The sequence below is a fragment of the Nicotiana tabacum genome, chromosome 4 (assembly GCF_000715075.1).
Source record: "Nicotiana tabacum cultivar K326 chromosome 4, ASM71507v2, whole genome shotgun sequence".
Classification (NCBI taxonomy): Eukaryota; Viridiplantae; Streptophyta; class Magnoliopsida; order Solanales; family Solanaceae; genus Nicotiana; species Nicotiana tabacum.
Genome location: NC_134083.1, coordinates 23,999,301 through 24,071,389, shown reverse-complemented (window position 1 = coordinate 24,071,389; position 72,089 = coordinate 23,999,301). Strand labels below are relative to the sequence as shown.

The 72,089-nt window shown below is 35.7% G+C and overlaps 6 protein-coding genes and 1 long non-coding RNA gene across 7 annotated transcripts; 4 read left to right on the top strand and 3 right to left on the bottom strand.

Annotated features, from left to right (window-relative positions):
* The first annotated feature begins 3,146 nt into the window (after positions 1–3,146).
* LOC107783253 (uncharacterized) lies at positions 3,147–4,533 on the top strand. Its single transcript, XR_001647424.2, has 3 exons — positions 3,147–3,512; positions 3,690–3,755; positions 4,166–4,533. It is a non-coding gene; the product is annotated as an uncharacterized LOC107783253 (long non-coding RNA).
* Positions 4,534–18,136: 13,603 nt separating this feature from the next.
* LOC107783254 (uncharacterized) lies at positions 18,137–18,973 on the top strand. Its single transcript, XM_016604225.2, has 3 exons — positions 18,137–18,326; positions 18,416–18,477; positions 18,589–18,973. The coding sequence occupies exons 1-3, from the start codon at positions 18,260–18,262 to the stop codon at positions 18,727–18,729; spliced, it is 270 nt and encodes an 89-aa protein (XP_016459711.1). The 5' UTR covers positions 18,137–18,259; the 3' UTR covers positions 18,730–18,973.
* Positions 18,974–20,509: 1,536 nt separating this feature from the next.
* On the bottom strand, positions 20,510–22,954 carry LOC107783256 (GDSL esterase/lipase At1g74460-like). Its single transcript, XM_016604226.2, has 5 exons — positions 22,249–22,954; positions 22,018–22,148; positions 21,689–21,928; positions 21,346–21,595; positions 20,510–20,926 (listed from the first exon to the last, which is right to left on the bottom strand). The coding sequence occupies exons 1-5, from the start codon at positions 22,484–22,486 to the stop codon at positions 20,670–20,672; spliced, it is 1,116 nt and encodes a 371-aa protein (XP_016459712.1). The 5' UTR covers positions 22,487–22,954; the 3' UTR covers positions 20,510–20,669.
* A 2,018-nt stretch (positions 22,955–24,972) lies between these two features.
* On the top strand, positions 24,973–26,482 carry LOC107783257 (geranylgeranyl diphosphate reductase, chloroplastic). Its single transcript, NM_001325359.1, has one exon. The coding sequence runs from the start codon at positions 24,973–24,975 to the stop codon at positions 26,365–26,367; it is 1,395 nt and encodes a 464-aa protein (NP_001312288.1). The 3' UTR covers positions 26,368–26,482.
* A 2,884-nt stretch (positions 26,483–29,366) lies between these two features.
* LOC107783258 (malate dehydrogenase, chloroplastic-like) lies at positions 29,367–34,172 on the top strand. The gene is made up of 2 exons (XM_016604228.2): positions 29,367–29,502; positions 32,661–34,172. Exon 2 carries the CDS (start codon positions 32,669–32,671, stop codon positions 33,905–33,907), a length of 1,239 nt encoding a protein of 412 aa, XP_016459714.1. The 5' UTR covers positions 29,367–29,502; positions 32,661–32,668; the 3' UTR covers positions 33,908–34,172.
* Positions 34,173–34,962: 790 nt separating this feature from the next.
* On the bottom strand, positions 34,963–37,558 carry LOC107783259 (pentatricopeptide repeat-containing protein At3g47530-like). The gene has a single exon (XM_016604230.2). It carries the CDS (start codon positions 37,419–37,421, stop codon positions 35,547–35,549), a length of 1,875 nt encoding a protein of 624 aa, XP_016459716.2. The 5' UTR covers positions 37,422–37,558; the 3' UTR covers positions 34,963–35,546.
* Positions 37,559–57,746: 20,188 nt separating this feature from the next.
* LOC107783260 (protein EMBRYO DEFECTIVE 514-like) lies at positions 57,747–59,713 on the bottom strand. The gene is made up of 2 exons (XM_016604231.2): positions 59,257–59,713; positions 57,747–58,265 (listed from the first exon to the last, which is right to left on the bottom strand). Exons 1-2 carry the CDS (start codon positions 59,593–59,595, stop codon positions 57,957–57,959), a joined length of 648 nt encoding a protein of 215 aa, XP_016459717.1. The 5' UTR covers positions 59,596–59,713; the 3' UTR covers positions 57,747–57,956.
* Positions 59,714–72,089: the final 12,376 nt, after the last annotated feature.

Sequence of the window (72,089 nt, the reverse complement as noted above, 5' to 3'; positions counted from 1 at the left end):
TTGAGAAAACTATATTTGAAAGAGAGTTATTTGGAAGAATTTTATGTGAAGAATATTTATTTGAAAAACTTGAATTAATTGGGCGCACATGTATTATTAATTGTTGAGTGATGTTTATGGTATTCTTGTTGTCTTGCTGCGCATGCCACTGGTTGTTTTATCCTGCTCTTATTGTTATCTGTTTCCTAGTATTTTATATATTATATAGCACAGATTATTAGACTAGTGAGTGTCTTGATTCTACCTCGTCTCTATTCCATTGAGGTTAGTCTTGATACTTACTGGGTACCGACCATGGCGTACTCATACTATATTTTTGTATATTTTTGTGCAGAGTCAGGTATTGAAGATAACGGATTTGAGCAGAGTTAAAGTAGGATCGTAAGGATTCAAAGTAGAGCTGCTTGGTCGTCGCAGTCCCTTGGAGTCTTTTCATTTCACTATACTGTTAACTTGTAATCAAACAATATTGTATATTCGGTTCTCGTGATCATTCTATGTATTCAGTTAGACTTCGTGACTCAGTACTACCAGTCTTGGGAGGTTGTATATTGTAATTATTTCCGTTGTTAGTTTCAAAAAAAATGGCTTCAAAAATGTAATGAAAATCGGCTTACCTAGTCTTAGAGACTAAGTGCCATCACGACTCCTGTGGTGGGATTTTGGGTCGTGACACTTTCTCTCTCCAACTCTATTTTGTTGGGGTTAATAAAGTACTGTTATAGGGTGACGAATTCCATGAGATTTACAAAAGACATTAAATTCTTTTGAAGTGAATTCGCCTCCTCTATCGGACCTTAAAGCTTTTATTTCATAGCCATTTTCTTTTTCTACAAGTATTTTGATATTTTTAAAAGTAGCAAAAACTTCAGATTTTTGGTTCAAGAAATAAACCCAAGTCTTTCTACTAAAGTCATCAATGAAAAGTAGAAAGTATTTACTTTTATCAAAGGAAGGTGGATTGATTGGTCCACACACATCAGTGTGAACAAGCTGAAGCGGCTTGGTTGATCTTGACATGGCCTCCTTTGAAAAACTCCTCCTTGCATGTTTTCCAAGAAGACAAGCTTCACACAATTGATTGGGATAGCTTACTAATGGCATCTCATGCACCATGTTCTTTTCTCCCATTGATTTGAGCGCTTCAAAATTTAAGTGCCCAAATCGCATGTGCCAACACCATGATTCATCTTGCACATTAGCCTTCAAATACTTTGCATCAATTGTCTTAAGATTCAGAGAGAATAATCTATTCTTAGTCATATGCACTTTAGTAATTAGAATTCCACTTGAATCTCTCAGCCAAATATGCATATTTTTCATGTGGATGTCATATTCCTTTTCAAGAAGTTGGCCCAAACTCAAAATATTACTTTTTAATTTTGGGACATAATAAACATCTTGAATTAACTTGTGACTACCATCTTTACAAGAGATCAGAGTCGTACATATCCCTTCAATTTGAATCTTTGAGGTATCTCCAAAGGACACATTACCTCTCACCGTTTTATTGATCTCCACAAACTTCTCTTTGCATCCACATATATGATTGCTTGCTATATTGTCCAAATACCACGAGCTGCAATCATCCTTGTCTTCTTCCTTGAGTGTCATCAACAGCGTTGACTCAACTTTTTCTTTCTTGTCGTCAACAAGGTTAGCTTTTTCTTCAACATTGCTATGATATTCCCAAGAGTAATGGCCAAATTTATGACAATTATAACACTCAATTTTTGATTTGTCATACCTTTGTCCATTATTTTTTTGGTAGTAGCCATGTCCTCTTTCTCCTCTATGTCCACGACCACGACCTCTGAATGTCTGGTGGATTTTAACTTCATTGTTGAAGTTGTTAGCGTTGCTTCTTCCTCTTTCATGACTGCCACGACCTCATCCCCGTCCATTCCCTCGATAGCTCTTTTCACCTCCATAATCTTTGAAGGATGCCTGAGTTTTAAGAAGTTGCTCCAATGGCACTTTTTGTCTCCTCTTGATCTTTTCTTCATGGGCCTGTAAAGAACCCTCCAATTGCTCTACCATCATAGAGTCTAAATCTTTAGACTCCTCAATAACACACACCACAAAATTAAATTTAGGTGTTAAAATGCGAAGGATCTTTTCTACCACACGGACATCTTTTATGTCCTCCTCATATCTTCTTAATTGATTTACAACAGCCTTCACTTTTGAACAATAATCTGAAATGCATTCGGATTCTTTCATTTTTAAAACTTCAAAATCAGCCGTTAGAGTTTGAAGTTTTACCTTCCTCACCTTGTCAACTCCTTGAAGAGAATTTTGTGAAATCTCCCAAGCTTCCTTTGAGGTGGTAGCATCTACCACCTTCTCGAACATGGCATCATCCAGATATTGATGGATGAGCGTGAGGGCTTGTTGATCCTTCTTCCTTGTCTTTTTCAAGACATCTTTTTTATTTTGAGGCAGAGCTTTCTCATTATCGGATTTTGCGTACCCTATATCTACGATTTCTCACACATCCTGAGAGCCAAGAATGGCTTTTATACGTAGACACCATTTTTCATAATTATCTTTTGTGAGACGGGGTACTGAAAAGACAGCGTACCATTATTTGTCATGGCTCTGATACCACGTTATTGGGAAAAATAATAATCCCGCCCAGGAATAATATCCACGATAAATAATAATAACACAAGAGAGTAATAACGTCACCAACTCTTTTAATATGTAAAATACAATACCCGAGTGGAGCAATATAACCACTATAATATTAAAACTTAGTAGTGTCAAGAGACTACTACAATCTTGAAAGAAATAACACTCTTTATTTAAAATACTTCACTACAATATTACTCACACTCACTATTTATCTCACAGACTACAATATGTAGATTACTCTCTCTAACTTCTATTGCTTCTCTCTTATTTTGGTGTGATTGAAATGAAGAATGGAGGCCTCTATTTATAGTAAGAGATGTCATTCAACTACTACAAATAAGATGTTTTGTTGTTGATTTAGTCCTATAATTTTTCAACAAAATTAGGCACCTCCCATTTTCTTCAATAAAGTTGTCAACAAAGTTAGGCACCTCCCATTTTCTTCAACAAAGTTGTCAACAAAGTTAGGCACCTCCCATTTTCTTCTTTGTTTTTCTTTAATATGAGCCCCACATAGTATTGGGTATCCCATTAACCTATTGTTTCTTCATGTTCCAATTGTCTCTTCTCTTCTTCTTACAGATTTATTCATATATATTTTTTCTTATTGGTTACCCAGTTTCAGTTAATATAACTGAGTTGTGTGGATCAAAAATATTGTGGATTAGTGTTGTTTTGTACTAGGATCAGGTTTTTTCTCATGTTCCCTTCAAGACCTGTTTGGCAAAATTTCCCCGTGAAAAGTAGACCTGTTTGTGACGAAGATAAATGGGGTTCAAGACACAAGAGGCAATTTTTTTCTTTGAAACGATCATTGCTAGATTAAAACAGCTGAGTTATTTGCTCAGCCCCTCATTGTTGTGACCTTGTGTATAGTAAGTCCTAATTCTCTATACCATTGTTGCTTAGTTTCTGGATTTATGTTAATTTGCATAATAGACATAGGAATGATTGCTTAGTTTCTACAGCTCATTATCTGTTTTCTTCTTTCTTTATCTTTTTTGCTGACTCTTTAGTTCTGCTTTTGTTGCTTTCTTCTGGGATTATTGCAGCTTCAACCAATATCCAAAGAAGTTGTTAGCATCCGATTCTCACTTGAAAAAGGGGACCTATCCAAAGTGAGTGCTGAAAAGAGCAGGTTCTTTTTTTCCATTTTCCTTTATTATGCTATAATATCTCTCGCATAACATGTATACCGATTCATTCTAAGGTCATAGAGTAGAGAAAAGTGGAGTTAGCGTTCTTGAATGCCCTCAGTTACTCGTTGAATCATGCCTCAAACTATCAAATCTCTCTATTTATACTTACAGAGTATACAAATGAATTAAAAGTTGTGAGATAGAGTGAGATTATAATTGGTTGATATAGCCTCAATGGTACTCAGGATCTAGTTACCCCTAAGTATATATGTTCCCAATCATAATTGGTTGAAGGACAGGATATTTCTTAATGGTGAACTTAATCCTTTCATTCATTCTTTTTCGTTCAGATTCTAAGATGCTTGCTTTGCCATTTTGCATCTTTTTAGTTTGACGGTTTTATATGACCAATGAAACTGCACCAACACTATGGGGTGGCTTGAAAGTCTACCGATACAATGGCAAGTACACCGAGCATCGGACAATGGTTGATGCTTCATGCAACATTGATATAGAAGATGCTAAATTCGTGGAGTTCAATCCATAGCAATATGGAAAATTGACCGAGGAATAAGGCTGATACTAAATTTTAGTATGCACATTTGGATGTTGTGGTTGTGGGCTGACCTCCCTGTGTAAAAGGAATAGTTGTTTGTGTAATATGTACATTATAGCGCATTTTACAGTCATGTTTGAGGATTGTCGCTTTTCTCTTTTTATTTTTCCTCTTCTTGTTTGCTAGATAAGAGACCCGTTTTAGTTGAAAATAGGAAAAATTTCACATAAGAACAACTAGGTTCCCTATTTTTTAATTTTATAGCCCATATTTTAATTTACCCAACTAGCCCAAAAATAATTGGCTAAGATTCAACATTCAACTCCAATAAGTTCTCGAAATTATTATTTAATTTTTAAAAAAGATTGCTCAAGCTTTTAAGTTAATTTTCGAATAAGTAACTGTGACTCAAATATTAGTTCAACAAACAAAATCCATTTTGGTGGTGAAAATTAGATTTTTAACAAGCTTAAATATGTGGGTTTAAATTTCGAATTTGATTTTATGAGAAATTTGGAGTGAGTGTTATTTAGACTTGTTAGAAATAGTATAAGGAGGTTGTATATAAAATCTGAAGTCATTTAATGGAGATTTGGACGGGTTTTGAACAAGAATTGCAACTGAAAATCGTGGAAGAAGTTCGTCTACAAACACTTATATAAAGGTATATAAAAGTGTATAATAGTGTATAAGATATGTTTATACACTCTTATACACTATTATACAAGATTATACATAATTATACAAAAAAACTGACTTCGTCTTCTTCCTTGCGTCTTTTTCTGAAATTTAACTCAAATCTACTCCAAATCACTTCAAATTTAAATTTTGAACTCCTTTTGATATTTCCAATCAATTGGAACAACACCCAATCCAAATAACTAACAAACTCAAAAAATCTTATTTTCGAAAGCAAAGCTTTAAATGACCTTCAACGGTGGACTTCTACTCTTCAATTTTCTTACATTACAACCAGGTGATACAGGGGGAGAAGCGGTAATGGCGGACGGTCCCTTGAAGCATATATAGAAGATGTGAGAAGAAGAGAGAGTGAAAGCAATAGTTGTGAGAACACAAATTTAACTTCATAGCTTTTAAAAACAATGGTTGTAAGAACACAGATTTTGAATTTGCTAGTGTTTTCAAAATATGTACAATATGAGTTAGGTCGGTAAAACTTAAAAACATGGGTCATTTTTTGTTATGGTGTGTAAGTCACGTATATTTTCTTAGAATTCTTTCCTGAAAATCGACGTTATCCTATCAATATTAATAGGGACAACACAAACTCCTTAAATTATTGACTTTAATTGCAATCAAAAGCTAGAGAAATATTTTTGTAGACATGATTCAATTGATAAAACAGATCATGTTGTATCCACTTTTGTCTTCTATTTGCTGTTGTATTGGTGTAAAGGTTGTTCAGCATATTAAGGCCAGACACTGCTATTTTTGCCTCAATTATTCCAAAGATTCAAGGTTGCAGACGCAAGTTAGGAAAATGTTTTGGAGCAAATTGACCATTACTTTAGACCGTAAATTGTTAGAGCATGAGCAAAATTATCTGCTTATAATCTTTTGTTGCAAATAAAGATAATTTGGATATTTAAATGCCGTATAGCTATAGAATTTATAACGTATACAATTTGGATATTTAGATTTAACTTGTCATGACATATATATACGTGTGTGTATATATGTATGTAGATATATTTAAAAGATTCTTTTGTGAATCAAAAAATAATTTGGAGCCACTTAGAAGGAAATACCTTAGCCCATGCCCAAGTTCCCACTAGCGGGTTCGACGAACAAGGGCTTCTGACATAATTGGCCGCCCGGCCAAAATGTTTGACAATAGCTAGCCAATATTTAATACAACACTTTGTAGTCGAAAATACACTTACATCGGCTAACATGTGAAAACTGAAACTCAGCGAGTAGTTTGAACACATGAAATCTCTTTTCCAGAATCACTTAAAGGGCTTAAAACTACAAATGCTGATCCAATTTTTGGTACAAACCGAATTTAAGTAGAAAAATAAATGGTTCAGATTGCAACTCTTTTTCATTCTCTGTTACCTCAAGTTTCCTTCATCACCCACTTCCAATACTCAAATCTCCATAGGCTTTCACCCATTTCTTTATCCAACACACTTTCTAACACTTTTTTTTCTTTTTAAACATATATGTTCATCCCTCCCTATATTACAATAAATATTATAATTTCGACTATAATTTAAATTGTATTCTTCAAGTATTGGAAGTTTGGGGATGAGAATTTTGTTTTCAAAGTTTTATTGCAGATGAAGAAAATAAGAATAAAGCCAGGCTAGTGTATAAACAACTTTTATAAATTATGTAAATAATGTATACACTCAAGAGACACAATACATTTGAAATACACTAAAAATACATTGTCAAACTCAGAAAATACTGTATATAAAATATTTATATACTACATAACAGTAAATATACACCTTCTATACATATTTAATGGTTATATCCAATTTTTATACAAAAATACATTTGCAAAATATGTATCATTTGTGTATAAATTATGTATAAAAATGTATATACACTTTTATACATCGTGGAGCAAAATGTACATTTTTCTTACATCGTAAAACAGTCTATACACTTCAGATATACAAAGGTGCTCAGGATACACTAATGATATATTAGGGATACACTAAAATGAAAAATGAAGGGTACACTTTATATATAAATTTTAGACTATATATAATAGTGTATATACAATTTCTATATAGTATCTAATAATCTATATACATTTTTATAAGCACATTGTTATACATAATGCAATACATATACATATAACAATGTAAATACAATTTTTATATATGTATTGTGTATATACAACTTTATATGAAATTATACTTGTAACTTCCAACCACCATTAAAATCTCAACCCACTACCAATACCCACTTTAAAAGTTCTTTACTTACAAAACACCACTTGGACCCGAAAAAGAAAAAAAAAAGATAATGAAAAAGAAGAAATAATCACATGTATAAAAATAGACTGTCACTATACAAAATAGACTATTACTATACAAAATATATATTAAATAGACTGTCACTATACAAAATATATACTAAATAGACTGTCACTATACAAAATATATACAAAATAGACTGTCGCTATACAAAAATTATACAAAATAGGCTGTCACTGTACAATTTTTATACAAGAGACTGTCACTATACAAAAAATATATTAAATAGACTATCACTATACAACATATATACAAAATAGATTGTTACTATAAAAAAAAATATACAAAATAGATTGTCTGTTTGTCACTATACAAAAAATACACTAAATAGACTGTCACTATACAATTTATATACAATAAACTGTCACTATACAAAATATATACAAAATAGACTGTCACTATACAAAAATTATACAAAATAGACTGTCACTGTATAATTTTTATGCAATAGACTGTCACTATACAAAAAATATACTAAATAGACTGTCACTATACAAAATATATACAAAATAGACTGTCACTATACAAAATATATACAAAATAGACTGTCACTATACAAAAAATATACAAAATAGACTGTCATTATACAATTTATATACAATAGACTGTCACTATACAAAAATTATACAAAATAGATTGTCACTGTATAATTTTTATACAATAGACTGTTACTATACAAAAAATATACTAAATAGACTGTCACTATACAAAATATATACAAAATAGACTGTCACTATACAAAAAAAATATACTAAATAGACTATCACTATACAAAAAATATACTAAATAGACTGTCATTATATAAAAAAATATATAAAATAGACATTTCGGGTTACTAGATGTAATATGTTTGGGGCGGAGAGTCATTTCGGGTCAATAGAAAAAAACATGGGCTATTAAAATTTTGAGGGGCTATAGAGTGTAATTTTCTCGACGAACAACTAGCAAAATTGACCCAAATCCAAATTCAAATCCACTTTTGTTATTTTATCTTGTAGTCATGCTAGTTCCGAATACAGTTATTTTATGCTGTACGATGCTCCTATTTTTCTATGATTAACATTAATTCTCCATTTATCAATGGCATCAGTAGGGGGACTTTAATTTCAAAAACATTTCCCCGTAAGTTAGCAAAAATATCAATAAAGCACATTTTGATAGGAGGAACTCTTGGCAGATCACGTCTCTCCAGAATTCCAAAATTGATTAATGTAGATATTATTGGATGAAGAAAGGATTCTCAATTTACTTCATACTCAATAGTACTTCCCACGGATTCTTTTATGTTTGAGTTGAGTTTGGGCCTTAGATTGGGATAGGCTGGCTTCCAACAAGCTCTTGTTGGACCTCAACAGTTCAATACCCGCAAGGCCGCAAAGTAGCTCGAGAAATTGGGAGATTTTCTTATGTATACTATAATAGAAACTTATTTATCTATTTTCTCTAGGTTTTGTAGTTTTTAAAAAGTATTTAGGTTTTTTTTACAAACTGTATATATTCTCCCTTAAAAAGCTCTCACCCCATTATTAGCACCTTCAATTAAGGAATTGAATTATATCCTTTCCTTTTTTTTCTCTACTCCCCTCCCTCCCTTTTCTTCTACGCAGATCTGGAAGCAACTTCTTCTTCCAATATTATTTTACTAAATTCTTTATTTTAATTTTTCGAAAACTCTATACAAGCTAGACACTCGCTTCTGGTATAAGAAGCCACAAGAAAAATACAAATGGACAAAAAAAGTCTTGAACCAAAAAAGAAGCCATACTCCCCATAGAAATGGAATCAAGGAAATTGTTATTTTTTGTACGATAACATTTTCGATCCAATACAATTTTGAAGATCCATCACAGTAATTATAGGAAATCTAAAAATTTTCTACCTATACACGTTACTACTCTAAAAATTAATATAATTCTGACACAAGATTGTACTTGTATCAGTGTTGTATCAAGTATTCTTTCATGTATTGATGCATCAAATACAATTCAGATACAAATCTGATACAATCCTGAAAGAATTCTTACACATTTCTGATACTATTACGATACAACTTAAAACCAACTCTAAACTTAAACTGATACAATATCGTATTATACCTTTATTAGTATTGTATCATTTATTGTTTTAGGTACAAATTGTGATACAATTATGATACAATCGTGATACAATTCTTAATTATGATACAATTTTGATCTTCATCTTTTTCAAGTTTCAATCTAAAACATCCGGCTAGAACCAACTCTAAACTTAAATTATGATACAATATTGTATTATAATAGTATTAGTATTGTATCATAATTATCTTAGGTATTGATGTATCAAATACAATTCAGATACAATTATGATACACTTATCATAAAATCGTAATACAATTCCGAAACTTCTTCTTGCTCGAGTTTCAATCTGAAGTTCTACCTAAAACCAACTTTAAACTTAACCAATCTCCCTTAAAACTGAGATATGAACCCTAAAGGATATTTTTAATCGTTTTTAAGAACACCCATTCCAAGAAAATCACAAATTCGTAAAATCTGGATATCTAATTCAAAGCGTCAAAATTTTTTAATGGTATGTCAATGACAGACCTCTCTACCTGCAATTTTAGAGATAATGTCGATGGATTTATCAATAGTTGAAACTTTTTAATAGCTGGTGGTGGAATTGATTCAGAGAAATATATGATGCTACAATTTTAGAGAGATAATAGTTTGATTTATACGGAAGAGAGAGAGAGAGAGAGAGAGAGAGAGAGAGAGAGAGAGAGAGAGAGAGAGAGAGAGAGAGAGAGAGAGAGAGAGTGTGGTTGATTTGTATGAAAGAGAGAATGACTTTAAAATATTTTAAAATTGGGAAGAAAATCGTGATTGTAGGAGGCTAATTAAGCTGATAAATGGGGATGAGGGGATACAGTTATAAATTAATCCCTATATTTAAGGGATCATTATTTTATCACGATTTTGTACATAAATAGTAAATATAGATACACAATATAACTTTTAAGGAACATAAAGAAAAGTAGTTAATAAGTTTCTAATATAGTACAGCTAGGAAAAATCCCTGAGAAATTTGACTCTAAGTTTATGATATAGAAAATGCCCCTATGTAGCCCCTCAAAATTTTAATAGCCCATATTTTTCTTCTTTGACACAAAATGTCCATCCGGTCCAAATATTTTACATCTAATAGTCCGAAATATCTATTTTGTATATTTTTTGTATAGTGACAATTTATTTTGTATATTTTTTGTATAGTGACAAACTGACAGTCTATTTTATATATTTTTTGTATAGTGACAGTCTATTTTGTATATATTTTGTATAATGACAGTCTATTTAGTATATATTTTGTATAGTGACAGTCTATTGTATATAAATTGTACAGTGACAGTCTATTTGTATATTTTTTGTAAACTGACAGTCTATTTTGTATATATTTTGTATAGTGACAGTCTATTGTATATTTTTTGTATAGTGGCAGTTTATTTAGTATATTTTTTATATAATGACAGTCTATTTTGTATATATTTTGTATAGTGACAGTCTATTTTGTATATATTTTGTATAGTGATAGTCTATTTTGTATATATTTCAACGTTATGCTGAGAAAGAACAATCATAAAACTTCCTGTTATTTCCCGTGATTTCAAACTCCCAACTCAAAACCATACAGCTCCATTGAAACACAACACTAAAAGCTTCTTACTTTCCCATTTCTTCCTGTTATTTATCAATGCACCGTTAATTCACTAAAAGATAAAGAAGAAAAAAAAGAAAAAGATGATGAGCTTCTATTTTCTTTTTGGAAAACCCCTTTTAAATTTCAGTTCCCTTTTTTCCTAGTATTTGGAAATTTTTATTTGTTCAGAATTATGTGTACAGTTTATATAATAGGACTTGGCAAAGGGTGTGTTGTTGTATAATTAGATTGAGATGCATATACTAGATTACAAGATAAAAATTTGAAAAAGTTTCAATTTTGTAAAGAAAAAGGTGCCGCCTTTGGTATTAGATTCAGAAACTCTTTGTTCCTTTAGCTTTTTCTGTGTCCTGATCATCGTTTTTCTGGAACAAAAGACTAATCCCAAAAGGAAAACGGAAGAAAAAAATCATCTTTTTATTGTGTGCATCTTTCTTGGAGTACTGGATAAGATTTTGTTGCCTGCGTATAACTATGAAGTCTTTCAATCTATCATTGTTTCTTGAATATAGTGTTACGTCGTCGCCGTCACACTTTCATTCACAATGTCCGTACATATGCTTCGGTGTTTCAGCATTTTGATTACCGTCTTCCGATTTGCTTCCTTCTGCTTCTCTCTTGCCTCTGCTATCTTCATGTTTACTAATTCTCGTCGCGGCGACTCCGATTTTCCTCAGTGGCACCACTTTCAGGTTTTTCAGTTGCTAGCCATTGTTATTGTTTTTAGGCTATGACTTGTATGGATCATTTTGTGGCTACTGGGTGATATAAGTTTGGCCCGAGTGGCTATAAATAAATTTTGCTCTCCATGATACCCATAAAATATTGGAAAAATTACAAAACCAGTCAGTCAGCCGAAATCAATTGCATTCGCTAGCCAAAATGTATAAAACATATGTATATTATTTGTATATAATACATATATATACACAATATATATATATATATATTATCGACTATTATTTTTAGAAGATGCTAAAAATATACATTTCTCTGAATATTCCTCTTGGTAACAAAATCAAACCTTTTCCCCAATGTTGGGTCTGAACTGCGACCCATGGCCTGAGTTCATTTCGCCCACTCATGTTAGCAATTACTCAAAAGATTTTTAAATTATTCATTAACCTTGCGCTAATAGTTTATTTATTTTAGAAAACACTTGATTTATTTTCTAGCCCAAATAAATTTTCTTTTATTTTACGTTTCAGAAAAGGAAACAAAAGCCTCAAAGCAGGAAAAAAAAGTTCTTTGTTCAAAATGACTGCGTTGTACCTAGATTTAGGCCTTTGGACAAGGTCAATTATAGTACTGAGAATTTCTTCCCCAGATTGTCACCCTTTGTCCTGTTAATCCATTATTTATCAGTATTATAGGCATTGCATTTTGCATTCTGATATATAAGCACTACTTTTAATGGGCGTTTAGAAATATTTTCATTAACAAATTCAAAAGCTTTTGTTTTTGGAGTAATATTATTTGTATTGAGACCCCGACTAATCTAGATTTGTACCGCGTAAGACCTAGTAAAAGAGAATACGTTTTAACAAGATTTTTTTTAACCACAGGACTCGAACCCAATATATTTAATTAAGGTAAGTTGGATCAAATACATTTCACAACAATCTTTAAAGGTAGGGTCTAAATATATTGGATATGTTAAAATAAAAAATAAAATATTTTATAAAAAAATTAAGATAACTTTTAATTTAGTAGTGATGTAACCGTTTGAGCAAAAAATGCAGAAAGAGAATCACTCCCCCTAAACCCTTGTCGCGAATATAAAACTTTTCATTATTTAAATTTTACGAGTGACATCATTAGTGAGGTATCTATATGAATTTGGTTCTATTATCTAAGATCAACAATATCTTAAGAGAGACTAAATTATTTATAAAAGAAACTATTAACAACTGATGTTAAGCCAAAATTTTATGCTTTTAGCACATTACTCGTCCTATATTTTGTTAGTTTAAGTGAGTTATTATGCGACAATTGCGCTAAATTGTGTTGTTCTATGTGTAGGAACATCGGAATAAATCATCGATATTATGATAATTTTTTTCCCTTCTAAAAGGCCCCAAATTAAAAATTGGCTTTAGGCCACCAATCTTCTTTGGCCGCCCCTGCTTTTAATGGGCGTTTAGAAACATTTTCCGAAACAAATTCAAAAGCTTATGCTTTTTGAGTAATCTATCTATATTTATATCTATCTATATTATTATAAAAGCATGAATACAATGTCGGTTTGCAAAAATAACCTTATAATATTAAGCATAATAACTCATAATAAAAGGACATAACCGAAATTCTAGATATTAGCCTTATAATCCTATTAGTTTTAGAACATAATACTACACGTTAGGAATCCTACATGATTACCTTTAGGAATCCTATTAGTATAATTACTTTCGGGATATCTAATTCATATAAAATTAAACAAGTAATATCTTTAGTCATGTAATCCTATTACTTTTAGGATATAACTCTTAAAAAATTTTATTACTAATTTAATTTGAAAAGGTATTATAATGTCCTATTAATAATTTAATTTGAGAATGTATTATATTATCCAAATCCATTTAAAAAATGAGAGCCTATATTTTTATAAAAGCATAAATACAATAATAATATACCAAAATAGCTCTAAAATATTAAACGGAAGAACTCATAAGGAAAGGACATAACTGCAATAACATATTGGACTACAATACCTTCTATGCTAATTTTTAATATTAAGATTTTAAAATTAATAAAATTTTATCTATTAAATTCTTATTAAAAATATTTAGGAAGGTTTAATAAAATCAATTTCACAAGAATCCTCTGTATTGGCAATACATTACCACTCCATAATGTCCAATACTAAGAAAAAATAAAAGTAATATCAAATGAACTGCATAAAGAGTTGAAATTGAGGGAAAAAAAAATACTCCCACGATAATATATTTTTATATTATATTTGAACTATTTTCCTACTCAAATAATATTTTTTTTATCAATTTTTTGTGTAATATTAAAAAATACCTAATTATTAAATAATAACTAAGAAAATATTTAAGAATATAAATGTGTGAGAAAGAGAAAAAGATAGTTGGTAAGAGTCAATACCACTAATGATTCTACAGACATAAAGATCTAAAATTAAAATGTTATATCACTCTTTTACTCTTTGAAAATAAAATTTATGGTGGATAAAAATATAATTAAGATTAAATATTCAAAACAAGAGATGAACTAATATTAAGATCTTAATCAGCATATAATAAATTATTTTTTATGTTAAAATCAAATAATTAAATCTTTTAATTAATTATTTAGCAAGAGAATCCAATTCAATTATTTTTTAGATTGATCACATGAGTAAAATTCTTATTCAAGTAAAAACAAATCTTAGGGTACATAAATCTATTCCATAAAAAGAGCGTTAAAACACAAAGTTAAAAAGGTTAATATATTATTAAGAATCAAAATGCTATATAAGTGTCTAAGAAAGCACAATCAAAGCTAAATCCTAAACAAGAACAAACTTTCAAGACTATATGATAAAGAGCCGACTCTACTATAACGGGATTATTCTTTGTAAATGCCTCCGGCGGAATCGAAATAATATTTCTATGTCATGCATTACTTGCAAATATCATATCAAGAGGCATGACACTGTTAGCAATAATAGCAAGTGGTGTACCAACAACGATTTAATTGTGAAGCCACTCACTTTAGATTTGATATACCTCTTCAAACAACTTAAATAACCATCACAAATATATCAAAGCAGAGCAATGGTGCTAAATTTATAAGGAAAGCAAATTTGATAATATGGGATGAAACACTTATGGCTAAGTGTCAAACGGATTTCTAGAGATACATTAAATTCTAATTAACCGTTTGGTGAAAAATTAATGGTTTGAGATGTAATTTATGTCAAGTACTACCGATAGTTCCAAAATCGACAAAAGCAGAGAATGTAAAAGCTAGCATGCCAAAGTTATACTTCTGACCTCAAATTAAAAGATTTAACTAACAATAAATATAAAGTAAGAACGGATCCAGTATTTAGTGTCTTCTTGCTTCGCGGCGGAAACGAATAAGATCATCCAATAAAAGATGATTTGGTTCTTCCTAAACACTTGGTTATCAATCCCAATGGTAATAGTAGTACATTTAGTAAGAGAAATATTTCTATCATTAGATTAAAACGTAATTTGTGCAAACCACATGATAGAATTAAAAAGACATCTTAGCTAACAAAAACGAATATGTTGATCAATTCAATAAAAGGTTGATTGCAAAATTTTATAGTAAAAATAAAATATTTTTTTGTTTTTGACTCAACATAAAATGATACCAATAATTATTATCAAGAAGAATACTTAAATATTTTAATACCAAACGACCTTCTACCATATATGTTTGGTTGTCAAGTTTATTATTTCTTCCGTATGTTAGTATCACGATATATATAATAGACTAAGTTGATCTTCCGTTGTATATAAGTTGATTTTGAAGAAAAATATGTCTGTCATGCTGCTGAAAAACTTAAATACCCCGAATAACTTATGTAATAGCACACAAATGGTATATAGAAGTTTTGACAATAACGTCATAAATGCAAAAATTATGGTACTGGTCAATGTGTTTCTAAGTATATTCTTATCCTTGAATTCATCTTTCTTCTTCCAAAACTAAGGAATATTCTTTTAAATTTGTGTGAAAATAATTTTTAGTATGTTTATGTTTTGCAAATATAATAAATAAAGTACAAGGATAAACATCCTAAATATTGGACTATATTTACCGTAATATATTTTCTTACACGAATAACTGTATTTTGCACTTTCAAGAGGGATATCAAGATCGACAACAAGAGTTCTGGTTAAAGCAGAGCAACCAAAGCATTAGGAGGAAACATACACAAAAAAATATTGTCCACAAGTAAGTATTCGTTAAGATACCACCACATTAAACACTTTTAAACTATAATACATAATTATCTAACTAACATGACCAAATTGATCATTTGTGTAAGTTTTGATGATGTCATTTTATTTTAAATTCATGTATATGCTAATGTAATAATATTTTTCGGCATTTAGATGATTGTTGTATTATTATACATAAAATCTCTCTTATTAATTAAAATTTATTGTTCTTTCATATAAATAAATGTTTAAATCATCACGTGCCATTATTAACGTGCAACGCATGTTCATAGATACTAGTATACTAATATTTGGTTTCACGACCAACTCAACTGGTTTTGGGTTTTGGATAGTAGCCTAATAGCGTATTTGGTTGTCCTTTCTAAAATCAGCTTATTTTGATAAGCGATTTTCTTGAAAAAATATTTTTAATAAAAAGTACTTTATGAGAAGTAGTTTATATTTAGCTAATCAATTTGAAAAATACTATTGAACAACAATTATTGTTTAGACAAACTTTTAAAAAGTATTTCTTTGTATATTTATTTCAAAAGTGCTTCAAAAAAGTAGAGCTACTTTTTTTAGTTTCTCAAAAATTATTTCTACTCAAAAGCACTTTATTTTCTTCTAAAAGTTTGGCCAAACACTTTAATTTTAAAAAGAGAAAACACTTTTGATCAAAGGTAACCAGAAATAGCTTGGCGAAACTGGCTATAATTTTAGAGCTTTTAAAACGGGCTGCCTCGGCCGAGTTCAGCCTTAACAGGTATAGAATTCCACAGCCCAAATTAAAGGGTTGCTAGTCCACGCCACGGTGATTTAAATTTTGAATTTGCAAACTCAAAAACTTCAGAATTTCAGACAAACCCCACCTTGATAGAAAGGATTTTGGCCCCTCAAATATATGAAAAGACGTGAAGGGTTAATTAACTAGGTTATGATTTTGTTTCCCAAAAGCTCAGTGTTTGTGCGTTAAAAGTAAACTGGCTCGAATATGCTTGTAAACCATGAAGGAGTAATTAATGTCTCTAAAAGAAAAATAAAAAATGATGGCAACTGATAGAGAATGAAATGAAAGTTTTGGTGCTAAAGCATTAACAGGAATAGTGGATTCTTACCAGAACATAAATATTCATCTGCTTGATGTGAAATGGACAACCCATCAAATTACATATTTGGATAAATTATAAGCCTAACATCTGGCCAGTAACAAATACTTTTAACAAAGAATGAATAAAAAAATTAAGGCCTGGAAACTTTGAACTGTCGTTAGATAATGTTCTTGCGTGATGCATGGGATTCATAAACACTGAGTTGTTTAATATTTTGCTGATAATGGGACTCTTTTGTTTCGATTATGTATATATATAAAAAAAAACAATTCAACATATCCATGAAAGTGAGGGCTAAAACGGTTCAAAAAAAAACTCGTATAATATTATTTGATTTGGATTAACCTGTAAGATTTTTCTAAAATGTCTCACATCATTAAAATTTATTAAAATTATTTAACTCTAACTTCTTTATGCTTTATACTTTTTATGTGGAATTTGGTAACGTACGCGCAACAGAGACCATTCATTATACGTTCCACTAAGGCATCCCTAAGAATTAGTACGCAAGTAGTGTTATTGAGACACATCATTATTTTGTCACCTTCCACTAACACAGTGTGCTCATATTTTGTTCCCCACTTTGACTTAATAAATTTCCTCATCATAGTTTCCACTTAAACCCCAAAAGGCAAATGCCCTCGTTTTTTTTGGCTTTTTCGGTTTCATATCAACGAGAAGAGTGAGTTGGTTCTGGTCAGCCTACGAGGAAGATAGTTAATTTTTGGAGGGAGGAAGCCGAGGGTCTATCGAAAACAGTCTCTCTATTCATGTGGTAGGAAGTCTTCGTACACATTTTCTCCCCAGATCCCACTAGTGTGATTGTATTAGGTTGTTGTTGTTCGTAGGTTTCATTTCAACCGTTCACATGCAAAAAGGAAATTGGGAAGAAAGATTTGGAAAAGATATCATGTAAACCGCGTTATGTGTACTAGTTACTAATTAAATAGTGTTGCATGTCTTCCATGAAATTCATTTTCTTGATACCTTTTTGACTTTGTGTGAATTTGATTGCCGCAACAAAAAGAAACTTACAAACTGCCTTTTTTGCCATATTGTGTTTGTGCCCATATGTCCGTAATAAGCATGTATAAAATGGAGCAATAGCCTGCCCTGTTGCAGCAAAACCTAGGAATTACTATTACAACTGAAAAACATAGTAAGATTAAGATCAGTTCTTGTAGCCATGGCTGGCCCTTTCTTTCATTTATTTGTGGCTTTTCTTTGCTTTTCTCATGCAATCCCAGTCACAAGTAAGTTAATTTTTCAACAATCTCACTTAGTGCAACTTCTTTATTTTATTGATCAATGATTATTTATGAGCCACGATTTTTATTTACAGGGAGCAGAAGTTTGCTAGTGGACATATCTCAAGAACATAAGGTGTTGGAGAATACCCATATGGTACTTAATTCTCTTATCTTTAGCCTATAGAAAAGCTATTATATTTTCCTTTTACATTTGGAATCATATCAGTCTGATGGAAATTTATTTTTTTAAATTTAAAATTGTTAGGCAAATATGGAGGAGAGGTTGGAAGTAGAAGAAACAATAAGAAGAGTAATGGAAGCTGAGATCAATGATTATCCAGGTTCTGGGGCGAATAATCGCCACACGCCAAGGCCACAACTTGGGAGAAGCTGTGTCGAATGCTAAGATTATACATAGATATATGCATGTTTCAGATATTTAATGCATAGGAGTACTATGTTAAGAAAAGATGTAACTAATTAGCACCATTTTCATTTTAATTGGCTCATATTTTGAATAGCTTAAGGGGTTCATATCATCTTTTGTTGTTATGGAGTACATTTTCTGAGAGAGGAGAAGCTAACTATGTATTGTGTGGACTTTTACTATGTTCGTGGGTGAGTTATGGCAATTTCAAATTCGTTCTCTAGATTATGGAATGATATTTAAGTTAGGAATATTACAGGTCACTTGCTTGTGTTTTCATAGCTTTCCGATGCCAATCAGAAGTCCTACATCTCATGACCTGAAAGAAGGAAGGAGAAAGAAATTAAGAATATTATTGAAGGGGCGAGCAGATTTATCTTTACATAAATAGCCGATCACATTCATTATTTTTTTTTAGCCACGTACATAGTTTATACATAAATTATGCATATATTATACACATGAGTTAATGACGATAACATGGTGATTATGTTTTATATAGGAGTATATTTATGAACGTTTTTGTTGGTTTAGTAAAATTATACGGGTTCTATTACTTAAAAATCAAGTATCATCTTAAATTTATAATAAATAATTAGTAATCATTCATATTCAGATTCATATATTGACCCTGTTATATAGTACTTTATTTTATTTAAGCGGATTCCATAGTTTCATCGTATAAGTGTAGAAAAGTTACGTTTATGTGTCAATACGAGAAGTTTCCCCTCAAAATCTGAAATCACTGTATTTTTCTTTAGAAAGAACAATTTAATGAGTTTCCCACACCCATGAAAAGTTAAAATCTGAAGTCTAGCGAAAACAAATTCAGGCATGTTAACGAGTCATATTGATACAAGCCCTTATTACCAAGAAATTACCACCTTTTTCATCAAGTGCATGCATGATAGTATTTGCTAATGTCGTCACCCATTCGCAAAGAGTTAATCATGTCAAATATTATTAACTACAAATCAATCTCTTTCAAGAAAGTTGTAGTTAGATAACCAAAAAGTTAATAATGTTATAATATGCATATATTAGGTAAACTAAAGTCAAGCACTTAATTAATATCTGAGCGATTTGGCATAATTAAGACTACATGTTAGATGGAGAAGTGGATTTTGATGTGGTAACCATTCACTATATTCGTTGCTACTCGCTTGTTTTCATCTGTGTCGTGCTCCGCTTTCAGGGTCTCACGAAAAACTGGTGGTAAAGAAATCATATTTTTTATACATTTGAAATGAAGAAAACATTTCTTGAAGTTGTAGAAAATTCTGCCAAAGGCCCATCAATATAATATAACTCCTAATCGTAGTAGAATTAGTACATTAGAAGATATTTAACTTATTCCTGGAAGAAATTACCCTACTATTTCTGTTTGATATCCATGTCGTTATCACGTAAAATAGTAGTAGCTAGTAATATTCAACAGTGAAAAGAAAGTAGAGTAGTTGACCAAACTTCCTGGCTGATTAATTTCAAGCATTTAATATTCTTGATAATTTGAAATTTACTTATGTAATCATGATCATCATTATTGTTACAGTTCTTACGTCTATCATTATGGAACCTAACAGGTATATTTCTGCTTGTGCTGTTTTGCTGTCCCAAAAAATATATTCTTAGATTAACCAAATAGATACTCCATAGTTGACCATACAACTTCATTGATTTAATCGAATATTTCTACAGCTTATAATTAATTGGTTGATATGATAATAAAGTGGACAAACAAAGAAAGCCCCACTCAGTCACTGGTGTACATATACTAACAATTAAAACAGCACAAAAACGCCCATGTGTTCTGAATCAAGTAGCAACGAAATGCTGCTATTTTGCAATGAACTAATAACATTACAAAATAATAAGAAAATCTAAGTTCGAAGTTAAAGAAAATATTTTTAGTAGAAAATCTACCGTCCAACTTCATCTGATGAAGGACCCGTGGCTGCTGGTGTAGGGGGAGAAGCATCAGTCTGATTAGGGTTTAAAAATCCGAGCTTTTTTATGAGCTCTTTAGCAATTAACTCGTTAGCACTATCAGAAGGATGGTATTCATCCCAAAACACATATTTGCTTCTGTCACTGCACAATGTCGATGCTGGAATACACGTTAAAGCTGGCCTAATTCTTCCGAATGAGCAACACGGTGAATCAGAGTTACTAAAACCTGCAATATTTCCGGAGGAATTGGTTATTTATTTTACACTGACAATATAAGGATTTTTTACTCGATCGCTATAGTTTAGCCTGCTATAGCATGTTAGTTATCAATTTTACATGGATTTTAAATCAAAATTTTCCATGTAAGCCGATTCATAGGGAATGCTCTACCCCTTCCTTAGATTGCATCAATTTTTGCCTCGATCAGGCTTCATCTTCTTATCGATTACTGGTTAATGTTTATCATAAATTTTTTATGTGAAACTACCTTATATATAGTCATTGGCATAATGATGTAAATGTTATTAACACCGTTTATACACAATTTAAACTCTTTATTAGATTAACCTAATATTTATGTAATTCTAGAAATAATTTTTAGCTTCATGCAGACTGTTAATAACAATGTGTAGTATAAGCTTGTACCATAATTGCCGGGATTGGTAATGACATCGTTGACAACATCATAAGCATCTCCAAACTTGTAGCTAGCATTTGGAAGAGTGTTGGACAATTCTACGACAAGTTCGCTTGTTGCTTTGTTGAAGGCTAGAGCCAACTGATTAGTCTTGTCTTGACACTCACCATCTGTACTTAGAACCCTTTGAAGTGGAATACACCCCATTGGTCCTAGCCCAAACACCATCAACTCCCTTGCCCCCAAACTATGCAACAACTAAAACAAAATTAAAAAATAAATAACGTTATTGGCTCAAAAATTACGAATTTATTCAGGAAATTGGCAATGAGAAAACTGGTAATGGCTTACTATAAGTTGTGCTCTGAGAGTTTCCATTAGGTATTGAATGAAAGATTTATCATTGTACGTCCATGAGTCACTGTAAACTGGCATTAAGTAATTGTTGATGAAATCATTGCTTCCCAAGGCTACCACGTATCGTGCTTGTTGGAAAAATTTCTCAGCTTCTTTGCTTCCTATTTTTTCTCTTATTAAGTCTTGCGTTCCTTGAAACAAATCTATTTGCTTGTATAAGGAAAACCTCTGTATCTGCACTTACAATTGGTCAAACTTCAACAGTGTCTAGACACAAACTACACACTAATATTCAATGATATATAGGAGATCGAGTGACTTACGAAATAGGTGCCTGTTTCGTTTAGAATGCCACCACCTCCAGAGGCAAAATTGACTCCGTCCTCCAATATGACATCTTCTGTTAACGATTGATTTAGATATGCTGGTGGTCTAGGAAGTCCCATTTCATCACCTGCACGATATGTATAGTTAACATTGGCTTAGGTGCGTACATATCATCTAATTAATCACTTCCATGAAATCGTAAAATATTAGATTGGAAATATTGTTACCTATTATGTCAGCAACAGTACGGCCATTACAAAATCTTCCATTAGGCAATCCATTTCCAAAATCAATACCATACCATGGCAAGTTAGCGCGAGCAAGGCTTTTGGAGAGGAAGTTGTTGTTGCCAACATCTGAAAGAGAGTCTCCGAAAATGAATTGAACAATCTTGCAATTGCAACCTCCAATTAGAGCATGAGTTAAAATGGTAACCAAAATCGGCAAGGTCAGAGTCAGCTTCATGTTAACTTCTAGTTACTGTTTTAACGCTTTGATAGTTTATCTTAGGAATAATGAGGCAGGCATTCTTACCTTTTAAATGTTACAAAGAAAAGGAAAGTGCAAGAATCTGGTAGACCAATCCAAAGCATCAGCCGGGGAAGTTGGGATTTTTGGAGAGAAATGGAGATAAACAAGGGTAGCTAGAGTTTGATAGACCAACCGTCTAAGAAATTCAAACCTACTATATCTACCTTGAGTTCTGTTACAACGGTTCACGTGTAACAAACATAAGTTGCAGTATTATTTATGGGTATTTAGATTTAGTTTTCTAATATCATATGCACGAAGTGATGAGTTGACCTACCGCTGTTGACGTTAGTTTGAATTTTGGAGTTGTAATCATGCCTTGGACTTGTAAGAGTTTCCGGTGGAGAGATTGAGAGTTTTGATATAAATTTCAAGTTCCTTTTCAAGTTTCGAATGAACCCCAAGAGTTTTGATTCCGGTCCAAACCTGAGTAAAGGTGTTAGCCAATGATCTTGGCGGATAGAATCACTTGTGATCCAAATAAAACTGACGTGAGGCCCAGTTACGCTTTTACACAAATTGTTGGGGCTTTTGCATCTACATCCGATTTTGGGGTCACAATTGAATCTATACCGACTTTACAAAAGAAGTTTGCAAGCGTACCCACTTTACGATTAACTTCAAACTTATTGGGTCTGGAATTAAAAATAATTAGTCTGAAGTGAAAAAATTACACTTCAAATGCACTTAAGGCCAAATAGGTCTGAAGTGCAATCAATTGTTTCATGCGCATAAGGCTAATAAGTCTGTAGTGAAAAACTGCACTTCATATGCACTTAAGGCCAAAAAGTCTAAAGTGCAACAAACGTTTTCATTCACTTAAGGCCAATAAGTCTGAAGTGAAAATTTGCACTTCAGATGCACTTAACACCAAATAGGTTTGAAGTGTAACTAATGGTTTCATGCACTTAAGGCCAATAAGTCTGAAGTAAAAAATTGCACTTCAGATGCACTTAAGGCCAAAAAGTCTGAAGGGCAACAAACGTTTTGCTACACTTAAGGCCAATAAGTCTGAAGTGAAAAATTGCACTTCAGATGTACTTAAGGCCAGGAGGTCTGAAGTGCAACAAACTTTTTGCTACACTTAAGGCTAATAAGTCTGAAGTAAAAAATTGCACTTCAGATGCATTTAAGGCAAAATGTCTGAAGTGCAACAAATATTTTGCTACACTTAAGACTAATAAGTTTGAAGTGAAAAATTACACTTCATATGCACTTAAGGCCAAAAGGTCTGAAGTGCAACCAACGTTTTTATGCACTTAAGGCCAAATAGGCCTGAAGTGTAAATTGCCCCAGAAACAGAAATTTGTTCTTCGAATTATAACAATCCAATATACGATTTAATACCTAAATCTACTCCAAATGAGCTCAAATTTGAAACATAACCTCCAAATATCATCAGGAACAAACCCCAATCATCAATTTGTCAAAATAACAATAAATCTAATGAACCTATTTTGTAATTAAGAAGAAGAAGAAGAAGAAGAAGAAGAAGAAGAAGAAGAAGAAGAAGAAAAAGAAGAAGAAATCTTAAGCAATAGCAAAAAATAAAGCGTCATAACAGCTCACCATTGCAAAATATTATAAACTACATTAAAATATGTTCACAACCACCATATAAAATTACTGTCACCCGAAGAAGAAGAAGAAAACGAAGGAGGAGAAGGAGGAAGAGAAAGAGGTCAGAAGTTGTTTAAAAAATGGGTACAAGTTAAAATTTTTTTAAAAAGTGAATATAAATTACATGAAGATGACCAAATAGGGTGCCCTTAAAATTTTTACAAAATTGTTGACACTTCACTAACAAATTAATTTACATAAAGCTAATTAAATGGTGATCCAGACTATGAATAAACAATATATTGATCTCAATTTCATAAGAAACAAATTCATATTTTTCTTCTTGTGAAAGGATTATAAGTTAGTTATCCACTTGTTAGTTATGGGTTATGATGAGAAATAATTAGTCAAACTTAGATGCAATAATTGAAAATTTGGAGATAAAAATAAAACTCAGCACCAAAATCTCCTACAACACAAATATTGCACCAAGCTCATTTTTACTTAACAGATCTTTTAATGAGCAATTGATTCACTTAAGATCTTTTTTGAGGAGCAATGGACTAAAAGATATATCTGAGCACTGTGAGCCACATTCTCAAAAACTCTACGTGGCAGAATGTAAGCCACTTGTACCATCATGCAAAATTGAAGCCCCATACGATGAAACAAAAAAACGAAAAACACAAGCAACAAATCAAGAATCTATCCCCATTATCCAAATCCAATCTTAGCCCTCAATCCTTTTTCATCAACGGCACTCATCCCCTTAATATCCCCAACCATATCCATCAAAATCATACAAAAAATTTCATAAAAACTCCACACTTTCAACACACACACTGTCCACACACTAAACCATGGCTTCCATTGCTCTCAAAACTTTCACCGGCCTCCGTCAATCCTCGCCGGAAAACAATTCCATTACTCTTTCTAAATCCCTCCCCTTCACCCAAACCCACCGTAGGCTCCGAATCAATGCTTCCAAATCCAGCCCAAGAGTCAACGGCCGCAATCTTCGTGTTGCGGTGGTGGGCGGTGGTCCTGCTGGTGGCGCCGCCGCTGAAACACTCGCCAAGGGAGGAATTGAAACCTTCTTAATCGAACGCAAAATGGACAACTGCAAACCCTGCGGTGGGGCCATCCCACTTTGCATGGTGGGAGAATTTGACCTCCCTTTGGATATCATTGACCGGAAAGTTACAAAGATGAAGATGATTTCCCCATCCAACGTTGCTGTTGATATTGGTCAGACTTTAAAGCCTCACGAGTACATCGGTATGGTGCGCCGCGAAGTACTCGATGCTTACCTCCGTGACCGCGCTGCTGAAGCCGGAGCCTCTGTTCTCAACGGCTTGTTCCTCAAAATGGACATGCCCAAAGCTCCCAACGCACCTTACGTCCTTCACTACACAGCTTACGACTCCAAAACTAATGGCGCGGGGGAGAAGCGTACCCTGGAAGTTGACGCCGTTATCGGCGCTGACGGTGCAAATTCCCGTGTCGCAAAATCCATAAACGCCGGTGACTACGAGTACGCTATTGCATTCCAAGAAAGGATTAAAATTTCCGATGATAAAATGAAGTATTACGAGAATTTAGCTGAAATGTACGTGGGTGATGACGTGTCCCCTGATTTTTACGGGTGGGTTTTCCCCAAATGTGACCACGTTGCCGTTGGCACTGGCACAGTCACCCACAAAGCTGACATCAAAAAATTCCAGCTAGCTACAAGATTGAGAGCTGATTCCAAAATCACCGGCGGAAAAATTATCCGGGTCGAGGCCCACCCGATTCCAGAACACCCAAGACCCAGAAGATTACAAGACAGAGTTGCATTGGTTGGTGATGCGGCAGGGTACGTGACCAAATGTTCGGGCGAAGGGATTTACTTCGCGGCAAAGAGTGGACGTATGTGTGCTGAAGCAATTGTTGAAGGGTCAGAAATGGGAAAAAGAATGGTGGACGAGAGTGATTTGAGGAAGTATTTGGAGAAATGGGACAAGACTTATTGGCCAACGTACAAGGTGCTTGATATATTGCAGAAGGTATTTTACAGGTCGAATCCGGCGAGGGAAGCATTTGTTGAAATGTGCGCAGATGAGTATGTGCAGAAGATGACATTTGACAGCTATTTGTACAAGAAAGTAGCACCAGGAAACCCAATTGAAGACTTGAAGCTTGCTGTGAATACCATTGGAAGTTTGGTGAGAGCTAATGCACTAAGAAGGGAAATGGACAAGCTCAGTGTATAAGAAGATTAACAGCATTAATATTTTCTTGTAATTGAAGGATTTATTTCTCAAATTACTCTGTAAACACCTTTCATCCTGCCTTTAATCGGATTTATGTAACTTCATAATTTGAGCTACATGTCAGACAGGCTTGAGTTGATAACTATCGAAGTTGGTTTAATTTTTGAATTCAGATTTATTATAAGTAATAACTAAGCTATGCAATGCTGGGATAACTTGCAGTTAAATGCCAAATTAAGACTAGAAAACATTCTGTCAAAAAAAATGAAACATAAAAATCCAAAATGTTACCACCATTCAGTTCTTAAAATAGAATAATTACCGTTGCTAAAAAAAATGACCTTAAATGATTGTGGTATCTAGATCCGTTCAAAAACGAACCATAATCGTTAATCGAATCGATAGCTTATTGGTATCGGATTATCGGGATAATGGACGGTGAACGAATTAAAATTTTATAATTAATGACTTAACAGTTTAGGAGCGAATTATTCAATTTTTCGTTAAAATTTTTTATGTTTATACTTTTATCTTCATTGAGTATTCAAAATATTTGTTCGACGGTGATAAAATTCCACAATGTACTATGTACATGTTGGATATGAGAACATCATATACATTAAAACAGAGAAAGTACAGCAAGATGCTATAATAAAAAAAATGGCCAATGGAAAGTGATCAGTCCTTTCTTCTCTGCTACATTCCTGTTATTTGGCTCGATAATTAAGGTTGCTGCTTAATTTGGGTGCAGTGATTGAGATATCTTCGTTGAGTATTCAAAAAATTTGTCTAGATTGTGCAGTGTACTCCATGACAAGTCTTCATTGCCTAATGTACCGAGTATTATGAATGGTAAGTCTTCGTTGAAATGATAAAAGCCAGTGAACTATGCAGTTTGACCGTCTGATATTCACAAGACTAAGATTGTTAATCTCATATCAATTTGTTTGTTATCTTATTGGATGATTAGCGAATTATTATATTTATAATCGATAATAGCCGAATTGTTAAACGAAATTATTCGCCCGATAAACGTACCTAGTAGTAACTGCTTTTGTCAAACTTACTGATACGAAGTCCTCATAAAATTTAATTAAATACTTTGTCATTTTACTTAAGGATGGAAAAATTGATCACACAATTATATAACTAATACTCATATAGTGTTGGCTCAATAAGGAAAATTACAGGTATTATTTATGCAATGAATAGTAACACATATACGGGGTCAATTGATTTTGTTCTAATTTTTTTTTTGTGCACACGAGAAATTTATTTTTACGTATAATAAATTTAATTTTTTTTTTAAAAAAATTTATAAAAGGATTTGATGTACTAGCACTACAATATATGTGGCAAAGATATGATTGGTCCTCAAAACTTGTGGCCAAGTGCAAGCCGTCACGCGCGGATCGTTATCATAACTTGCCACAAAGCAAGATTTGCTCCATCCTTCATAACTTTGTAAGATCCGCCAGAACTTTGCGGCTAAATACTAACCCGCAATTTTTTTTTTGGTAAAATTTGTTTGAATGGGATCATAACTTAGACAATAACATTAAGAAATTTCTATTTGTGCAAGTCACCGGCTCAGTCCGACCCAAGCTTTAATTTCATTGTTAGGTTTATGGACCCAATGAGTGAGACTCATAACATCAAAAGCCTAACACTATTAATTAGGCACTTAAGTTTGACTTATTTAATTCAAAGAATATAAAATATTAAATGTAAATTCAATTAGTAAATATAAATTTGAATTATGAAAAATAAGCATTGCAACAATAGTATAATTAGAAGAATATTATGGGAATCTTTAGAAGAAATAAACTCATGTTACAATTTTGAGTAAAATAAAAATTTTATGGGGTTGTTTGGTCGGGAGACAACTTTTGTAGGTATTAGTTATGTTGGGATTAATTATGTAAAAATTAATAATATGAGAGTTAGTTGCGCAAGATTTAGTTTTTTAGTTATGTAGAAATTAATTAAGTAAGGATAGTAATGTATTAATTATATTATTGAACATTTATTGTTGTATTAAAAAGATTAGTTTTGAAGAACATGAAGTCGAAATTTTTTCGATATCATAATAATTTAATAATTAGTCATTTTCATTATGAGTGCTTCTGTACTGTATTTTTTATAGTAGATCTTAAAAAATTATCTTTTGATTTGATTTTCTGTTATAATAATGGATCATGTTATATGTGTATGAAAATGGAATGGGTCTGGAGTTTGGCTCTTTGGCAACTGAAAGAGCCATGCCTTAGGGATGAATGCAGCACCTTTATTTACCAAGCAAAGGTGCTTTAACGTCTCTTCTAATATTGAAAAGAAATGTAAGTTGTGATCTTTTATTTATACTATTTACCAAGGTTTTGCGTCGGAAAAGAATTAAATTAAAAAGTGTTTGATCATTCTAAAATAAAAGTATTCAAAACATGAATGTTGTTGTCTTTCGTCGTTTAGTTGGTTTCATTTATACATTATACTTGCATTATTTTATTCTATCTTTTATCTCGTATAAAATAATATATATAAATTATCACATAACTTATACAAATATTATTTTTTATGAGTAAAATCAAAATAGCAACCAAATAATATAAAAAATTATATTAAATTTTATAGAATGATTAGTTTTTCCAATTAGCCAACCAAACAATGTATAAAACCATGTTGAGTTTATACCATGACTAATTCTTCCTACAAGCGAACCTCTACTTTTTATTTACAGATTTTATGAATTTGTTTTAATTACTCCTATGTAAAGTTATAGGAGTATATAATTAAAAAGATACTATTTGTAATGAAAAAGAAAAAAGGGATATATATTGGAGGGACGAAAAGGAAGCGGAATCAAGAATAACGACAAAGGGAGATTCCGTTTAAGTTTAGCGCACACCGTTGAATTTTGATGCCAGCGTTATCAGTCGATTTGATCGAGGGGGACCATTTGACGGAGAGCCATATGAAAAGTACATGTTGCAAATTGTACACCTACTTAGCGTGTCTCTACATGACATTAATAAAACCTACCCCTTTTAATCATCTCTTTCAGGCGAAAGTCCAAATATCTCTCTCCTTTCCGACCCCTCCATTTCCCTTTCCAGCTCCGCCGTATTTTTCCTTAAGGTAATTCCATCTCTGCTCTCAGATTTGTGTCTTCTATTTTGATATTTGTGTAGTGTTACTTTTTGCGGAATTCCAATTTCTTTTCTCTCTTTTTTGTGGATCTGGAGTTTTTATCTGGAATACCTTCGTTGATTTATCCTAGTTTAGGTTTGGATCAGTTGGTGGGTTTTGGAATGCAATACAATGCAGTAGCTCTGATGCTAAACAACGTTATTAATAGTAGTATATTTTATGTTTTGTATGTTGCAACTGCAGATCTGCTAAACCTTGATTTTTTTAATTATTTTTTCTATGGATATGATTCTGACTTAGAAATGAAACTAGGATTTTTGGCTCAATTTGTAAATGAAACTTCCGGTTTACTTCTCTTTAATTTTGACAACCGCTATGATGAAAGGTTAAATATGTGAACGTGCATGTGTGAAGTTTATGCTTGATGTAAACTTGTGAGTTGATAGCTAAAGGAGTTATAGTGTGCTTTTTTCTGTTTTCTACTACCATATTCATGTTATAGACAATTTCATTTAATCTGCTCTCTATTTAAAGAATTTTATACGTCTGTGCGGCCAGTATCCATTTTAATTAGCTCATTGACTGTTATCAACTTACCATTCATTCGCCATCCCTCACAGAAACAGAGAGTCAAAGAAGGATTTGATCTAGTTGTTATAGGTGCCTGATGCATGTATTATATTCTAGAAATACACTCTTAGATTTTGAGTGTAACTTTTCTATTTCTTTTATCCCGAATTTTTTCTATTTTTGCACTATTCAACAGTCAGTTTCACTAATTTTCCCACATTTGAGATTCAGATGTGGATAAAATCCTTCATTGAAATAATATCTTTACTTTTGGAAGGAAAATATTTTGGTTTTAAATCCTTTCTATGTGCCTTATTGTGCCGGCATACCCCTGCATCATTATACTATTTCGGCCTTCCCTATCCTTTGCAATCAGGGTCCATATTTCTCCAATATTTATTTCTATATAGCCTCTTCAAACTCCAGGTTTGTTGAGGAGTAGAGCAGAGCCTGTATAGATGCCTTTGTAATCTTGTATGAGATACCAAGTCCTCTATTTTAGTGGCGACAGCGTGGTAGCAAAGATATGTCTGCCACCTGCCTTTTCTGTTCTCTGTTAACGTGTCTTTTTTAATCCAATTATGGATGACTTATTAAAATTGAAACTGTTTCTTTGATTTTTGGTGTCTTAAGATCTTATTAGTGGTGTGAACCACATCCTGGAGTCTATAATTCCTTTGGGATGAAACTGTGGCTATTTGGCTTCGTTTGCTAGTTATTTTTCGTGGAAGAGTTTCTTGTGGCAACTGCTGCGGCAGAATAATTGGCTTGATTTGTCTGATTAGTTGAGCTGACAAGCAATTGTGTGTTGTCCATTCGAAGCTGGTCATATGTGTTTTCCTATAGCTGCTGATGCTGTCCTTTTTATTTCTAGCACTGTGCTATAGTTTTACTATTAACATTTTTATGGGTTTTGAGATCCAACTTTACCTTCTGTCAGCACCATAGCAGTGTGGATCAGGGTTTATCTATCTAATCTCCATAGTAATATTAGCCCTCTTGTTTTTGACACAATTGGTCTACCTTCTAGTTTCTTCAGCTCGTAACTTTGTTTCAGATCACTGTTGTCAAAGGGGCGCTTAAGCCCTGAAGCGAGGCAGAAAGAATGTTGAGCGCTTTACCTTGCTTAATGGACCTTAGAGCTTTTTTGCGCTTTTCGGTTTCGATAACAATGTTTCAAATTTGTGTCGTGGATTTTCAGTTTTTGGATGTTATCCAGTGAGAATAACTGAACAAATCTCTGATATAAAGGGGTGAGCTTTAAAATCTAGCAACAACAACCCAGTATAATCCCACTAGTGGGGTCTGGGGAGGGTAGTGTGTACGCAGACCTTACCCCTACCCTGGGATAGAGAGGCCGTTTCCGATAGACCCTCGGCTCCCTCCTTTCAAGAACTCCCCACCTTGCTCTTGGGGTGACTCGAACTCACAATCTCTTAGTTGGAAGTGGAGGGTGCTCATCACTAGAGCAACCCACTCTTGTCTTTTTTTTTAAGACAATACTCAACCCGTTAAATCTGCCCCCTTGTTTTTGGAACAGTTTGGCCTACTTTCTAGTGTATTCACTTGATCCCTCTGTTTCAGATCCGGTGTTGGATATTTTCAGATTTTGGCTGTATCTATGCAAAGTCATTCTTTTCAAAATAGATACTCTCCCCATTCATCTTTGAACCCAGTTTCACATGTTGCAATCTGATCATTTAGCATATGGCATGATAACACTTGTTCATCCAATCAATATTCGGACAAGATAATTTCCGAACCACGTTGTTAACTGTGCTGTTATTTATACGCATCAACCCTTATTTTAAACAAGCTGAATGGTGACCTACGGTCCCTTAATTCGAAAATATGCATCTCCAAGCTCATTCATTTACCTATACATGCTCAAACTTTCTGTATTATATTTTCTACGGTGCAAAAAAATGTTTACTTGTTTTAGTTTCATTTTACAATCAAGTGACGTGCTACGCCTATCATTTTGGAGGGGGAAACATCAATTAGTCATTTTTATTAAGAATTGAAGAATTTTCTCCTTACAATTTTTACTAACGTAATCCTCTATAGTGCACTTTATTAAAAAAATCCTCTATAGTGCATTAACATATCCCTATAGTACTAAATCTAGAACAGGAAAGTGAATTTCATCTGTCGAATTCTTGTATTCTTTTGGAAATGATACTAATATGACATTAGGAGAACAATGGTAAAATGATTCTCAAGGTTAACACAGCTAACAAACAGTAACTGCTGTGGTCACTATTTTGGAAACTAGAAGGAAGATCCCTCAAGTGATGAGCTAGAGGGAGACAGTTATAACCTGGACTGCTGGAAGGAAGAGAATCCTATTTCATTTAACTTGCTGTGCACCTTTTAGATGATAAGTTTGTCTATTATGGAAACTGATTGAAGCACTCAGTGGCATGTACATAGTACTGATTCATTTGTCTTCCAATTCATGTAATGTCTCATGATTTTATATATCAAACTGGGAATATTCCTCTGATGCATCAGATGTCGTATGTAATGTACTAAAATTCTCGATAGAAAATTAATATCACGTTTCTGCTTTGCAGGTTGCAAAATGGCAGCAACATCAGCAACTACTTTCTCAGTTGGCTCAGCCACATCTCTTGGCTGCAAAGGAAGCTCAGTATCTCAATCAAAAGCCTTTGGTGTGAAATTCAACTCCAAAAACAACCTTAGAAGTTTCAGCGGTTTGAAGGCTGCCACAACTGTAAGCTATGAATCAGAATCGTCTTTTTTAGGGAAAGAAAGTGTTGCTGTCCTTAAACAATCTATTACTCCAAAGGCTCAAAAAGAAAACAAGGGATATGGGTACTTTGTTCAGCCTCAAGCATCTTACAAAGTGGCTGTTCTTGGAGCCAGCGGCGGTATAGGCCAGCCACTGTCTCTTCTGGTCAAGATGTCACCATTAGTTTCAGAGCTGAACCTTTATGATATAGCTAATGTGAAAGGAGTTGCGGCTGATCTCAGTCACTGCAACACTCCCTCCAAGGTTTCAGATTTCACTGGAGCTTCTGAATTGGCCAACTGTTTGAAAGGTGTAAATGTGGTGGTCATACCTGCTGGTGTTCCAAGAAAGCCAGGTATGACACGTGATGACCTGTTCAACATTAATGCAAACATTGTGAAGACATTAGTTGAGGCTGTTGCTGATAATTGCCCCGATGCATTTATCCACATCATTAGCAATCCAGTCAACTCCACAGTGCCAATTGCAGCAGAGGTGTTGAAGCGAAAGGGTGTTTATGATCCTAAAAAACTTTTTGGCGTTACAACCCTAGATGTAGTCAGGGCAAACACATTTGTCGCTCAGAAGAAAAATTTGAGGCTTATTGACATAGATGTCCCAGTTGTGGGTGGCCATGCCGGTATCACCATTTTGCCTTTGCTATCAAAGACAAAACCATCAACTGCTTTCACTGACGAAGAAATACAGGAGCTAACTGCGAGGATTCAAAATGCTGGCACAGAAGTTGTGGAGGCAAAGGCTGGTGCAGGGTCTGCTACACTTTCCATGGCGTACGCAGCAGCAAGATTTGTTGAGTCCTCACTCCGCGCACTTGATGGAGATAGTGATGTCTATGAGTGTGCTTTTGTCCAGTCTGATCAAACAGAGCTTCCATTCTTTGCTTCAAGGGTTAAACTAGGAAAGAACGGGGTTGAGGCTTTGATTTCATCTGACCTTCAAGGTTTGACCGAGTATGAACAGAAAGCTCTGGATGCTTTAAAGCCAGAACTGAAAGCTAGCATTGAGAAGGGTATACGTTTCGTCCAGAAGGAACCTGTAGCTGCTTAAAATATAATATAGGCTGAAGAAATGATGACCAGGAATAAAGAAATTTAGCGGAATTCATGTATGATCAATTCCAGTTTTGCAGGCGAGTTGAAAAGTGCCTCTGTAACCGAGAAAAAAAAGTAGTGTTGTAGAATTATTTCCTCTGCGGTATGTAACTCTAAGTGACGTTGTTGAGGCACTCTCGTCATGTTCTTTCTTTCTTGTTAAACTGTCTTTAATCTCTCTATAATCTGCGCGTGCCATCGAGCTGGTTGTGATTTTTAAATGCGGGAATTCTTTTAATTTATTCTGAAATTTGTTTATGCGAAAAAAAATCAGAATTCTGAAACCGTTATTCACTTGCTTCCACAATTTTTGGCTTCTTACGGTAAATTTTATCACGGAGCACCTTCTAACTTTTGTACTTGTAGGGGTCGTTTGGTACAAGGTATAAACTATAAAGATAATAATTCCGGGATAAAACTTGGGAGTGTATTTATCTCATGTTTGATTATAGGTATTAGCTAATCCCAGGATAAGTTTTACCCTAAAATGGTGAGATTAATTGTCCATATAAAAGGTGGAATAACTAATCCTATAATTGTTTGGCATTGAGGAGTATTTGATTGATTGAATTGTTTAGTTCTTCAAAATAATCATGTTATAAAGACATATTGATCAAAATAAATTTCGCATTCTCTCAAAACCTCAAAAACAAATCTCCCCAACTAAAGCAATCATTAGATGAAGAGATGGGGGATGAGGATGATCCTAAATTTCAAGCGAATGGCATGGATGCACATTCTCCACCCTTGAAACCATTCAAAAATGCCTTTGAGATTCAATCATAAATCACTTTGCCTCGATTCTATGTGAAACTCCTCCTTCACTGCCTACCCCTTAAAGCATGTTTTAACTCAGATATTTGACAGGGAGTCTGGGATCAACGATTACTTACCCTCTTCCAGCTTCTTCTATTATGATTTTCATGACTTACTAAATTATGCCAGAAAAATTATTGAGGGATTTCGACTTTCTTCACTCTTCTACTATGATTTTCTTTACTTGTGAAATTATTAAAAAAACTTTTGCGGAGTTAAAATAATGCTCTCAGCCACTAAAGGTGGGTATGCTGCCGATCCTTTCTTTTAGGAAAAGAAAAAGAAATTGTCCAACAAGATTTGGCGCGGTGCGGTTGCCTTTGTGGGATTTTGGTTACATAATTTCTTCTCAAGTGAAAATCATTCATTTGATTGCAGTCCTTTTGGCAAATTCAACAATTTCCCCCCGGCTTGGATCTCATTCACTTCAGTCCATAAGCACGGGCAATTCCACCCTCTAACTGAGACTACTATACTGATCTCAACTTAGTAATAGTAAAATCCAACTCCATCCTGTTAATTGACATAAATCCATGGATTCTTCTCTGTGCCAGTGAGTCTATTTGAATCTAGCTTTAAGCTGTATTCAGCAACAATGGGATTCTTTCTTTCCTGTACGACCAGAATTCTCCTGATGCATGATCAATGTGAGTCTGATATTATCATGTTGGTTCTCTCCAATAACACACTCAACACCATTCTCATCATTCTTCAATAGATAATCTTCATAAGCCCTACTTTCATTCTGCTCCATAATTTATTGGGTAAACATTTTACAATTACCAATAGTCGTTGCAAGAGCATCGTCCTTCTCTGAAATGATGGAAGCGGTTACGATCTCTAATAACAACTTCCCGATTATAGACTGCTGACAACATCTTGGCAAAATTATGGCAGTCAACACAAATTCGGAGGTCTTTTGCAACTCTTATTGACGTGCCGGGTGGAGTTGAAAGAACGCCAAAAGCAATAGCCAATTTCTCACTGTGATAAGATAATGCCATCTGCTTCTCTTTCACACCCACATTGTGCAACTCTGACATTGGCTCAGCAATGTATCCAGCTATTCTCAGTTGCTGATTGATCTCATCCAACATCTCATAAATTTCAGTCTTTCTTGGATGTGAAAAGTCATTTGCGACGAATTCATGTATTGCCCCCTTGAACTCAATGGTACTACAAGCAGGGGTGGTTTGGATTTCCCTGTCTTTCATCATTTTTCTCACGTTTATTACCTTATCCCAATCACCAAGCGATGAATAAATATTCAACAGCAGTACATAATCTCCGGCTTCTTGTGCTTTAAGTTCAATCAAAAGCTCAATGACTTGTTCTCCAAGATCAGCTTGGCGATGAATTCTACAAGCTCCTAGTAGAGTCCTCCATATTGTTGCATCAGGTTTGACCTTCATCGAATTTATAACATTGTAAGCTTCATCAACCAGACCAGCACGACCCATTAGATCAACCACACACCCATAGTGATGAATGTTTGGTGGAATCCCAAACTCTTCGCTCATACGATTGAAAAACATCCTACCCTCATCAAGTAGTCCAGAGTGACTGCAAGCATTAAGAACCCCAGTGAAAGTCTGGTCATCAGGGGAAACACCCGATCTTTGCATCTCTGAAAATGCCTCAATTGCATCTCTGCCATAACCATTGCTTGCCAACCCCGATATCATTGCGCTCCAAGACACCACATCTTTCTCGGCCATACCCTTAAACACCTCAAAAGCCTTTTCAATGCAACCACACCGAGAGTACATAGTTATAAGTGCATTGCAAATATTGATTGCCTTGTCAAAGCCATGCTCTTCACAATATCTATGAACTCCCTCACCATAGGCCAATGCATTCAAATTTGCACAAGCCTGAAGTAACAACAAACAAGTAACCTCATCTGGTTGACACTCAGACGAGCTCCGTATCATATCAAATACGCGCAAAGCATCCCGAGTGCGTCGGTTACGCAAATAGCAAGAAATCAACACGTTCCAAGCTACTGTGTCTCTATGAGACATTTCATCAAACACTTTGCAAGCTTCGCTGTATTTCTCATTAGATGAATAAAAATCCATCAATGTGGTCAGCAGGCGTCCATCAGAATGATGCCCATCTCTCAATATTCGAGCCTGAATCTGTATACCACCAAAGAAAGACCCAATCTTTATACAACAATTCGTAACGAATGAAGACGTTAGCGAATTCGGTGACACACCTGACCTTAACATTTCTTGATATAACTGAAAACCATTTATGGGTGAATTATTCATTGCATAAGCTCTAATCATGATGTTGTACATGAAAACATTGGGTTTTTCAGATTTTGAAAATACCCGAAAAGCATAAGTTAAATCATGGAATGGAGGGAGAGCAACACGAAATAAGAAAGCTGAGAAAAAAAATGGATCTTGAAAGAGAGTTTTGCGAATGAGGTGGGCGTGGATTTGTAGCAAATGGGACTTTTCAGAAGATGACTTGATTAACGAAATCAAAGCTTCGGCTTTCTCTGTACGCAAGTGAATAGGAGATTTTGTGGGTGCGGGATGAACAAATTGCGGGTGGTGGTGGTGGTCTACACGCGCCGCCGCAAGAGAAGAGAGAAAGCGGAAGGTGGATATAGCAAGACGGCGAGAAGAGATTTCTCTCATTCTCTAATTTGTCTAACGTTTTCACGTCAGAAATTGGAAAATACAGCAAAGATTATTCTGGGAATCCATGGACATAGCTCAAACTAGGGAAGAGTTTGTTTTGTTACTATGGCGGAATTTTTTGAATTGCTTAATTTTAACTTCTAATTTACCACATTAACCAAATTTACTAGTATAGTGCTTATAACGGCTAGTTTGGTAGGATGCATTAGGTAAAATAATGCATGCATTACCTTTGTGTATTAGTAATACTTTGTTTGATACACTTTTGAATATATGCATTAGTTGTGCAAGCATTAGCCTATGCATAATTAATGCATAAGAAACCATGATATTAACAATGCAATGGGTTTTAATGCATGCATTAACTTAGTTATAGATAAATTTATCCTTCAAAATTTATGCTTGATTAAAATATGCTATTATATTAATGTAAGTTTGAAATAATCCAAGAAAGTGAGAAATAAAATTATATCCCCAGTAAATAAATAAATAAATAAATAAATAAATAAATACTTAGCATATTTTCTTCTTTATAAATAAATATTAAGTTCTATACTACAATTAGGAAGACAAATCAAATAATATTTTTGAACCTTTTTTATATAAAAACATATTTCTAAAAAATATGTTTCTTTTAAAAAGATAAAGTGATGAACTGGTTATGAGGGTATTTTTGAAAACAAACAACTCTTTTAGAAACTGTGCAATGCTTTAATATATCAAGCCAAACAATGGATAAGAAATATGTAGGCATAACTAATGCTAACATAACTAGTGCAAGCATAACTAATACTAGCATTACTAATACACCATATTCAGCATTATTCTTATACACTCTACCAAACAACCCCTAAGGCTCTAATCTATAAGTTAGGATTTTCTTTTTCATTTTTTTAATAATAAATAAAAAAATGAAAAAAACCTCTTAACTTATAATTGAGGAACCACTGTATCAGTAAATTTAAACTTTTCAAGTGATTAAGATATTTGTATGTTTGATAAAAGAATGGAGGATTGAATACAATAATAATGACTACGTCTTAGACTCAAGCAAGTTTGTACAAAATACAATTATGATATTTCATGATAGCAATTGACCAAATACAATTAATTACTAACATATAACCATTTTTCACTAAAGAACTTGCCAATGTTGTACAAGGGAAATAATTATGGATAAATATATATATATATTCATATCCAATAATTAATATCTTACACATAGATGTCTTCCATGTGTGTTTACCCGAAAAAACGGATAGAGTTGAATTTGTACGTAGTTCTAAGGATATGTGCTATAGCTTAATACAAATCGTAAGGATAAATAGAAATATCAAATATGGATTGCAAAGAATGCGAAGTAAACAAGGTTGTAAAGAAGATGATTTTTAGGACTAAACAAGTTGAATCAATTTATGAAGCTTAAAAGAACAACTCTTCAATATAGGAGAATATGGTGCTTGAATTACAATGTAAGCCAAAAATTGCTTTCTATAGAAATGTAGTCATCCTCTTTATAGGGGAGGATCCTACTTTAGATATAATTTAAAATACATAGTGGAGAATCCATGATAAATCAGCTTTTTTCTAATTTCCGTCGAGATTCTCTCCCTTAGTATGTTTGCAACGACTCTTGTCTGTGAGCTCGAACTCGATCGGCCTCGGTATTGGTCGGTAGTGCTTCTGGAGCTCGATATGGACTCGGGATCAGGTGATGATTCGGACTCGGTCCCGGTTGGCCTCTGCCCCTTAAGCTCGAAATCATCTCATCTCAGTTCGATTCGGACCCGAGCTCGATGATGACTTCGAACTCGGTGTTTGACCTATACCTGAAATCTGAAGCTTGTTTGTACCATCTTCGGAACCCATATCGAAGTCTTTCTTCGATCCATTATGTTTCCAACTTGATCGATCGTACGAAGGTCGAAATTTATTTCGACCATATACAGATAGTCCCCTCGTTTCTCGGGAAGGTTGTGGTGAGAAACGATATGATTTTTCAACAGCTTGATAGGATTATAAGCCGACGTTTACATTGGACTCGATCATGACACACGTCATAGCTGTCCCGACGATTTAGTCTTTCAAGGCATTTAATACTTGTCAGACGGTGGTCGGCCACCGCTGATACTGAACTGCCATTGCTTTAATCTATAAATAGCCCTTCCTTTTATCATTTACCACTTTTACATCTTCAATCTTCCAAATTTCCCAAGTTCTTTTTCGTATTCTCTGAGTTTATTCGCAAATATGTGATTCCTCTTTACAAAATTCTTCTTCTAAACCACCAAATCTTTGTCACCTTCTTTAAATCCAAAATGGTGAAGATATCAAAAACCATCCCCCAAAAAGAAAAAGCTTCTTCTTCCCAATCTGCCGCCGACAAAACACCGGTGGATCCACGGCCTGAGGAATGCGTTCCGGCAGCGTGTGTTCTTACCTCCGATTTCAAACTCGATAAAGTTTCGCCAGTTCCTGGCCGATGTGAGCCCGTATCGAGATATATTTGTTCGATAACCCGGGAGCATATCGAGCGGATAAAAAAAAATTGTAACTAGGAGAAAAAAGAAGTGGTAGTGTCGTCTCCCGAAGAGGATATTACTACTCACGTGAGGTTTTTTTAAGCGTGTATACTTACCCTTTCACGTTAGGTCCCCTCGACCCTGTTATCATAGATTTTTGTCGTAAATACCTAATAACCCTAGACCAGATACATCCTTCCTTTTGGTGGATCGTTATTCTGATCCGATATTTTGTGAGTAAAATCGAGGGGATGCCTTTCACCCTCGATCATCTTATCCGATTATACCGTCCTTGCCTTTTTCGAGGAGGGTTAATAAAACTCCAACGTCGAACTACCAAGGATCTGTTCTTGAGTATAGACGAGGATAAGGATCGAGGCTGGATGGGCATGTTCGTTCGAGTAAGGACTTCGAACCTGATTCCGACCGAAAAAGATGCCCTTTCCCGAGGAGTGGAACATGAAGCGTAAGTGTAATTCTGTTGTTATCTCCTGCTATTTTGTCCTTTTATTTCCTTTCTCACCAATATTCCCCTTTTGTGATGCAACGGTTACCTGGATGGTCGGCGCAGTGCCCGATCTCAAGAATTAGGTACGTGATCTGGTTTCGACCTTCTCATACGCCGAGCGCTCATGGCGTGACTTGTCAAAGGGCCGATGGGAGGCCAAAAATCACGGTAAGCACCTTCCTCATATATTTTGGTAGTTCGAATAAGATACTTTTCACACATTTTAATAAAAAATTTCGTATGTAAGTGTGGGCAAAGATGCGGTTTTGAGGCCCTCATCCATCGAGAAAGAGGCTTCGGCCTCTGTCCCAAAGCCGGTGAAATATAATAAGAGGAAAAGAGCCCCCGTCCTCGAAGATCAAAAACCAAAGAAGAGGACGGCTCGTAAGCCAAACAAGAATAGCATTCCTTTGACCGTAGAATCAGTTTTGCGTATGAGGGATAAAGAAGAAGAAGAAGAAGAAGAAGAGAACGATGGGTCTGCGCTGGCGGCCCGAACAAAGAAGACCACCGACGTTCCACAAGCAGCTGGATCGATGGTGGTTCATAAGGCTCCGTCTCGAACTGAGGATATATCGGAGAAAGATTCGGGCAGAGTCCCCGAGTTGTTGGAGATCGAAGATGCTTCCCATCGAAGCCAACAAATGGGGAATATGTCTGAAGGGGCTCTTCCCGAATCTTTTAGAACCGAAGAGAATGCCCCAGGTGATTTACTTGGGGTGGTAGCAATCGAAGACTCGCCCACCTTCCCTACTTTTTCCGCAGGGGCGATTCAGGAAGCCCAAGCTTTAGGGGCCCTCAAATTAGATAGGCCTCATGATGGAGAGGATCCTTTTCGTGACATGTTTATCGGTGTCGAGGATGCTACCGGTACAAGTGACGCATCAGATCTTTTTCACGGAGTGCAGCATGCTCTGAATCAAGTAAGCCTTAAATTATATGGTGTTAACTTTAAGTTTGCTTTTCTTTTCTAACTTTGTTTCTTCTTTCTTTACAGGTCACGGCAGTTCATCGAGAATCATGTTCTCAGTCCCGAACCGAGCTGCGTCGATATGAGGCCGACCTTCAACAAGTTACGGAGGAGAGGAATTCCCTTAAGATCCTCTTAGGGCAAATGTGAGAAGAAATAAATGACCTCCGTGCTGAGTTGGCCAAGGCTTACCAAGATCAGACCTATCTGTCCGAGCAGGTAATGATACTTTTAAAAGCCCATGGGCTCGATACCGGAACGATGGCTAATTTTTTTGTCTCACAGTTGCAGCAAAACATTGAGATGATCGAGAAACTCCATGAGGAGATCGATCAGATAAAAGCGGAGTCTTTGAAGTGGAAAGAATGTATGGATCGCTTTGCTACAGAGAAAGAAGCAGCTCGAGCCCAATTATCATCGTCCGAAAACCAACTTCACAGTATGAAGGAGAAAAGCTCGGTTCAAGCAAGAAGAATAGAGGAGCTTGAGGCTCGGTTGGCCTCTGAACTTGCCAAGGCCGAATCCAACGCCGAAAAGGCAAAGGCTGATGTGGATGCACTCGTTGCCGTCTATCGGGCTGACGCTGAAGCTGCCCAGGTCCAAGCAAGAGAGGTAGTAGAGACCACCGATACTCGAGCATATTGGGTCGCTGAACTTGCTAAGCGTCGATCTCAGAGGGAGACCCTCGAGGAGATCCATGCTCGAGGTTTCGATCTCGCTGAAGAGATAAAAAGTGCTAAAGAACTCGAAGCCGATGCTGAAACCATGGTTTTCGATGATGACGATGATGATAATGATGATGATGATGGGAGTAAGAGCGGGTCCGAGAATGGGGGGGGGGGAGCCCGATAGAGAAGAGACCGCTCTCGGGGATAACCAAGAAGCTTAGCCCTTAGTTTCTATGTTGTAATCAATCATGTACACAATCTTGTATTTATAAAAATATCCTTTTCTTCTGCCGACTTGCTTCTGTTTTGTTTCCTGTCTTGTGAAGATTTTATTCATGCCTTATGAATATTTTCACAAGGATTTAGGCAATTTTGATCGAATTTGGACTTCGTAGTCTTTATAACCGAGTGAGCGTTTACTCAAACTTAAAATAAGGTAGCTCATAGGCTTAGTAGTCGAGTTGAGTGATTGTTTGAATTTGAAGTGATGTAGCCCTTAGGCTTATTAGTTGAGCGACTGATTCGAACTCGAAGTGATATGGCCCGTAGGCATAATGATTGAGTGAGTGCTTGCTTGAACTCGAAATAAAAATAACCCGTAGGCTTAGTAGTCAAGTGAATGATTCGAACTCGAAGTAATGTAGCATGTATATGTAATGGTCGAGTGAGTGCTTACTCGAACTCGAAATAAAAGTAGCCCGTAGGCTTAGTAGTCGAGTGAATGATTCGAACTTGAAGTAATGTAGCCTGTAGGCGTAATGGTCGAGTGAGGGCTTGCTCGAACTCAAAATAAAAGTATCTTGTAGGCTTAGTAGTCGAGTGAATGATTCTAACTCGAAGTAATGTAGCCCGTAGGCGTAATGGTCGAGTGAGTGCTTGCTCGAACTGGAAATAAAAGTAGCTCGTAGGCTTAGTAGTCGAGTGAATGATTCGAACTCGAAGTAATGTAACCCGTAGGCATAATAGTCGAGTGAGTGCTTGCTCAAACATGAAATAAAAGTAGACCGTAGGCTTAGTAGTTGAGTGAATGATTCGAACTCGAAATAATGTAGCCTATAGGCGTAATGGTCGAGTGAGTGCTTGCTCGAACTCGAAATAAAAGTAGCCCATAGACTTAGTAGTCGAGTGAATGATTCGAACTCGAAGTAATATAGCCCGTAGGCATAATGGTCGAGTGAGTGCTTGCTAGAACTCGAAATAAAAGTAGCTCGTAGGCTTAGTAGTCGAGTGAATGATTCGAACTCGAAGTAATGTGGCCCGTAGGCGTAATAGTCAAGTGAGCACTTGCTCGAACTCGAAATAAAAGTAGCCCGTAGGCTTAGTAGTCGAGTGAATGATTCGAACTCGAAGTAATGTAGCCCGTAGGCATAATGGTCGAGTGAGTGCTTGCTCGAACTCAAAATAAAAGTATCCCGTAGGCTTAGTAGTCGAGTGAATGATTCGAACTCGAAGTAATGTGGCCCGAAGGCGTAATAGTCGAGTGAGCGCTTGCTCGAACTCAATCTTGTTTGCATAATAAATCTCGAAATAGAGGAATTTTTCTTGGATATAAGATATCGGTAATGAAGAGAACTTTCTTTGCAAGTTATTATACATGTGTTCATGTTTTGCGTCAGGGCTCGGGCCAACTACATGAGCATGGTTCATTTTGACCATTTGGCTCTTACAACTTTTCCTATTGGAACCCTGTTGTTACGAAATAACTTTCTTGCATCAGAACTTGATATTTTTGAGAGCTAATGACCCCCCAGTATTCGATGTCGATTGTAAAGAGGCCTCGGATACTGTTGAATTGTTTCTAAGTTTAGCACGATCACTGGTTGCCTCATTAAAAACCTTGCCGAAAAACCCATTTGGGATAAAACCGGTCTAAGGGAAAAAAGAGTGCAACGCGTGCTTTCAGACCTAGGGCTTCGTATTGAAGGATCCATCCTAGCTCCTGATCGAACTCCTGCAGGGGTTAGTTTTGAAATGTAAACGAATATGGGAGGGTCGTACCTTAGCAGTAGTATCGTTTTAGGTGCGACACATTCCAATTGCTTGATAGTTGTTTGCCGTTTATAATACCAATCTTGTATGATCCTTTTCCGACGTTTTCAAGAACCTGATACGGTCCTTCCCAGTTCGGTCTTAGTTTTCCTTCATTTGAATTTCGGGTACTTAAAGTGACTTTTCTTAGCACTAAGTCCCCGAGTTTAAAATGGTGAAGCTTGGTTCTTCGATTATAGTATCTTTCGATTCGCTGCTTTTGGGCGGCCAATTGGACGAGAGCAGCTTCTCGTTTTTCATCCGATAATTCGAGGCTAGTGTTCATAGCCTCGTTATTTGACTCTTCTGTTATATACCGAAACCTGGCACTGGGTTCCCCGACTTCGACTGGAATCAAGGCTTCGAAGAAATATACTAAGGAGAATGGGGTCGCCCCCGTACTAGATTTTGATGTTGTTCGATATGCTCAAAGAACTTCGGGTAAGATTTCTCTCCATTTTCCCTTAGAGTTGTTCAGCCTCTTCTTTAGTTTTGAATGATAGTTTTGTTTGTTGATTCAGCCTGTCCGTTCCCACTGGGGTGATACGGTGTTGATAATATCCTCTTTATTTTGTGGTTTTCGAGGAATTTTGTCACTTTGTTGCCGACAAACTGTTTCCCATTATCATACAATATTTCGGCGGGTATTCCGAATCGACATACGATATGATCCCAGATAAAGTCTATAACTTCTTTCTCTCTTACTTTCACGAAAGCCTGTTCTTCAACCCATTTAAAGAAATAGTCAGTCATAAATAAAATGAATTTAGCTTTACCTGGGGCCGATGGCAGAGGGCCGACGATATCCATTCCCCATTTCATGAATGGCCATGGGGATAGGGCTGAGTGAAGTTGCTCTCCGGGCTGATATATCATTGGTGCAAACCTTGGACATTTGTCACATTTGCGAACAAACTCCTTTGCATCTTTGCCCATATCGATCCAATAATACCCTTCCCTGATTATTTTTTGGACTAACGAATCGGCACCGGAGTGATTCCCATAAGTGCCCTCGTGCACCTCACGTAGAATGTAATCGGTGTCTCCTGGACCTAAGAATAATGCCAATGGTGCATCGAATGTCCTTCGATATAGCGTTCCATCTGCAGTTAATGTGAATCGAGTAACTTTGGTTCGTAGGGCCCTCAAATTTTTAGGGTCCGATGGGAGCTTTCCATTCTTTAAGTATTTAATATATTTATTCCTCTAATACCAGGTTAAACTCGTAGAATTTATCTCGGCATGACCTTCTTCGATCACGGATCTCGAGAGTTGAACTACAGTCCTCGAGCTTATCTCGCCTTCCTCGACCGATGATCCCAAATTTGCAAGTGCATCTGCCTTACTGTTTTGCTCTCGAGAAACATGTTGTAAAGTCCATTCTTTGAAATTGTGCAAAGTGACCTGCAGTTTGTCCAAATACCGTTGCATTCTATCTTCTCGAACTTCAAAGGTTCTGTTTACTTGATTTACCACCAGAAAAGAGTCACACTTGGCTTCGATGACTTCTGCTCCCAAGCTTTTAGCCAGCTCGAGACCTACAATCATGTCCTCATACTCGGCCTCGTTATTAGTAAACCTAGTAGTTTTGATAGATTGCCTAATAGAGTTACCCGTGGGTGGCTTTAAAATGATGCCTAGCCCGGACCCCTTCGCGTTCAAAGCCCCATCCATGACAAGGGTCCATACCCCCGATGACGTACCTGATTTCAATAAGAGTTCTTTTTTGACTTCGGGTACAAGGATCGGTGTGAAATCGGCCACGAAGTCCGCCAATATTTGAGACTTGATGGCCGTACAGGGTTGATATTCGATATCGTACCCACTGAGTTCGATGGCTCATTTGGCCAATCGGCCTGATAGTTCGGGCTTGTGCAAAATATTACGAAGCGGGTAAGTGGTTAATACGCATATGGGGTGACATTGAAAGTACGGTCTTAACTTTCTAGAGGCGCTTATCAATGCAAGTGCCAATTTTTCTAGTTGCGGATATCTAGTTTCTTCTTCTCCTAAGGTTCGACTTATATAATAAATAGGAAATTCCGTACCTTGCTCTTCTCGAACTAGGACACCGCTTACCGCGATTTCTGAAACTGCCAAGTATAAGTAAAGTTTTTTGTCTGTTTTTGGAGTATGAAGCAGTGGTGGGCTCGATAGATATCGTTTTAATTCCACTAATGCTTGTTGGCATTCCGGGGTCCAAGCGAAATCGTTCTTCTTTTTTAGTAGAGAGAAAAATTTGTGACTTCGATCTGACGACCTTGAAATGAATTGGCCTAAGGCTGCAATCCATCTCGTTAGCCTATGTATGGCTTTCACGCTGTCCACAATGGTGATGTCTTCGATGGCCTTAATTTTATCGGGGTTAATCTCGATCCCCCGATTTGACACCATAAAGCCAAGGAACTTGCCCGAACTTATCCCGAAAGCACATTTCTCGGGGTTGAGCTTCATGTTGTATTTCCTTAAAATCTCGAATGTTTCCTGCAAATGGGTCAAATGGTCCTCTGCTTGCAGGGACTTAACTAGCATGTCATCAATATAAACTTCCATTGATTTACCTATTTGTTCCTCGAATATTTTATTTACTAGGCGTTGGTAAGTAGCTCCTGCATTTTTTAGCCCAAAGGGCATCACATTATAACAATATGTTCCATACTCGGTGACAAATGAAGTCTTTTCCTGATCTTTCGGGTTCATTTGGATTTGATTATACCCGGAATAGGCATCAAGAAAGGTAAGGATCTCGTGGCCGGTCGTGGCATCGATCATGCGATTGATGTTGGGCAGCAGAAAAGAATCTTTGGGGCATGCCTCGTTCAAATCCTTATAATCTACACACATTCTAAGTTTGTTCCCTTTTTAGGCACTACAACTATATTAGCTAACCATTCAGGATATCTTACCTCCCGAATGGACCCTATTTTGAGAAGTTTGGTTACCTCGTCCTTTATGAATGTGTGCTTTATCTCGGACTAGGGTCTTCTTTTTTGCTTCACCGGTCTGAACCTAGGGTCCAAACTTAGCCGATGCGTCGTTATATCCGGTAGGATCCCCGTTATATCTAAATGGGACCAAGCAAAATAATCTATGTTATCAATAAGAAATTGAATAAGTTTTTCCTGAGTTCGGGGGTCAACCCCGTTCCCAGGTATACCTTCCGTTCGGGCCAGTGCTCGATTAATGTGACTTGCTCCAATTCCTAAATTGTTAATTTGGTAGCATCGGAATCATCGGGAACCATGAAGGATCGAGGGATCCTTTGATCATCATCTTCATCGATCTTCTGATTTTCTGGTCGGGTTAAAGCTAATGTCTGTGATTTCTATTTGGCATCTCGTTCCCCTTTTGAGCCCGATCCTTTTATTGGCGAAGGTGAGGATATTGGATTTGCTTCCTCGACGGCAAATATTTTTCTTACGGTCGGTTGTTCTTTGTACACTGTTTTGACTCCCTCGATGTTGGGAATTTAAGAACCTGGTATAGGGTCGAGGGTACAACTCTCATGGCGTGGATCCATGGCCTTTCAAAAAGGGCATTGTACCTCATGTCGCCTTCGATTACGTGAAACTTCGTTTCCTGGATGGTCCTGGCCACGTTTATCGGCAGAATTATCTCATCTTTGGTGGTTTCACATGCCATATTGAATCCGTTTAGGGCCAGGGTCGCGGGTACAATTTGGTCCTGTAGACCAAGTTGTTGTACGACCTTCAACCTAATAATGTTGCCCGAGCTCCCTAGATCAATTAACACACACTTAACTTTAGTTTTATTCATAAGTACGGATATTACCAGTGCATGGTTTTGAGGTTGTATGACTCCTTCTGCATCTTCATCATTGAAAGACAAAGTTCCTATGGGTGCGTAATCCTGAGTTTGTGATCGTTTTTCTCTCACAATCGATGTCTTTGTGTGCTTAAGCACCGATCCTTGAGGGGTATCGACACCGCCGATGATCATGTGAATGGCATGTTGTGGTTCTTCTTGTTCGTTCTGCTTGCCGAAATCTTTGTTTTGGAAATGGTTCTTCGCCCTGTTGTTTAAAAATTCTCAAAGGTGCCCCTTATTGAATAATCGGGCTACCTCCTCTCTTAGTTGCTTGCAATCTTCCGTTCTGTGGCCATGGATGCCATGATATTCACACATTTGATTGGGATTTCTCTAGGCAGGATCGATCTGCATGGGTCGGGGCTATTTAGTGTCTTTGATGCGTCCAATAGCCAACACGATGGCGGATGCATCAATGCTGAAGTTATACTTCGATAACCGAGGCGCTTCCTTAGGTCCGGTAGGCCTGTCGAACCCACTTCTGTTCATCGGTCCCCGAGACCCATGACCACGATCACTTCTTTTATTGATTTATCCGAGGTTACATCTCGATTCATTGATTCTGTGGTTTCCGTTATACGATCAATATTGATCCCTGATCGAACCTTGTTCTCGATTGATATCCCTTTGAGGAGTGGGTCCAGTCCCCAACTGATCATCTTCGAATCTAATATTTGATTGGTACCGATTATGCATGTTGGCCCAAGTGATTGTAGGGTACTCGATCATGTTATGCTTCAGTTGTCGTGATGCCGTCGAACTTCGTTCGTTCAAACCTTGAGTGAAAACTTGAACAACCCAATCATCTGTGACTGGTGGCAGATCTATTCATTCCATTTGAAAACGAGATACGAACTTCCTTAGCATCTTGTTATCCTTTTGCCTTACCTTGAAAAGGTCTGATTTCCTCGTTGAGACCTTTATGGCCTCGGCGTGTGCCTTTACGAAAGAATCTGCTAACATGGCAAATAAATCGATCGAATTCGGTGGTAGGTTGTGATACCAAATCATTGCTCCCTTCGAGAGGGTCTCTCCAAACTTTTTCAACAACACAGATTCGATTTCATCGTCCTCCAAATCATTACCCTTGATGGCGCACGTGTAAGAGGTGACGTATTCGTTGGGATCGATCATTCCGTTATATTTGAGAATTTCGGGCATACGAAATTTTTTGGGGATTGGTTTTGGAGCCGCGCTCGAGGGGAAAGACTTTTGCATGAATTGTTTGGAATCCAACCCTTTTATCATTGGTGGAGCCCCCAGGATTTGGTCGACCCTGAAATTATATGTTTTTATTTTTTTATCGTTGGCTTCGACTCGCTTTATGGGCTCCTCGAGTATTTTAGCGATTTCGGGAGTAGTCCTCGATTCTTGCTCATTTGTCCTCACTATGCTGGCTCCATTCTGTAGGCAATTTCTCGGGGTGGACTGGGCTTCGGCCTGCTTGGTAGCTGGGTTTGACTCTGCAACTGAGCTATCGCTACCTGTTGGGCTTGTAACATTTTAAAAATCATACGCAAGCTGACGCCGTTTTCCTCAATGTTATGAGTGTTTCGAGCTGCAGACCGAGTGCCACCATGAATGCTATTTTCAGGTTCAGAATGAATGTTCGCCTCAATGGCCACATGCGAATTGATATCTATCGGCACTCCGATCCGAGCTCCAACGGCGTTGACAAGTGGTCTTTCGATACTGGGTGTCAAGTTGTTGTTCTCATCTTGAAGACCAGCTTCGTTGTCGATAGGTAAGTCCATTTGATTGGTAGTTAGTCGTTGCTAATCCGAAATCCGAGATACTTTCGGAAACAAGCGCAAAACGGTATGTTTTTGCAGATTCGTATCAAATAACCACTGTTATCCTTAGCCCCACGGTGGGCGCCAAACTGTTTGCCCGAAAAAACGGATAGAGTTGAATTTGTACGTAGTTCTAAGGATATGTGCTATAGCTTAATACAAATCGTAAGGATAAATAGAAATATCAAATATGGATTGCAAAGAATGCGAAGTAAACAAGGTTGTAAAGAAGATGATTTTTAGGACTAAGCAAGTTGAATCAATTTATGAAACTTAAAAGAACAACTCTTCAATATAGGAGAATATGGTGCTTGAATTACAATGTAAGCCAAAAACTGCCTTCTACAGAAATGTAGTCATCCTCTTTATAGTGGAGGGTCCTACTTTAGATATAATTAAAAATACATATTGGAGAATCCATGATAAATCAGTTTTTTCCTAATTTTCGCTGAGATTCTCTCCCTTAGTGTGTTTGCAACGGCTCTTGTGTGTGAGCTCGAACTCGATCGGCCTCGGTGTTGGTCGGTAGTGCTTCTGGAGCTCGATATGGACTCTGGATCAGGTGATGATTCGGACTCGGTCCCGGTTGGCCTCTACCCCTTAAGCTCGAAATCATCTCATCTCAGTTCGATTCGGACCCAAGCTCGATGATGACTTCGAACTCAGTATTTGACCTATACCTGGAATCCGAAGCTTATTTGTACTATCTTCGGAACCCAACTCGAAGTCTTTCTTCGATCCATTATGTTTCGACCTCGATCGATCGTACGAAGGTTGAAATCTATTTCGACTGTATACAATGTGTTTTAGTATGCTAGTGGTACATGTTGTGCTCTTACTATTTTCTAGGACCTTGTCACTGCACTGATTATTGATATTGCTTTTCTAAGTATATTTTCTTATTCTTAGATCGCTGGTACATGTTGTGGTTATTATTCTATTGTCGCATTTCATCTTTTTGTGTCGAAAGTCTATCTGAAACAGCCTCTCTACACCAAGGTAGGAGTAAAGTCTACGTACACACTACTCTCCCCAGATCTTACTTGTGAAATTATATTAGGTTGTTGTTGTTGTATATCCTCCGTGTATAAGAAATAATGTACTGACTTTTGAAGTTGGAAGGATGTGCTACAAAATTTTATGTGCCAGCTAATTGGAGATTGTTAATGAGTACGGCGATTACTAATGATCAGCGATCGAGTTGACTGAAAATGCATATATCAAAAGTATTCATTTAATCTCAAAAAATTGGTCATTAACCTTTTTCATGCACCATTTAAAATATATATAATTTTAATTTGCATTTTAAGAAGAGTAAGGTAGTCCTTTGTACGTTAATTTCCTACTTTATTACACTGAGTCTCGCTAGTGTACTTATTAGTTCAATCCATGGATGTGTATTGGTTACCGCAATTAGAATCGTAACGTACCATTATTAGATCCATATCATCATCGGCATAACCATATATATCAATATAAAAAGAATGAGCCGTTACTAAAATATTATAAAATTTATGATTCCCACTCAGAATTAATGGATGGTCGTGCTATTTCCATGCGAATGACAAGCATCAGCCCACCACTCCATGGCACCTAATTAAGAATCTCTGGTGATGGTGAAATCAACCAAACCATCATTGTAGTAAAGGTTTTAATGCCATAGGAATCATTACCGCAAGGCATAGAGGAGAGATCATAAGTGTGGCGGGGAAAGATTTTTGGACAAATTTCTTGGAATCTACGCCTTTCAATATCGGAGGTGCTTCTGGGATTTGATCAACTCTGGAGTTATAGGTCTCCACCTTTTTGTCGTTGGCTTCAATATTCTTTCCCCCGATTCCATCCTCTTTGTCAGTTCTTTAAGCATCTTTATTATTTCGGGGTTGGTCCCGGGTTCAACTTCACCTGGCCTTTCCGTGGTTTGTTTATTCCTTCGGGTGTTTTCCCGGGATGGTTCAGGCTCAACTCTGCTGGGAGTACGGCTTTGGTTCTGCAGCTGGGCTATCGCCAACCTCTATACCGTAACATCGATTTTCGACGAAATTAAAAAGACATATATGGTAGAATCGTAACTATAGAATACGACCCTAATCGAAATGCATACATTTGTCTCATACACTATGAGGATGGTAAGAAGAGATATATTTTACATCCCAGAGGGACTATAATTGGAGATACCATTGTTTCTGGTACAAAAGTTCCTATAAAAATGGAAAATACCCTACTTTTGAGTGCGGTTTGAACTATTGATTTACGTAATTAAAAATAACTAATTAGGTTTTCGACGAAACCTAGAAATCGATCACTGATCCAAATTGAGTACCTCTGATAGACCTCAACAGAAAACTGAAGAGTAACGGTAGCAAGTGATTGAGTTCAGTAGTTCCTCAAATAAAATTATTGACTCTAGAGATATAGTAATATGGAGAAGACAAAATTGTTTCAAGCACCGACAGAACCGGAAGCGCCCCTTCTTTCAAAGAGAGGAGGACGGGTTATTCACATTTCATTTGATGGTCAGAGGCGAATTGAAAGTTAAGCAGTGGGAATTCTAAAGATTCCCCGGAGGAAAAATAGAGATGTCTCCTACGTTACCCATAATATGTGGAAGTATCGACGTAATTTCATAGAGTCATTCGGTCTGAATGCTACATGAAGAACATAAGCCAGATGACGGAACGGGAAGACCCAGGATGTAGAAGATCATAACATGAGTGATTCGGCAGATTTGGATTCATATATATATCCACCCATGTGGTACTTCATTCTACGATATATATAAGATCCATCTGTATAGATATCATCATCTACATCCAGAAAGCCATATGCTTTGGAAGAAGCTTGTACAGTTTGGGAAGGGGTTTTGATTGATCAAAAGAAGAATCTACTTCAACCGATATGCCCTTAGGCACGGCCATACATAACATAGAAATCACACTTGGAAAGGGTGGACAATTAGCTAGAGCAGCGGGTGCTGTAGCGAAACTGATTGCAAAAGAGGGGAAATCGGCCACATTAAAATTACCGAGTACATTTGCTTATGAAAGAAGAGCAGCTTATTCTGTAACAGATTTTCAACCTCCCTTCGGGAAGTGAGAGTAATTTTCCCTTGCCTTGAACCAGTTCTAGTCATGAGATGACTTTTCCCTTACTCTTTTCATTCATAATCTCTCTTTGCTCACCGCTCTCCCTGTGGGTCAAGCCTCCTTTTCAGTCGCCCTCTACAACTAAGTCAGTTGAGCTCTTTCGGCTCCTAGACCAGCTGTGATCTTTCCTCCTGTTGGTTTGCTTACTTAAATATATGCATCCTTAGAGTCAGTCCTTTTTTGGAGAAAAATTTCGAGTCGGTAAGCAAGTCAAAGCAAGTCAACGTGGCAAAAAGCTCTCGATAGCCATAGATCTGAATGGTTGGAGTGTGCAGGATCACTCCTGAAACTTTCTTCCTTTATATAAGGAGTCCTCTTGGTTGGTCGAAGCTAGAAGACAACTGGACGAACTGCTATTTTGCCATAGGGAGAGTTAGATAGGCTAGGTGCTTTTACTCAACTAGTGAAGGTTCATTTCTATTTAACAAGGATAAGGAAGCAAAGGTAGAGTCCTTTAATAATATGTTTGTCATTACGTGCGACTATCTCCACTATAGAAAGAAAAAAAGGAAAGAACAATATTTTCAGCACATTTATACGAAAAAGTTTTAATTATTATATTAGCATAAGTAGTAAACATTTTAAATTAAATTGCCGACCCCGGCCTTAGATGGCTTCTTGGGAAGCCCGTTCTCACCGCGCTCATGGCCCGGCTAGCATGGCCATATAGTTATTTAGGTGGTATTTCGAAACAAAGATATGAATTGTATAAATAGAAATGAAAAACTATACTACTTATAGCAGAAATTAAGAACATGAGGCTAGCGTCCCGACTACAATATAGTTAAAACTAACTTTGCATGCATGTAACTTTAAACTAGCTAATAAAAATATTAGAAAAAACACACGTACAAAAAAAAAATTCAGTCATTCAACGTTGGGCTACTGGAAGAGAAACATTCAGCGAGTAGAAACTTAATCTCTTCATCATCATCATCTTCTTCCTCCTCTTCCCTATTGCCATAACCAATACCAACAGCTGGATTACTATTGCAGTAACTGCCGAAGGAAGCTTGTAATTCTGTCATACTCATCAGCTTTCTCCTCTTGTAGTTAGCCTTGAAACAAGCTTGCCTCAATCTCTTTGTTTTCTCCTCAAGTTCCATATCTGGTACTTCTTCCAACATCTTCTTCTCTTCCTCCAAAAGCTTTATCACATCCTTCAACTTTTGCTCCATACTACTTTCTCCCCCCTTTTCCAGTTCCTGCAACATGCATCACCATATGACAAGGAGCTTTTAACTTTTGCACAACTGTGTAAAATAACTTTTATACTATTACAACAACAATAAACCCCGTGGGATCCCATAAGTGGTGTCTAGACAAAGTAGTATGCGGACCTTACCCCTAATCGGAAAAAAAAAATTATACTATTAAGTCAATTAAAATCAATTACCAATAGACTTTAATTTACTATAATATTGTGTATATATATATATATATATATATATATATATATATATATATATATATATATATATATCAAGTCAAATACAGGTAATTTTTCATAAAAAGTGAGATTTATAATATTGAACTTGTAACAGCAGGTATGGTGAACTGATATCGTGTAAAAATAGGTGGATATTAGTTAAACTCTTGGAATAATCTATAAACATCATTGCTAGATAACCTTGCATTATAGTAATTAACCGGATATAGCAGGTAAAATTATGTGTAGGATTTTTTTTATACTATCTATATATATGAGAAAATAAAAGTTTTCATTAGCATAAATTTAGTATAATTACATAATCGAAACAAGAGTAACATGCGTATATAGAGAGTGAACCTTAACATTCTTGATTAGTGTTTGTAGACTCATCAACTTCCGATGAGGCCACCTTCGAATTCCCAACTCCCTACATCTTTTCTTCAAAAGTGTCAACCCAATATTGAGCTCCTTGGCTGCTTGTGTTATAGGCATGTAAAAGTACTTGGAAATGTTTTCTCGAGACAACATTCTTGTACTATTTATCTCTTCTATTTGCCTTGAATCCTTCTCTTTTTTCGTTATTTCCTCAACATGATCATTTGTCATGATTATCTCTTGATTTTTATCACATAACAACAGTTGATTCTTCCCACTTCCGAGCTCGTTACTTAATCCAAATCCATTTCCAAGATCGCCAAAACATAACTCTCCTGCGTCCATAACATTTTGAAATAGTCAATAAATAAAAATTCTTAAAAGTATCAGTTGCAAAAAAACAAAAAAGGAATAGTTACTATATATATAATGACTACTACCTGGGGTTAGGCACTGGACTGGTGTACTAAAGAAAGATGAATACAGGGGATCGTCGAGAGTAAATTCCATGAAGGGATTAGCATCAAACTCTTGAAATGACAAATCGTATTGATAATCGAAAGCGTGGTGTCCTGAATATCCACTGTTTTTCACGTATATTCATCACCCACATACAAAAAAGGGAAAACAAAAAAAACATGAAAACAAATATTAAGGAGAGAATCAACTAATACTATAAAATGCAAACTCCACTGGTACGTAGTACATATAATTAGTATAATTAAATATAATGATCACCTGAATTCAAGGGAAGGAAGTTGGGTAGGAAGGGAGAATACGTCTTGATGATTTTCTTGGTTAGTACTCATTACTTCAAAGTTTGACTGACTTCTCATATTTGATCAAATAATGACTTCGATCAGGTGTTGGATTATAAGTTTAAGTACTTTGGCGTCCAAATTTGCACCCATGAAAATGAAAAAAAAAACAATATAAGGACTAAGGGATCTCTGGCCTTGGATTATTATGAAGTAGGGAAAATGGGGTGAGGAGAAGAAAAGGCGCGGATTGAAACTGAGAAGTGATTAATGTGAAAGTAATTATGAGAATTAAGTGCACTGGAAATCGTGCGCCGTCGTTATGCATGCATGTTTAACACTAATTATTTCATTTTTTGATTTATGTGTTTTGTACCCACGTACGTCTGTGAAGAGATACAATCATGAATTCTTTTGGAAAATTGATCCTAAATTAAATAAAATCACCATCTAATTTCCATAGACCAGTTTCACATCTTTATGCAGAAAATAAATAAAATAAAATAAACCTGAAAACAGATAGAAGGAGTTGTGAAATATAACAGAAATAACATGAATATTAGATCCATATATATATGGGAACTTTCCATTTCCTAGGAACTACGAAGTTCAATCCCGAGGATTTTAATTGCATTGTTATATCCCATAGTTATACAAATAAAACAAGCACAGTAACTAGAGAAACGATTTTATTATGGTAAATATATTCATTCCTTTACTAGACATCCAATAAGATTTGAAAGAGCTTGCTTTTCGAATTTAGGACAAGGATGACAAACGGTACGGTGCGGGTTGAGTGGGCGAGTTTAAGCTTATGCGAGGCGGGTTGAGCGGGCGAGTTTAAGCTTATGTGAGGCGGGTTTAAGTTTATGCGGTGCGGGACGAATTTAAACATTCTTTTAAAATTAAAAGGTACGTTGTTACGGGGCAGTTGCGGTTTAGACTTATGTGTAATACCTGCACCGTATTAATCATTGGAATTGATATCGATGCTTCTGTCTGATAGGAGTATAGTAGTTTTAAGAAGATATATTTAAAATTAATTAATATAATTAACTCAATAATCAAATTACTACTCTTATGAAGTAATATGCTAAAACATATTTTCTAACAATATTAGTAGTAGACAACATACATTATTGGCATAGCTGGAACGACCAAGAAAAAGAGAAAAGAATGCCATAGGCCATTGGTAATTCTAAAAAATAAAATAAAATTCAAAGAGAAACTACTCATTAAAAATGAAAAAAGGAAACTTTTGCTTTGCTTTAAGGTGCGGGCGGGTTGAAAATAGAAAAGTTTTGCTGTGCAGTGCGGGGCAGTGCAGATTGAACTCTTTGCGGGTTATGGCTAAACCCACATCGCAACTGTCCGCCTCGCACCGTCCCATTGCTATCTCTAGGACAGTGGCGGAGCCACATGCACTCAAGTGGTGTCAACCGATACCCCTTAGTCGAAAAATTACTCTTTATAACCAAATCCGTAAGCACCTCGTTGTCATTATTGTCATTCCAAGTTTTTTTTTTTTCTCTTTACCTTTGGTGGACGACAGAATTCTTGGTTTTGTCTCATATTCTTAGCGATAGAGTTGAACTCGTGTGTTCGAAATATACTGAAAGTGGACTCACATAACGTAAGCAAATTAGCAATCATTCACACTCATAAAAGAACATAGTTAATGTTACATCACTCAGCATTCGTTTCATTTAGGAGAGTATATAACGCTTAGGGAAGTTACGATTAGATTTACTTCAATATAGAGTGTAATATCGAATTTATTCTACTTATCCTAAATGATAAGTAGTGGTGGACTACTGGTACTTACTGTAGCATTTATTAGTTATAATTAATAACAATCAGTATTTAATACTGGAGGTTACTGACTTTTGCCAGTAAATTTTTCCCTGCATATTTGAAACAGAGATTATTACCTTGTTACCGCGAAGAAAGCGTTATTAATTTTGATGGTTCTTAAGGCCACGCCCAACAAAAAAGTGTCACGTTGGGATGAGGTTCCTTTTCTTTTTTCAATAAATCCGTGTTTTTAATTAAATTCACTTATATTGCAGTGTAAAAAAATTTACACTATGAATACATTTAGTTTTTTTTTTTTTACTAAACATACATATGATAGTGATTACATGCAGTTAATAGAATATCACTGAATAAAAGCTAAACACCTTATTCCTTCTCTAACTCCAAACTTGCTCTACCTTAAATTTTTGTACTTCCTTTAGGAAGAATGGGGCGGGTTCATGGGTCAAAATATCAGACAACAATCAGAAGGCTTCTCATATTTAACAATTTAACCAGCTTTTGGTAAGATAATAGGTGATGCCGCCGATAAAATGTTATTTCATATAGTTCTTACAGCCATGAGACTTTAGCCAGCAAAAAACATTATGACAAAACTGCGGGAACATAGATGTAACAGACCAATTTGGATTTTAAACAGCACGTAACAAGACTGATCAGAAGAATCTGGCAGTCTATTGTCAGCTTGTTTAGTATCTTGACCTCCCTCCTCTTCCACGACCACGCCCATATCCACCTCCTCTTCCTCCACCACCACCACCTTTTCCACCGTTAGCATAATGTTTTACTTGCATGTTCGCTGGAAGGGGTTGTATCTGATCTACACACTTCCTAAAGCTAAAATCATCCACAGAATCATCCTCCCTAACAACAAAGAAGCAGCGACTTTTGAACTGTGGATGAAATCGGATTTGGAAAGCGCGAACTCCTGTACCAATCTTCTTCTCTGGTTCTGAATGGCCCTTCTTGAGTAAGTCAAGTAGCACTACCTGCTCATACTGCAACACCAAACCAACAAAACATAAGTGATCATGATCATCATATCAAGCACTCAATGTAAGTAGTAATAAATGTAACATTCCAATTATCTCCAATGCCAAGATTTAGTTCCAAAATGAGAATCCATGAAAGCTGAATCATAGTTCCAACAGAATATCCTTATGAAATCGGCTTTCTTGTGCAGGAATAACTATTAACTCCTCACTAACGTTATGACTAATACAAATGATATACATTTCTGAGCAAGTATTTGGCCATTTTTTGCTCTCAATAATTAGATCGAGTTGAAAGCACCAATCCGACAAAGATATTAATTTGACCCCAACAAAAGGCCAAGTATAGTTCAGCAGGCAAGAAAGCAAGTGAATTCCAAATGGAGCCTAAAGGCAATCTCTGAGCAACAAGAATTCAGGATGGAGTGGTAATTCAAAGCAAAATCAAACCAAATAGATAATCATTCCGATTGCAACCAATAAAGTCCGAATTGACTAACACCTCTAATTTAGGCCATAGAAAGATTACTACTATAACCAGAGGCAGCCACAAGATTATCCAAGTAACAAAAAAAAAGATGTTTGTTGTCAAAACACACACAAATCCAAAATGGATGTACAGTCAAATATGTCGAGGTGTTAAATCCTTTATATTTAAAGGCAATTTTTAGAAAACAAAATATAATAACTAAGCAATCCGTATTAGTCATTTTGACGTCGATGTGAGTATGATATAATGCAGTTTGATGTTCTAATGAAATGGAAAATCAGGATGTTCCCAAGTAAAAGATCCTAAATAGCCAACCCAAAAAGTCCCAAATTTTCACAGTCCATTGCCCATACATAACCAACTAAACCAGAGAACCGCAGGACAGGGTAAAAACCAAATCTTGCTACACAATATTAAAAACACTAATCACCTGCTCATTTTGTGAAATAAGCTGAATAGGTGACATCTTTGCAAACAAGGTATTAACAAACAGTGTGATATTTTTACCTTGTTGAGATTGAGATTGAGAGTCCAGGAATGGAGGAGTTTGTAAAAGTAATCAAACATCTCCATAGACGACCCAAAGCTCTTCGGACCCACGGTAACAGGATCCGACCCATCTTTCTTTTTTTCTTCCACGAAGTTATCGACTTTCGGCTTCTTCGTGGCGTCTCCATTCTCTCCATTCACCTCTAGCTCGTCTCCCTCCTCCCTTAGACGCTTCGAGCCGCCGTTCTCAGCCGCATCATCGGCGGCTTGAGCTTCCACGTCCATTTTCTGTGCGGAGGTTTCTTCTTTCTCGGTCTGTGCTACGGTTTCGGGGGCTTGAGGTTCAGTTTCCGCCATGGCTGAGCTGCTCGACTTAAAATTTTCGGGAAAAGAAACCCTAACTCTTGCTTTACATTAAAATAGCGGGTTCTTTTTACCCGACTTAACTGATCAAACCCTAATGAATGTTGTAGCTTCGCTAACCAAGAGTGGATCCTAGCATTTTTTCTTTGTTTTTTTTACCTTCTTCCCCTTTTTTTGCACGAAAATATTTTAAGAATGAATATTAGTGTTAGAACTCAGGCAGATAATATGACAAAATTAATTTTATAAAATTATGATATAATATATCATATTATTTTAATAAATCTTAGTTGTTATCTTATTATTTAATATAGTATACAAAAATATAATAAAATCTATACAAAATCAAAGGATACACATCATACAATAATCAAATAAATTGCTTGTTTCTTATTTATTCTTTATTAAATTAGCAAGTAGTAAGTATTATACACTTAGCAATGTGACTTTTTGTTAACTCGTCGATTGGCTTAATATTTTGATAATACTTCTCTTTTAATATAACCTATATATATTCTTACTATAATTTTTTTTAAACTTATGTTATATCGTTCATAATTCTAATTATAAGTCTTATATTTTTATATTTTGTCACAAATTTATATTTTATTTCCTTTTTGTTCCTTACTTATCTAATTGTATTATCCATTACTTAATATTATTAAACTGTCATATGAATTTTTAATAAATTACCAGTTTAATATAATACAATGAATATAATTTTGTATTATTCTTGAAATTTAACTTGATTTTATGTTGTATGACTTTCTCATAATTATTTTGTTACTTAAGTTTATCAATAATATTTTCGAGTATTATTTATTTACTTAATTTTATCAAATAAATTTAAAGTGTGGATGAAATCACATTATATATATTCCCTCATTATACATTAGTTTTTGTTCTACAATATTTTATTTTTTTATTTAGTGTTTATCTATAATACGAATATAATTATTATAATTTTTCTAAATGGATGGTGTTAAATTAGCTCAAAGATTAAACAGAGAAGTTATTTTAATATATGTCAAAAATATACTAATAATTATAATTATTATTATTTTTGCCTTATTTTAAAAAAGAAATTAAATTGAATTCTACTTCCCGTTTGTACTTAATATGAAAGTTTAATTTTTTTTTATTAAGACTACTTCATAAGAAGTTAAATATATATTTATATATTTTATTTATTTATTAAAATTATTTTTTATGTTTTTGTCTTTAATTTTATCCTATTCATATAGCATATAGCATGACCATATGAATTATTATTCAAAATATTTCTCATCTCAAAAAATAAATTAGTCTTATTATTATATATATCTCTACATTGATGTTATATATTTATACTCCATATTTTTTTTATTTTTATAATAGTATTCTTTAGAATATATAGATATTTAATTATTTTAAATTCAAATTCCAAAAAAAGTAACTAATTATTAACTAACCTAACTAATTTTGTCCTAAAATTTGACACTCATTGAATTTTTATTGTGATACTTGATATCATCACATTGATTTGCTTTATATATATATATAATTCTAATTTTAAGTCTTATATTTTTATATTTTTTCTAAAATCTATATTTTATTCCTTTTTCCTGCTTATCCAATTGTATTATCAATTACTTAGTATTATTAAACTGCCATATGAATTGTATTATCCATTACTTAATGGTTTGAACTCAAAATTAATATTCTTCAAAATTAATAGCTTTAGTGTTAGATTTTAAATTTGAATGACTTTATCCATATTTATTAATTATAAATTCAAATATAGTAACTAATTAATTCAAAATTTCAAATTTAAAAGGTTGTTTAGTTAGAAAGGTAGTTTAGTTTGTCTTAACAATGCCACTTGGCTTTTTGTTATTATGTCATTTGTCTTAATATGGTGCTGTTGTCTCTCCTTTTATTATATATAGATATAGATTATTCTCAATAATATTTTCTGAATAAATAAAAATTTATTTTTAAAAATAAAAACAATTTTTTTAGAAAAACAAAGAAATTTTGAATTGGTAGTTTTTTATTTTTTCTAATTTTAGTTTTTTTATTTTAAAATAGTTTAAAAACTCCAACTTGAAATTACTCTCCAACTTGAATGGATAATTTTTTTTAATTTTCATTTTGTATTATAAAATATTTTATTTTATTATTTTATAGATATTTAAATTCAAAAATAATAATTAATAACTAATTATTAACTACTTATGCCATGTGGCTTTTTTCTAGAATGTCACTTGGCTTAAGGAGAGGACTTTTCCCTCTCCTTTTAATAATATATAGATAATTATAGTACAATACAATTTACCAACACTTTCGACCTTTTTCAAGAGCTTTCAAATTTATTTTGCTATTTTTGTTTTTACGTTAATAGACCAATGATAATTTTATTTTAACTTACATAGTCATTAGGGTAAGGTTGCGTACAATAGATCCTTATGGTCCGACCCTGATCCGTACCCGCGGAAGCTTAGCGCACCGAGCTGCCCTTTTGTACGTAGCCATTAGGAGCCAGTTATGTAAAGTTACAGTTTGATGAACTGCAAAAAGAATCTTCAGTTTAAACCCAAAATCAAGGATGAGAGGGGCCTTGGCCCAACACTTTCTCATTGGGCTGAAAGGCAGACAAATCAATACTATTGAGAGAAAAGTTCATTTATAGCCATTTGGGCCAAACTTATAACACACGATAGCCTAAAATTACAATATACATTTTATAGCAAAAAGTAATTTTAGTGGCTAGCCACTGAATTATACATCTAACCCACAAGCACTTGCATAGTTGTATCCCCAGCTTTAGCCTCCTTAAGAGTGTCTTGAAACCACCGGTTAACGCACTCCCTCACTACGTCGGCAAGCGGATGTTGCCGCTGTTCAGCCAAAGACTTGGAATTAGAGTCTGAACTCTCTTCCTCCATCTTTGATTTTATCTTGACCCGCTGTTCCGACGATTCTCCGGCAACTCCTTTTGACTTTTGACTTCTTCGGTAACTCCTTTTGACTTTTGACTTCTCCGGCAAAGGATGTTACTATGGACATTTTCTCAAGGTTACCCACAAAGTCATTGGGTAAGTTAAGGTGCGTTTGCAAGAATGGAAAACCCTAATCTCTGACCCACTTTTCAAATCCCTTCATAGAGCACGTTCTTCTCAAAAGCCCAATTTTCTTTTTCTCCACAGTCGTGCCGGAACTGTAAAAGAAATTTCCTGCACTACTAGACTATGTATGCCATTAGTTGATTTTGATGGGAATCATAATTTCAGGCCCACCATTAGTATATATTTATATAGATATTTATATATTTCTTTTGGTGAAAATAGATTTGAATATTAGTATATTAAAAAATATATACAAAATAGACTGTCACTATACAAAAATTATACAAAACAGACTGTCATTATACAATTTATATACAATAGACTATCACTATACAAAATATATTGTCATTATACAAAAAATATACTAAATAAACTATCACTATACAAAATATATACTATATAAACTGTCACTATACAAAAAATATACAAAATAGACTGTCACTAAACAAAAAATATATAAAATAGAGTGTCAACATATAAAAAATATACAAAATAGATATTTCGGACTATTAGATATAATATGTTTGGGCCGGAGGGACATTTCGTGTCAATAGGAAAAAAATATTGGTTATTAAAAATTTAAGGGGTTATAGAGAGTCATTTTCTCTACTATTGAGGCGCAATCCTTGATTCTAAATCGTGGTTTAGACATCTGGACTTAAAAATAGGCAAAAGGCATAGACGATGAAGAGTGAACCTTAGTTCAGGTCATTTTTGTGATCAACTAAATTGCACAGAACTTGAAATTTTTTGTCGTCAAAGAATCGCCGAATAAATGCATTACTTAATCATGCATGAGGAAACATGTTTGCAGAAAATACAATAAGTCAATGTACTAAGTTATGAACTTTTTTTCACCATTAATCTATTTATTTATACTATATTAAAAGCACGAAATCCTTTAGCGAAATATCGTTTGTCTTTTTTACCCCTTAAAAAGAGATTTCACAGTAGACAAAATAGTAAATTAGGTTATTTTCCTAATTTGTAGGAATAGTCATTTAATTTTTCCTAATATTTACGACTAATCATTTAATTTTTTCCTAATATTTAATACTTTGATATGAAAAATTATATTATTTAATTCGAGTAATTTCAATTTCCTTCCGGTTGTAGGAGTCTTTCACTATCAACTCCATTTATATTTAGGAGTATTAAGTTCTAGGCATTTTCACAAACAAAACTATACTCCAAAACATGAAAAAGAGGTTGGCCGGTTCTAAAGGAAAATGGAAGGAAATCTTACTCAAAATCCTGTGGGCATACCGTACGACTTCGAAATCGAGCATCAGGGCCACCCCATTTTTTTTTTGTCTATGGAGCCGAAGCCTTAATACCTGTCGAGGTGGGGGAATCGAGCCTCGAGTTCCAATATGCTACCGAAGAGTCAAATGGTGAGGCCATGATCACGAGCCAAGAATTATTGGATGGAAGGCAGGAGGCCGCCATGGTCCGGTTGGCCGCCTAGAAGCAATGAGTAGAAAAACAATCAAAGGGCCAATCTCCGACATTTTTAAGTTAGGGACTTGGTATTGAGAAGAGTAACATTACACACCAGGAACACAAGTGAAGGAAAACTGTGCCCGAATTGGGAAGGACCGTATCGAGTTGTCGGAATAACCGGCAAAGGCTCAAATAAAACCGAAACGGGAAACAGTGTACAACTACCAAACAAATGGAACGTGACACACTTAAAGTGGTACTACTGCTATGGTACAAACTCAATTCCTTTTTTAATTATGTTATGAATCGGACTAACGTATGCAGGCAATCGGCCAAGGATGAATGCGGCTATTAGGTCTGAAAGCACGTGTTGCACTCTTTTTTCCTTGAATCGGTTTTGTCCCGATGTGGATTTTTCTGCAAGGTTTTTAACGAGGCAACAGTAAAACGTGCTACCTTAGATTTGAAGACCGGTCTTAAACTGGAATCAAAGATCCTTTGCATCAGATCAACAGTATACGAGCCCTCACGAGTTTGGCCTCGAATACTGGGGGCCATTACTCCCGGATTAAGATCTTGATCAAGGGAAAAGAAAATTTTATATGCTAAAAGGTAAGGCTTGGTGGTTAGAATTTATTGTAAAGGTCAAACGGTCATATGAACCATGCCCACATAATTCACTTTAGCCACGTTACAAGTTTTATGCGCCTTCGATAATGTACCTTGCATATTAAGCAATGAAAGAAATTCCTACTTCCCTTACACTTTGTTACTAGGCATTTTGCTTCTCCGATCCTGGATACTAAATCCCATGGGCTACCCCTACTCAGGGACTGTCGCCCGATGAAAGTTCGGACGACCTGGGATATAAAATCTCGGTGGCACCGAACCCATTAGGTGGTGCCCGAATATGAAAGGCTACGACCACCCTAAAAATGTCTCAGAGACGTTCGAATTCCGTAACCAGAAAGTAAGGCCCATACAAAAAATTAAAACCTACTAAAAGGTTACCCTCGACAAAAACATCGTCTAAAAATACTTAAGCATCTTAAAGACCTTCGATTTTACCGAGGATTCAAAGCCACAAGTGTCCCAAAGTAGCATCGCAGTCGGGCTCCGACCGGACCTCTGAATAGCGGATGCTCTAGAGCTACATCTGATTTTATGCTAAGGCATTAAAAATAATACGCAAATAAAAAATTGTAAGTAGATGCTGGGAAAGTAAGACACAATATTGCCAAAAGGGGAAATATTTTATGTTGGCACGATAGAACATCCTCAAAATAAGCAAAAAAGAAAATACACAAGGGAAAACTAAAAAAAACTAAGGCTTTAATGCCTTGTCTTCACCGGGGCCCGACTCATCACTAGAACCATCGGAACCATTAGAGCCCCCGGAATCCTCAGAGCTTTCGGGACCCTTTGGCTCATAGAGTTCCTTTGCCTCAGCTTCCCGTCTCTTGGCTTCTTCAATCTCGATCAACAGGTCAAAACCTCGGGCATGGATCTCCTTGAGGGTCTCCCTCCGGGATAGACACTTTGCATATTCAGCCTTTGTTTTCAAGAGGGCCTCGGCTACCTCCACATCGACCTTATAATGTGCTAGCATTTCCTCAACGTCAGAGGAATTAGTAGAAGTTTCTTCTAAATTAGGCCTCAACACATTATATTCTTGGCCGAGGGCATCTCGTTCCGTGACGGCCGAGTTCAGTTGTTCCCGGAGTTTATTATTTAGACGAGACCACATGTCGGCCTTGTCCTTTGCGACCCGAAGATGGTCCATGGCCAATGCCAGCTCCATTTTTGCAGCCTTTTTTTTTAAGCCAACATGTCAATCCTGCCCCTCCACGCCTCGGTCTCGGCCTTAACCTCGTCCATCTCATCCCAAAGTTGGTCGATCAAATCTACCTTCTCTTGGGCCTTTGAAGTTGTGTTGTAAATCACCACAACTAGCTTCTCATTTGTTGCCTCAAAGATCCTTACCTTCTCGATGAAGTCATCGTGCTCTCACTTCAAGGACGAAACCTCCCTTTGAGCCTTTTTCAGCTCGGCTTGTAGAAGCGGGAGGTCCTTGGGGGCCTCGTCTTGTTGCTCGCTGAGAGCCTTGTACATGTCCTTCTTCCGGACTTGCTCTTTGAGCTAAAACTCGAGCTGGCTGATATCCAAGCGGGACTTAAGGAAGCTTTCATGATGAAGCACCGAAGGTTGAAAAAATAATGAAGTTATTAGAACAAATCTAAAACTAAACAAGATTCACAAAGGGGTACGCAGGGAAAACGCCTTAACTGGTTCAATGCTTGTTGCGCCTCATTGAAGTGACTCGACGTGCTCACTTCGTTCATCTTTGTTTGGTCCTCCTCGGTCACCAAGCATCGAAGGTAGCTAGCTATGCCCACCGGAGCGGACAGGACTCGGGCGTTTGTCGGGACCGTAAGAATGACTGTCCTCTTGCGCTCGGGGTCCACGCTCGGAGTGGGGAATTGCGTCACTAGTTTTGGGCTTGAACTCGGCTCGCTCTCCCCCGATGGAACATCTTTCTTTGGGACCTCCAGGTGTCCAAGCCTGGAAATGTCCTCTCGTGCGGCCATACCCATGCCATCGAAGAACGTGTTGAGGGCATCGTCTGGGCCCTGCACTATCTCACTTGACTTATCTTTGCCCGCTTGGGCCTCTTCGAGAATGGACTCGGTGTAGGAGGGTGTTTCCACGATGTCAATGACACCAGCTACCTCCTTCGGGGCAGGAGCGTCTTCCAGAAAGGTTGTAGCCTCCGTCTCTCCTTCTGGTTCCCGAGCTAGAGGGGGGTCTACATTGTGGTCGCCTTTCCCGAGTGATGCTTGCTCCCCCTTGTTAAGGGTCGACCCATGAGAAATAAAAAGGTCATCGTCCTCGGGCTCGTCCATGATCCGGTTGAGGTAATCGGAATCCGGCACCCTGGATTTGGCACTCTTTTTGATTTTTTGGATCCGGATGGTCACTTTCTTCTTCCTAGCCTCGACATCCGGGAACTCGAGGACTTTCTTTTCTCCTTCTTCTTCTCCTCCTTTACGGCAACCTCGGATTGTCCCGAAGCGGAGGGTTTGACATTCAAGGACGGATCCTCGTCCTTACCTAATGGCCTGAGTACGGTGGTCTTAGGCAAACTTGTAAGAAAAAATGGAGACTTAGTAATGCGTAAGCCAAAAGTACGAGAGTAACTATTTGAAAAAGGGTCTCACCATGGGAATGAGACTCTCATTTGACCTTCGAGAGCTTGCGCCATGCGCGCTCGAAATATGGAATCTGTTTGCAGATCCCCTCAATCCACTATTTGAAGCGGGAAACTGCATTGGGAACTTGGGGAACAACTGCACGGTAACAAATATAGGCAATGAGAGAAAGAACGAAAGGAAAGGACAAATACTCGAGAAGGAAAATATTTACGAGATGCGTTCCACTTTTCCGGGAATGGTAGAAATTTGGAGGGGATGATGTCTTTGGTATACACCCGAACAAACCTCTCTTACCAACCTCGGTCTCGGTTAGGGGTGGGCATAAAATTCGAAAAATCGAATTTCGAACCGACCGAATTAATTCGGTATTAAGATTTTGGTTTTTTCGGTATTTCGATATAATTCGGTATTAAATTTTCGGTTATTCGATATAACAGTACGGTCCTCGATATTAAGATTTTGATATTTCGGTATGTCAAAATACCGAATTATTTAAATATTTTATGTGCTTCCTAATTCCTATCCTAGTCCTACACTGCCTAGCCCAGCCCAAAATTTTAAGATTGTATTTCTAGCCCAATAAGACTAATCCCAATTCCTTACTCTCTTAGTCTCTTTCCCTTATTTCTAAGGATAGGAATTAGAAATTTAGAATTAGGTTTCTCTCAAGTCTCAAACAAAGAAGTGAAGAACAAACCGTCTGCGACTGCGAGTGAAGAACAGATCGTCACAGCGACTTCACGACCTCGGCGCCGATGACTCTCAAGTGTGACTGCTTGTTTCCTCATTTTTGACATTTATTCTTCAATCTTCAACATGTTCACAACTTCTTCATCCTTTAATATTCAGTTTGTATTTTGTAACCAATAGCTTCTTTTTTGGGTACAAAAGGCTGTATAAACGATAAAGTATCTACCCAATAATCTAGTTTAAAAAATAAAATGGAAAATGCTGATGCAATCTGCAAAAATAATAAGGAAAAAAAGTCTTTCTTATCAATCTGTTGTTAACCAACTATGATGAGTCTTAACCAAACATATTCTGTTATAATAATCTCATCAGAAATAGTTAATTGAGAAATTGGACTAATATAGTCTTCACTCTTCATTATTTGTACTATAAGGTTGTACTTAGAGAACAATTCAAGTTTCTGACAATTAAAGTCTTAAATAGCCAAAAATCTAGCAAAAAGTCTTAGGACTGTAATTTTTTTAATTTTGATCAATTCACTATTATCTAGTCCTTATGGGTATATGGTATGGGTATTGGAATTAAGTTTAAGCACTCGTATCTGCTTTGTGGATTTATAATTGGTTTTGGATGATTTATTTTTAATTTGATCCCCACAAATCTGTCACAACCCAATTTTTCCTATAGATCGTGATGGCGCCCAACACTACAGATAGGCAAGCCAACTAGTAATTTAAACCCATGATCAATTCTTTTAAAATTAACCGATTAATTAAACTCTTCTTACTTGCAGGAATTTAGTAAATTAAAACAACCAAGACCAAAATTTAAATCCAAACATTCTACTAGTGTGTGTGCCAAGACCTGGTGTCACAAGTGTATGAGCATCTAGTAGATTATACAAATTTTATAAATACTGTCTGGAATGGAATAGACAGAATAAAAATTCAGGAAGAGGCACTAGTTGCTGCAGAACGGCTCAGAAAGCAGCTCACCACTAAGCCTCCGGATAATGCGGGTGCGCGCCGATAGGTCCAACTATAGCACCTGTCTCAGGTCCTGCACAAAAAGTGCAGCAAGTGTAGTATGAGTACATAAACAACGTGTACCCAGTAAGTATCAAGCCTAATCTCGAAGAGGTAGAGACGAGATGGTCGACTTTAACACTCACTAAGGGTCAACAATAATAAATAGAATAAAATAGAATAAAATACATCAGCATGATTCATAGAGTTAACAATAATTTTATTCAATTAGCAGAAATAATAAAAATTCTTCAAATGCAATAATTTCCAATCTATTAATTAAATCCACAAGATGCAATTGAAATATCAAGGTATCGTGTAATTTTTATCATTATTAGGCACGATTTCCGCCAAGGTCGTATGACCCGATTCAGAGTGTCGTGTACACTGTCGAGGGACGTTCGGCGCGATCCATAGAAGCATCTATCCTGTCGAGGCGTTCGGTCCGCTCCACAAGAAAGGAGGACATTTTCTTATGTACCTCCGGAAGGGAGTATATTTATTATAAGATCAATTCGAGAGGATGAACAATCTCTTCTAACAATTAATTAATTTAAACAGAAAATTAAGCATATGATATTTTCATCTTTTAATATTTTTCCCTAACAATTCACAATATATATATCAAATAATTTTAATTAAACAAAGAATACAATTTATACAAGTAATTCATGATTTGAGTCCTAAACTACCCGGACTTTTAGCATAAATTGTAGCTATGCACGGACTCTCGTCACCTCGTGCGTACGTAGCCCCCACAATTAGCAACAATTATTAATTTAACCACCTATGAGATAATTTTCCCCTCACAAGATTAGACAAGAGACTTACCTCAACTTGCTCCAATTTAATCTACTAGAAGGCATTTTTCATGATTATCCAACTCTGTCTGGCTCGAATCTAGCCAAAATAATTCGATACTGTGAGCACCTAATTTTTGCCCTAATATAAAATTACTCCTAAAAAATCCAAAAAAATAGCTTTAAATTATTTTTCTATATTTTTACTTAGTTTGCTTTGTACGTATTCATGTTTGATGCATTTTTAAGTTGCATTTTAAATCCTAAAGAAAATACAAAAATATTTTGAATTTTTATATTTTTTTAAAATTTTAATTGCATAATTAATTGCATTTGTAAAACACTAAAATATCAAAAAATACATTAATAACTCTACATGCATTTTTAGGCTAGTTAATTAATTAGGTCATTAGTTAATTAATGAGTAAAATATATATAATAGTTTAGCCACACAAATTGGTTTAGTCAAGCCCACCCCTTTAGAAGCCCAATTTTCATGACCCACCTGGCCCAACCAGATCCCCCCTCTCTTTAAAACACCCATTTTCCCAAACCCTAAAAGGGAGAAGAGACCAATATTAGACCTCTCCCCTAGAGAAAAACCAAAAACGGTGCCTCCCCCATCATATCTTCTCTCCATCTTCTTTCTCTCAAAATTAAAAAGACATACTCACATACAGCCACATAGACACAGATAGAAACAGAGGAAGAGAGAACTCATCTTGACATTAAAACCGGAAAAGAGGTCCAAGAATCTTTTCGAGAAAATTAAGAAGAATTCCCAACAATGTCATTGACCTAAAGTCAGTAAACTCCAGGAATCAAAAAACTAAGCTGACAAAATGTGGGGAACGAATCGGAATATGAATTCGGGTTCGGTTTCTGCCTTTCCTCAAATCGTCCTCAGTTCAATGGGAATCGATTGAGTTGAGATCTCAATTTGGTCGATATTTCATTTCTACTGCTAGAAGTGGTTTTGGTCTCATTTGCTGTTCGTTGCTGTTTCAAGTAGTTGTAGCTGTTTCTTATTTCTGTCTATTTCTTCTCCAAAGCCAGAGATTTATTTTCCTTTTGTCCGCTATGCTGCAACCAGGTATTGAATCATGACTGCAAGCCTTTAGATCTGTCTAAGTATTGAGCTCATTTATTTTGTAATAAAATATGGATTGGTGCATTAACATGTGTTTGATTTTCTCCATGATAACATGTCATAATTAACACAGGAAGTTCTAGCACAAATGTGAAGCATTCATTATAGAGATTAAGGACAAAGCAAATAAGCATGACTTAGGGAACATTCAGGCACCAATACACTGGCTAAACAAGCTTAAGAGGGTCATATTATCCAAGTTAGACTTAGGAAATCTCAGAACTAGCAGCATTAGGAGGAAGTTAAATGCTAAAGAGATTTAGAACAAAGTAGAATTAACAGAATCGTGCACAAAAGTAATCCAAAAACATATTAGGCCGTGGATTTCATAGGTGAGAACACATGTAAATCAAAGACACATAGGGGGATGAAATTGCAAAAGTCAAGTGGCTTACCAGTTAACGGACAACAATAAAGAACAAAAGATCCACAAGAATTGAGAAACCTCGATGTGTCAAAGTTTCCAAGAGCTTCGAAAGAAGCTTGGCTATAAATATGGATGCAATCAGAAATGGATCAGATCAGACTGATATATATTGGCTTATATCTACCATAACACAAATTTTGTGGAATAACCATGAAATAAAGGATTAATCTTCAGTCACTTGTGTAGATATTTCTACTTTTGATTTAACATGAGGTCTGAAATTGTGACAGATCCACGTGTTATGTACTCTGAGCCAGCCAAGTTTGTAGCCAAGTTGAGAGATATAAAGACGGATGATAATTTACTCTTGCTCAAATGTGAAATGGGTGCAGGACATTTTTCAAAATCTGGAAGGTATGATTTTTTAACTAGCTTTATGACCGCAATCTTTTCTATTAGTTATTTTTGCCCTAGATTTATGACTGGATTTTCCTACCAGTGGGACTTACATTCTTTGTTCGGGCCTTTTGTTTAGTTAGTATAGAGTCTCCGATGTGTGTATGATACCGGAATGACAGAAAACCCAGGAGATCGTTTCGGGTCTTAAGCAAACATCTCTTTTTTGAGAAAATTTTACTCCATCCTAAAAATGTAAATATGAAAGCTCTAACCAAAGTGTGAGACGTGATAGGAG

Coding starts and splice junctions, on each gene's coding strand:
- LOC107783254 (XM_016604225.2), top strand. CDS start 18,260: ATGGCTGGCCCTTTCTTTCATTTATTTGTGGCTTTTCTTTGCTTTTCT. Junction 18,327..18,415: donor TCATGCAATCCCAGTCACAA/GTAAGTTAATTT, acceptor TTTTATTTACAG/GGAGCAGAAGTTTGCTAGTG. Junction 18,478..18,588: donor TGTTGGAGAATACCCATATG/GTACTTAATTCT, acceptor TAAAATTGTTAG/GCAAATATGGAGGAGAGGTT.
- LOC107783256 (XM_016604226.2), bottom strand. CDS start 22,486: ATGAAGCTGACTCTGACCTTGCCGATTTTGGTTACCATTTTAACTCAT. Junction 21,929..22,017: donor ACGAAACAGGCACCTATTTC/GTAAGTCACTCG, acceptor TTGTAAGTGCAG/ATACAGAGGTTTTCCTTATA. Junction 20,927..21,345: donor TACCAATCCCGGCAATTATG/GTACAAGCTTAT, acceptor GAAATATTGCAG/GTTTTAGTAACTCTGATTCA.
- LOC107783257 (NM_001325359.1), top strand. CDS start 24,973: ATGGCTTCCATTGCTCTCAAAACTTTCACCGGCCTCCGTCAATCCTCG.
- LOC107783258 (XM_016604228.2), top strand. CDS start 32,669: ATGGCAGCAACATCAGCAACTACTTTCTCAGTTGGCTCAGCCACATCT.
- LOC107783259 (XM_016604230.2), bottom strand. CDS start 37,421: ATGAGAGAAATCTCTTCTCGCCGTCTTGCTATATCCACCTTCCGCTTT.
- LOC107783260 (XM_016604231.2), bottom strand. CDS start 59,595: ATGGCGGAAACTGAACCTCAAGCCCCCGAAACCGTAGCACAGACCGAG. Junction 58,266..59,256: donor TCAATCTCAATCTCAACAAG/GTAAAAATATCA, acceptor TTGGTGTTGCAG/TATGAGCAGGTAGTGCTACT.